We start from the raw sequence: 61,142 nt of genomic DNA, 5'->3' as shown, positions 1-61,142 counted from the left end.
TGCATATTCACTGCCATATCACAGATATTCATGCTCATCACATAATGCTCATAGCTAAAACAAGCCAAGGCCAAGAGCAAAAACAAGCAAATGTATCATTGTTTTCATGAATGAAGTTGCAGAACCAATAATAGACACTGAATAAATAGTTGAAAATGATGATCTTCCAATAATTGTGTGCCAAAATTATCATAATTTCTTTTACAAGTATTGGCAATGTATTGCTTTTAGAGAGGTGAATTAAAAATTAAATGATTAGGTTTCAATTTCCTTTATGCAAGTTCTCCCCATGCCCTGCAATGGAATATTCCATTCAGCATTCCACAGCAGGAACCACTATTGCTTTGACAAAAATAGATACAGTATTGGAACATTCAGTCAATGGAGTAATCCAATTGTCTGAACATTCTTTTCTGCTTTGTCATTTACATTTTAATAAATCCCAGAATATGTCAAGCTGTATCCAGTCGTACCAAGTGTAGCTAACCACATGCAGTTACCAGATGCAATGAGGGAATCATAACATACAACTCCTACAATGAATCAACATTTGGTTTGTGTATATTTTTAGGCTCCTACATTTTAAATAGGGATACTTTTAAAAATGAAAAATAGATATTTTGAAAAATCTGTTAGTATATTGTATATTCAGCTTTTACAAAGGAAGTTGTGGGCAAAGCGTGCTCTATTTAATTGATCTAGGAATTCTGGCATCTGCTAACCTCAAGGACAACACTATATATAGAGAACAACAATGTGGAATGTCAAATTATTATTTTATGCCTATTTCTCTGCCAGTTTACTCTCTCTTAGGAGACTCAGATAAATATATATATATATATATATATATATTTTTTTTTTTTTTTTTTAGACAGAGTCTCGCTCTGTCACCCAGGCTGGAGTGCAGTGGCATGATCTCGGCTGACTGCGACCTTCGCCTCCTGGGTTCAAGCGATTCTTCTGCCTCAGCCTCCCAAGTAGCTGGGACTACAGGTGTGAGCCACTGCACCCGGCCTCAATTTTTGTATTTTTAGTAGAGACAGGGTTTCACCATATTGACCAGGCTGGTCTCGAACTCCTGACCTCATGATCCACCCACCTCAGGTTCCCAAAGTGCCAGGATTACAGACATGAGCCACCGTGCCCAGCCGATAATCATATTTTAAAGACATTTGACATTTGACATTCCATGATGTCAAGACTTCAGGCAAACCAGTCCTAAAAGATGTGTGTGTGTGTGTGTGTGTGTGTGTGTGTGTGTGTGTGTGTGTGTATTAACCTATATACATAATTAATTTAGTCCATGCATATATCAGCCACCAGGTTTTTCAATACTTTGAGAAGTTGGTTATCCTGGCTTAAAAGAGCCTAGTGATTTTTTACAATGGGATTAGAGCTGTAATGATGATGAAATGAGCCTCAGCGTGTTGGGCTGGGGATCCCTAAGTGGCAGGTACACGCTTAGAAAGGAGGGTTGTCCAAAGATGAAATTATTAAAACTAGTCTCTCCTAGTAAAAATCACATGGGACATTACACTTGGCTCTGGTTATACCCTTCGTACGTAATTATCTAAGTCACTTAAGTTCCCACATTAGATAAGTCCCATTTTAGGTTTTTCCTCTCAACCTTCTGATTATTACCCTTTGGGTTAATGACTGCCGAAAGTCCCAGGTTATTTACTGACATCAGGTAAATCCGATTAGGGTTAAACTTGTGATATACTCAAGGACTAAAAGGAGCCACAAAAAACATTTTTTGTTTCTTTTCTTGCTGGTGCTTAGAGCAGTGTAAATGCTTGTCACAGGGATAGTGAGCAGTGCACCATGATTATTACAGTACCCAGCATTAGGTATTGTGTTGAGGAGGCTATATCATTGCTTACCAATAGTGGGAAGGAGAAAATTAAAAGTGCAGTAGCATTGTAATACACAAGTATTACAGAGTTTTTTCTTACTCTGCTCATAGTGTGATAACTGGTAGGTTCAGTGGAAAAGTAGGAACGAGCCAATGGTAGAATAATCACAATATCTAGAGAAGGACCTCTGCAACTTATTTTGAAGGCCTCTAGAAAAGGACCTCTGCAACTTCCCCACGCACTTAGAGTAACAGCAACACTTGCTCTCATAAACTACTATCGTGATTGTAGACTATGGCTTATTCAATGAACTTGAATTAATAAACTAAGCAATCAACATTAAGGAGAGTTTGGGGAGAAATGTTAGACAGTGAAGGTCAAGAGACACATGTTCAAAGTTTCATTTTCGTGAATCAAAGGTGCTATGTTATAGATCTAACTCTATTGATAATTATTTCCTTTACAATATCTATAGTAGAGTTAGCTCTTCAGTAAGAAGAGAAATTAGGTAGTTGACTTGTTCTTACTTTACAAAGATTTTGAATGTAAATATGGTATAGTGTTTTGAGAAGGTCTTTAGGTTACACACCACTGGCTTTTAAATACCCAGGTTAACAGAGAGGAGCAGGGTGCAGATGTTATAAAAAATGACTATGGTCTTCAGAATATGCCTTAGATGCTCACTTCAGTCAAATTCCCTTTTTAATTCTAGGTTCATAGACTTTCACTGATGAAGAAGCCACAAAGGCCATCTTTTGCTTGAATTTCCTGTTAGCTTACAATGGACCACATTCCTGATCAGCAATTCTGTCTTTGGACAACTCAGATCATTTGAATACTTTACTTTTTCTTTCTTTCTTTCTTTCTTTTTTTTTTTTTTTTAAATTGAGACAGAGTCTCGCTTTGTCACCAGGCTGGAGTGCAGTGGCACAAACTCGGCTCACTGTAACCTCTGACTCCCTGGTTCAAGTGATTCTTTTGCCTCAGCCTCCCGAGTAGCTGGGATTACAGGCACACACCACCATGCCCAGCTAATTTTTGTTTGTTTGTTTGTTTTTCAGTAGAGATGGGGTTTCACCATGTCACCCAGGCTGATCTCAAACTCCTGACCTCAGGTAATCCACCTGCCTCGGCCTCCCAATGTGCTGGGATTACAGGCATGAGCCACTGTGCCTGCTGAATACTTTTTCTTAATATTGAATCACAAGGGCATCGTCTTTTATTGTTTCTTATTTTAGCCTTAGGAGATATAGTGTTAAGTCTATTAAGTCTAGTCTCTCTTCTATTTGTCAGTCCTACAGATATTTAAAAGAAGAAATCATCTTCCGTCCAGAGTCATTTTTCTCTGGGCTGCACACCCTTAGCACTTTCAGTCATTCCTCCCATGGCATTATTTCACAGGCCTTCGTCGTTCTTGTGAGTCTCCACATTCCAGTCGGTTTGGTTGCCTTGTTAAATGTGCTACTCTGGATTGAATGCTTTTTTCTAGATGTGGACTGACAAATGGGAAGAAATGCATGATGATCACCTTTCCAAAATTTTTCCCTAAGTACTGGATTTCTGGGAATAAAATTCCTATTAATCTTTTTAGCGACCATCTATCAGTATTGATTCATCTTATCTTACCATCTATTAAAACACTTAAGTCTTTTCTATACATGCTGCTGTCAAACTCTATTTCCCTCATCCTAAAATTCAACTCATCATTCCATCTCCCAATATTTTTTTTATCCTAAGTAAGACATCTGCTAAATCAAGATTTTTTTTCAGAGTCATCTTATTCAAATGTTTGACTCAAACTTACCCAAAAGAGATCATAAGAAGCTTAGTCAAGTCACATAGTGAAGTTAGGATTCCAAATGTCATTCCCCAAAACTATCAGTCTAATAACTAACAAAGAAAGAAGTGAAGTTAGTCTAGCATGGTTAGTTTTGTTTGTTTTCATTGGCCTCATATTTACATGTTTTGTTTTGTTTTGTCTTAACAACTACTGATGCTAGGAAGAAGCTATCTAGATAAATGATGGATAGCCAGAGAAAGTTGATCTGGGATCAACATTTTGCTTCAGGTAATCAAAAAAGGCAACATTCTGTATGTGAATAATTGAGATTACTATAGTGCATACACTGATGTTTTAAATAACTGGATTTTTCTCTTCCTTGCTATCTTATTGGGTTGATAATTATCCTTACTTGAAAGAGGAGATTTAGGGTAAGTAGAGTAGGAAATCTTTTGTCTATACTATTTATGGATATTAACATGTCTATATATTCTCAAAACTTACCTATCCCACAAAATAAAGTAAAAGTAAATGTGATTCAAAAATATATGTTTTTGGCTTCTCACTGTAGTAACAATCCTCTATATAAGGTGGGTATGATCTGGCATCTATTCAAGGGGCTTATCTACCAAAGTGCCTAAAGAAATTATTAGTAAGTAATTTCAACTCAATTAGAATTCTTAAAATGAATTGAAATTCATGAAAAAGCAGTTTCACAATCCGGCTCCCGAAGACAGAATTCTTAGCAAGGCTCCAATGTACTATGCTGTTGCATGGTGATGTGTATTGGGTCATTGAAACACCCTTTTCATTCCTGCCCTCACTCCTGTGCTGAGAGTTGGCGATTCTTTCTCTCTATTCCATTTGCTTTTGCCCTTCCTTCTTTCCTTTTTCTCTATCTTTCCTTTTCTCATTGATATTTCATGTTTCTTTTTTCACTGATTTTCTGAAAAGTCATGGTTCTTTCCACTAATTATGATTATTTTATTTTATTTTTTTGAGATGGAGTCTCACCCTTCACCCAGGCTGGAGTGCAATGGTGCAATCTCAGCGCAATGTGACCTCTGCCTCCCGGGTTCAAGCGATTCTCCTGCCTCAGCCTCCTGAGTAGCTGCAATTACAGGCATGCACCACCATGCCCAGCTAATTTTTTGTATCTTTAGTAGAGATGGGGTTTCACCATGTTGCCTAGGCTGGTCTTGACCCCCTGACCTCATGATATGCCTGCCTCGGCCTCCCAAAGTGCTGGGATTACAGGCATAAGCCACCACGCCCAGCCAATTATGGATTATTTAAGAGCCATTACTGCTTGAATTTGGTGTACATATTTGGCTTTGCTTCTGATGCTACTATTGTTCCCTTAAAACTTCATTTGAGTAAACCAATGTTAAAATTACTTCTAAAACTTCATGTAGGAAGTCACATGGATTCTGTACTCTCCTTGAAGAAAAGGAAGAAAGAAAGAAAGAAAAGAGCCCTTTCTAGATGGTTTCTATGCTTTTTCCCTGAGTTACTTGTATACTGTCCTCTTTTGCTATCTGGTTTCTTTCACAGGGGAAAAGATTAAATACTTAAAAGCTGTCCCAACCCTTCTTTTCTGTTTCAATGAGTATCACTATTCACTTTCACTATTCTCTGCAAGACCACTACTCCTGTTCACCAAGTGGTTCTTCAACTAGGCTGTGCATCAAAATCACCCTGGAGAGCTGGTAAACCACAGGTTGTTAGATCCCCTCCAGACTTACTGATCCAGCAGGTATGGGATAGAGGCCTGGGATTTACATTTTTTGTAAGTTTCCAGGGGTTGCTGCTGTTGTAGGTCCTGGGACCACACTTTGAGAATCATTGCTCTAATTCCAAACCATGATTTCATCCTTTCTCAAACATTTCTTCCACAGGATAAATAACCCCAGTTCTTTTAACGTTTTTAAAAAATACCATCTATTTCTAGAACTCTTAACATCAGCATAGCTTTTCTTTGAACTGTTTCTGAATCTATCCTTAGCTGGATGGCTAGAACTAGATACAGGGCTGTAGGTAATTCTGATGTAATAAAAATACAAACTCCTTATATTCTAATGATTTCTCCCAAAGGGTTAGAGCAACACATTTTTATCTATTATTTAGTTTGTCTGCCTAGTATTCATATGATATTATCTCATTTTGGTAAAGGAAATATTTGGGGTAGAATATTGAGCAAGTACCATGAAGACATGCAGGACAACACTTGAGCCCAGTTTTCCTGACTCCTCATTCACAAGTCTTCTTTGTGAAGAGCTGAATTTTTGGAGGATTTTTGTAAATTTTAAAATCCAAAGTACAGTTCAGTTCATTGAATCAAGGTGAACTGCTTCAGCCTACTAATACACTGTTTAGAAGGGAGAAATTTGCTTGATTTTGAGTCCAAATTGTTATTGGCTGTGCTTGATTTAAAGAATTCTCTTCAAACAATATGAAAAACTCAAAGTCTTTTATCTAGACTTTTATTTATTTTATTTTATTTTATTTTATTTTATTTTATTTTATTTTTGAGATGGAGTCTCATTCTGTCACCCAGGCTGGAATGCAATGGCATGATCTTGGCTAACTGCAACCTCTGCCGCCCGGGTTCAAGCCATTCTCCTGTCTCAGCCTCCTGAATAGCTGGGATTACAGGCACGAGCCACCACACCTTGCTAATTTTTGTATTTTTAGTAGAGATGAGGTTTCACCATGTTGGCCAGGCTGGTCTTGAATTCCTAACCTCAACTGATCCACCTGCCTTGGCCTCCCAAAGTGCTGGGATTACAGGCGTGAGCCACTGCGCCCCACCCCTAGACCTTTATTTTTATGACCACAGGTAATGTCTTTATACTGTGTGGCTTTTAGTTTACTACGCATATTAACGTGGGTGCAGTGTGTCCCAAAATTTTACCTCTTGTAGTAAAATAGCCTTCTGTCTTTACAAGTTGATTAGGACATTTTTTCATTGTTTCCAATCTTGCTATTCACAAGATAATTAGGAATTTCTGCATTTATCATTTGCTTGATTTTATGTGCATATTTCCACTTGCAAAAATGAGAAATAGAGATTAGAGGGAAAGCAGTTTCTCCACCTACCAATTTTATTATTTACTTGATCTCAAAGTCCTTTAGCTCCTTAAGCTGCACGGTCCCCTCTCTGCTTTTTTTACATCCTGTCTTGTCTTCCCATCATGAAAAAAAAAATGAAGAGCCTGACAGCTTATAAGGCCATAAAGCTGGATTAGATAGGTTTTTAAGGGTCCTATTGTTTGCCCCTAAACCATTATTGCAGAAGTGAAAGGCTCCAACTGTTCCACTGACACACAAATTGCCAACAGCAAGGTATTAGAAGGAATCTCATTTATTACCACCAAGGAAATAAATAACACCAATGGACTGAGTGTCTTTCATCCAAATTAGACTAACGAAATCAATTCAAATCATTAGAATACATTATATCCAATTAAATATGAATCTGCCTTGTAAATAGCCACTTACCTGCTTGCCCAGAGCAATGTAATGCTTTATGCTAAACTAACAGTTTAAGAAATTATAGAATTGACTGGCAAAATATTTTAATGAGTTGTTACATATTTTTATAGTTAATTCATTCAATAAACATTAATTTAGGACCTACTATGTCCTGGGAATACAAAGATGAATAATACATAATCCGTGTCGTCAAAGAACTCACCTTATTAGGGGAAACAGACATGTAAAGAAATGCTGACCCTTAGTAACATTTAGTCTCTGGAAAATTAATGGTGTGAATTTCTGCCTGATTCAAACATGGGGGGACAGCAAGAAGATGAAGACACTAGAGAAAATATCTAGAAGAAAGTAAAAGATGAAAACTTGAGAGAGAGAGACTGCATAAAGGATTATGTTCAATGCTTTCCAGTGGACATGGAAATACAGGTTTAAGTTAAGTTGAACATAATGAAGAAGGTGGGCCTGTGTAGGAGTGGTAAACATTGTATTCCAAAGTCAAATAGAAATGACTTTCTGATTATCAAGAAGGTTGAATTACCTGTGATCCCATTCCATCTGTTCTCACAGATAATTATACCAAATACACTAAAAACATATTTGCAGGGGAATCACTAGCAACGGGGGAAACATTCACATTCTTTGACTTATGCTTCTATCCCCTAGATAGTCCATTTACTTAAGTAATAATATGCTCTTTCCTTTATATATCAAGCTTTAACTCACCCACATTTAGGTGAAAACATATGTTAAAGACACACAGGGAGCCACCCACACTTTCCTTAAATAATGGCCCTGTTCTCTTTAAACAATGGCATTTGGTAGGTGGCCAGCTGGACTTAGGCTGGACTATCTGAGATCATGGTACATAGTGAGGACAGACAAGTGTTTGTGCAGTAGAAACTAACTGATCTATACAAGGATTGAATTTACATCTTGAACGCCAAGTCCAAACCAGCTGATTATAGAATCATACTAGGTAAGAAGCTTATCTTTTTCATTTTAGGTTTTCAGTATCTTCTTTGAAAAGGCACATTCCCCACTGAATCTCTTAATTAAGATTAAGTGCTGAGTTTGAGAACCCCCCACCATGGTGGGTCACTGGGGCCTTTTTTAGACTTTTTAGAGAGAAGAGGTTCTACAGTGAAGTATCAAGTTCATTGAATGTACAACCAGGTTGACTCCAGAAATGAAATAACTTTAAAATCAATGCTGAGGAAAATGTTATAAGTAGCTTTTGAACCCTAAAAGAAAGTCATATAAAAAACAAGTTACCTTCTTCCTGAGTCATTCAGTTTTACCTTTCTAAAACACTATTTATTTCCATTTTCAGCCCTACTCACCATCCTGCATCGTCCAAGATGTTTTGCAATAATTATAGTCTTATTATTAGCTAATAACCATGAATTCACTTTTTACCCGATTCTTCAGTTTATACGTTCTGCTCTAGAGAATTTTTAAAATCTTGCTATCAGGTTCTGCATACTGGCATTTCTCGTGTGTGTGCGACCAGCTTTCAATCAGAGCATTGCTGAGTTCTCATTGGCCAATTTACTTACGGTCTGAATGCCAGTCAGTAATGCCCATTCACAAAAGCATGGGATGAGGCAATCATGCTTGCAGTGAGGAAGTCTCTCTCATGCTTTTTATTTTGTATGTAGTTGATAATCATTTTTTCTTGCATCTGGCTAAATGTCTGACCATGTGAAGTCCCATGAATACTAAAGAGCAAGTGCCCCAATATGTGCACATTTTTATTGTATAATTGATGCAAGTGACTGCTCTGTGAATAAAATGTTTGCACATACAATGACTTTGTGTTGGGCCAGGAGCTATTTACTGGGAATCAACAGAGGCTCTTTATACAACTGAGGCCCTGGTTGAGCCTCCCTTGTGAAGTTGGACAGAATTTCCTCCAGCATTCTCCCACGTGGTAGTGCTCTGCCTAATCTTTAGCTCTGTCCTGTGTCTCCTCCCTTTAGGGTCTTGAGCTCAGCTCTCTGTACCTGTTAGAGAGTACCTGATAGAGTAACGTTTCTGTAACATATTATTTAATAAGCTGGGGTAATACCCATGGGTAATACCCTCCCATGGGTATTAGGGCTTTAATAAACGAACCTAGAAGATTGACAAGACTTCACTGCTCAAGGAAGGATTCTCCAATGATTGATTTTTTTTTTCTTTGACGACACCATGGCAGACTTGCAGGAGTGAAGGGAGGAACCCAGGCTAAATCACTCTTATTATATTTTTCAACACAATTTTTCTGGGAAGACTGTTAAGCAGACAAAGCTTATCTTTTGTTCCCACAGCTCTACTTCCTACTTTGCTCCAATAACCTGGACACTCTATGCCCTTCTGTTTCTGTCACTTGCCTTCAAATCCAAACCCACTGAAGTTCAATTACAGGTGTGCCCAGAAACAGGTTCTTGCTCCTGTGTCTCCATCATTGTTGTGCCAGCAGAGCTAGAGACATTCATTCCATCCACACAGGAGGACCAGAAAACATGCTACTTTTGAGGAATGTACATGAACAAAAGGATACCAATCGGTATCCTAAAAGGTTCACGTGACAATAGAATCATTAATACAGTGTCTCAGAGTTCCAGATTCACCTTCTCCCTTTGCTTTTTAAATATTTAAGATTTTAATCACTGGAATGGAACTTAGAGGTCATCTACACAACCCCACTTGCCTTCTTCTTCTCCAGTGCAACCTTCAGCCGTCCCATTTGTTTTCCTAAGTTCAACTACACCTATGTTTACAAATAGATATTCCAGCCCCAGCAAAAGATGCAGAGATGCTAGCCCCAACCCCTGGCACTTAATTCCATCTAATGAAAGACCAACTTAGAATTTCCTTAACCAGCTTAGAATTTCCTTTTAGCCAAAATTCTTTCCTTAAATTCTAAATGCAGAAAGTTTAACTGCAAACAAAGATATACTTCTCGGTTAAAGGTTTACGGGTTTTATTTGAGCTACTCAGGACTGATAGTGGTATACTCACCATTTCCTCCGTTTTGCCTTGTGTTTAATTTCTTTACTTCTTCAGATTTGTTATTTATTCTTTGAGCTATTTCCTCCCCTCCGCCTGGCCTTATCTCTGTCCTGCTTTATCATGTTCTTCTCCGGGCCATCCTTCTTATTGTCTGCCTACTTTATTTTCCACACACACTGAAAATTATTAGCACAGATGCTAGACCACTTCCCACCTTCACAATCCCAGAAACATCTGATTACAGGGTAAAATGCCTTTAATGGCCATTCTATTCAGTCCCGTGCAGTCAAGTCACTGCTCTGCCCATGAGCAACTGCTATCATCATTTCAAATCTGAATAGAAATATCGACTCCTCAAGAAAGACTTCTTTGACCTCCCCCCAATTAGATCCTGTCCCTTTGTTTGTGTTCTCATAACTTGCTGTAATGTTTTTCTTTATACCATGCATGGTTTGTAATTATGTATTTCGACAATGATTTGGTAAATGCAAGCTCCTCCCATAGGACTTTCCTCCAGAGAAGGGAGATGTGTATGGTTTACTCACCACTGCATCCCTATCTTAGTTCAAGCGTGGCTCATAATAGGAAAAAATAATAATTCACTCATTATTATTACTAATACATCTATGATCAGCCTTGTTTTTATTATAAAACCAAACCTGGTGATAGGTCAGGGAGTTACAGATTTGCTTTTTCCTTTACTCACTAATTCATTCATATATTCATTCATATATATTCATATATATTATTATCAAACAAATAACAAAAATATATATATTTCATGATTGCTGTTTGAACCCCTTTTCAAGCAAACAAGGGTGAAACAGCTAAAAACTCTACCGATTGAAGAAACTTGTAATTGTTTAGGGGATAACAGGCAGATACAGAAACATACATGATTCTAATACAAAATAGAAACTGTTCAGTGCTCAAGAGAGCACTTTGAGCTTGGAGGACTGGAGAAAGATTTACAGAGGAAGCAGCCTTTAGCTGAGACTTGGTGGTTATGGGAAACTTGGACAGATGGAGATGGGAAGAAACAGTGTTCTAGATGGAAGCAAGAGTGAGATCAAAAGCTTGTACCTCTATCTGTAGAAAGTCATGTGCATGTATAATAAATAGTCAATATCTTAGTGATCTCAAAAGGGAGATGGTGCAGAAACTGAAGACTGAAAGCAGGTCCTGGAAGAAATTGAATGTTGGTCATAGGAGCTTAGATTTTTATTCTTAGGCCAGGGTGGAGTCATTGGAGGCCTTTGAGAATGGTGACCTCATCTGAATTTTGAGTTTGGAAAAGTAATTTAGCACCACTGTGTCTCAGGGTTAAGTTGGCTGCTGTGCTGATGTCGGAGACTCCTGTCTCTGATGTTTGATTCCCTATTCCTTAGTGTCCAAGGGCTGGGACTTTAACCTCTGCTGCTCTGGCCTGAAATCATCTACTAAGTGTCCCTGATACTCACTGCCTGCAGTTTAAAACTCTGCTTATCATTTGCATGTTCTCAACTGACACACTTGATCTTGGTCTCTTTAAATAAATAGACAACTCACAGCACATCTTTCAAGCCAGGTCTTCTTCCTTCTATTTTCAGATGAGGAAACTGAGGCTTGTAAATGGCAGAATTGATTTTCAAACCCAAGTCTTCTGATCCCAGGTGTACAGCTCTTTTCTATCATAAGTTGACAATCTCTGTTAGCTCTAAGAAAGGTTAAAAAATGAATGAATACAAATCAACCCACAATAATTAAAATTTATCAAATCCTTTCTATGTGCAGACCCTACTCTAAGTGTTTTTATGTGTATCAAATCACTTAATGACCACAAACATTTTGTGAGGTAGGTACTATTGTTATCCCCCTTTTACAGGTGAGGAAATTGTCATATGAGAATTTAAATAATGTACCAGTCATACTATTAAGTAGAAGAGCCTGGACAGAAACCCTGGCATCTGATTTTTGAATCTGTGCTTTACTGCTGCACAACTGCCTCCTAAGCTTAGGGATATACATATGTGAATGCACCTATTCATCTTCCCATATGCAGTGGGTGCTTAATAAATGTTGTCTGAATGTTAGTTTATCTTTGATTTCAACTGATGTTGTGTGCATCCCACTTGTCTTGTGCCTCAGAACAATTTTGCTATCTGTGATTTGTTCTCCAGATGCTCCAACACAGGTGGTCATCCCTAGATTAATGGCTCTACTGCTGTGCGTTTATTTCTGGTCCTTCACCCTCTGCAACCCCAGGGGTCTACATTCACTTTCCATCCTGGTCTTTCCAGTCAAATTCAAACCTTCTCTGTTCTAGTTAATTACAGATGACATTTGCTCTTCTGTGCTTGCAAAAGACATGGTGACATGTCACATACACACTTTTAGGGTCACATACACAATTTTTGGGGAATGAATCTTTTATTAACCTATTACTCCTCTACCAGCATTGTATGGGTTTCCAAAGACTATCAGGAAAGATCTTTCGGAATGGCAAGCAACTCACTAAAAATTCATCAAAGCAGTTTAAATTTTTTAAAGAAAATCTAATAGCTGTTTTATATCTACTATGTTATGCTAGGCATTAAGCATTTTCAAATATCATGTTTCTTATTTAGAAATCACAACAATTATGTGAAGAATTATCACTTTATTTTATGGAGAAGAAATCAGGCTCAAAGAAATAAAGGTGCTCATGGTCAGGACTAAGGAGTTGTGCAACAACAGTACAAATATAGGTGTGTCTGACTTCAAAGTTTGGTCATTTGATTGACAAATATTCATTAAGTGCCTACCATAAGCCAAGTACCTGTTAGGTCCTGGGGATGTGTCAAGAAGCAAGATAGGCATGGCTCCCTCTGTAAAGAGTGCACAATCCAGCAAGAACAGATAACTGCATAAATGATGATGTCAAGTGTGATAAATGCTGGGACAGAAGAAATGCAACTAATATGTCCCTTCTTTGTATTCCAAAGGTAGTAAACAATGTAAGCTTTAATTTTATTTTTTAGAAATATACATCACATTTAATAAAGTAATTATTCCCTTCTCTCCAATCTTCAATCTTCACATTCTCACTCTACTAGGGGAGTTTATTTGAACAACTGGGGATCTTAACACTATGTAACACACCATATCTACGGTAGGAAAATTTAAAAATATAGGTGTGGTGTTAGGCCATTAGAAGCTTAGACAGGACTGCCAGTGGTAATTTGCAAGATGTGCTAGAAAAGTTTAGGAAAACCTGTAAGAGGGTCTATTTTGGTAACTAAGCTCCTTTTGCATGAATGGTCAGGAAAACCTGGGTAGCATGAGATAGTGCTTTGGCAATCGCAGTGGCAGGCTGTGGGCTGTGAGAGGAGCTTGTGCCCCGGTCTTGTTTACAATTTGTCTGAGGCTCCTTGAGCTCAGTCCAGCCAGATGGACTCTTCCTCTCAAATATCAGACCTGATCTCTTCAAATAAAACAGTACAAAGCACATTAAAAGCTTTGATCCAACTGTTCACTTTGCATTTGTGTGTGTTGGGGAAATGGGGACAAAGGAAGGATTTATGAAGCCTTGCTGTGGGTGGCCAGCGCAGACACTGGGTACGTTAGAGGGAGGACGGGAGTGCTTGCTCTGTGGCGAGGCTTGCTGGACCCATGGCCCTAGCCTGCTCAGAGGCCCCCGTGTGCTCACCACGTTCCCGGAACTTGCTCTGTGGGCCTCTTTCACATTTCAGTCTCCTGGTCATAAAGGGAAAGTTCCTGCGATAGGAGCCCTGACTTAGCTGGTCAACCTTTTTCTCTGCCTCAGGGCTGGTTGGAATCGGACACCTTTCTTTAGGATTTTTCTGTAAAAGAGGTTTGTCAACATCTCTTGGTGACACCGTCTTCCATTTTCCTGAGCACATTGTACCCTTGAATCATTTCACATAGAGTGACTTATTTGATTTACATCATTCCAAAACAGGTGGTTATGTATACATTCTCTCTCTCTCTCTCTCGCGCACACAGACACACACACACACAAACAGGTGGTTATGTATACATTCTCTCTCTCTCTCTCTCGTGCACACACACACACACAGGTGGTTATGTATACATTCTCGCTCTCGCACACACACACACACAAATAGGTGGTTATGTATACATTCTCTCTCTCTCTCGCACACACACACACACACAAATAGGTGGTTATGTATACATTCTCTCTCTCTCTCGCGTGCGCACATACACACACACAGGTGGTTGTGTATACATTCTCTCCCTCTCTCTCTTGCGCGCACACACACACACACACACAAACAGGTGGTTATGTATACATTCTCTCTCTCGCGCGCGCACACACACACACACACACACACACACACAGGTGGTTATGTATACATTCTCTCTCTCTCTCGCACACACACACACACACAGGTGGTTATGTATACATTCTCTCTCTCTCTCGCACACACACACACACACAGGTGGTTGTGTATACATTCTCTCTCTCTCTCTCGCACACACACACACACACACACACACACAATACAGACATTTCTTTACACATATTAGAAAACTGGGTGTTTTGATTGCAGGAAGGAGCATCTTTAAGTGACTACTATTATATACCAGACACTTTCAACAGATGAGCTCATGAATCCTCTCATTCCCAGGAAGTAGATAAGATTTGCCCATTTTAAGGATGAAAACTACTGATGCTCAGAGAGTTTAAGAACTCTCTAGTTCATTTGTAACAGATACCTATTATCATATTACCTATTATGACAACTATGATTACCAAAAGGATGGAGCTAAAATTCAAACTCAAGTATGTTGATTCCGAGGCCTGTTTGATTTGCTCTTTGGCTTGCAGTTGCAAAGCTGCACCCCTCATGGGACTTTTGTCCTCTAACTTCTAGCTCAGTGTTCTTTGCCTCTACCAAACCTGCGGTGTAAAGGGATGGTGGCTCTCAGAAAATACTCCTTTATGTCTGTTTTCTTTTATTTGTGTTCAGTAGAGACTGAGAAGATCTCACAGGAAAGCTTCAATACAAGTTTTGAGATCAGTAAATGAAAGGAAATTATATGGACAGAATATGCAATATGTTGAATGAGGATCCAGGAACCTTCTTATGTTTAGGAATGGGGATATAGCAGAAAATTGCAGCCTTCTTTTTGCTGAACAGAAAAGCACCTCTGATTGCTTAGTAAATACTTTGAGTGAAGTCTATAGAATCCATGAGTGCTAATATAATATTGGCCTCTTATTTCTCAGCTTCAAGTCACCTTGCCTTCCTCACCCCGCGCCACCAACCCTGCATCCAGATAAAACTGTTGCGCATTAAGCATTTGGTCTCTGGATGGTTCCGGGATGGGCGCTAGAGAGAAAAGGAATTTAGAAATTCCAATACAAACACAATACATAAAGCTTCATAAATTTCAGTGATTAATGAATTTAAATGCCCCTTTAAAAATCAATTCTTCCTAGATTTCAAAAACAAATGAAGCATTTGGAAAAATAAAGATAAAACATGATTGTTTCATGTTTCTCAAATAGTATTTAAAAATAGCTAGTCAGTGTGTGTGTGTGTGAGAGAGAGAGAGAGAGGGAAAGACTAGGTACTGTAATTTTAATTGCTTGTAATCTAACTTGCCTTTTTGTTCCTTTTTTCTTCCTTTCTTTCTTTTCTTTTTTTGTATCAGTTAATCTGTTGGTTACATTTTCAGCTTTTCTTTGCTGCTGGTTTCATTTTCAGATGAAAAAATGCTAGGCACACAGTGCTGCTGTCTGGTTGCCATGGTGACCACAGCCTATTATCCTGCCTTGTCATTCATCAAGAAAGAATTACACTTGACAGAGGCAGAGGAAAATGCCTGCAGTCTGCAGCATAGGAGGAAAAAAAGCGTTTCTTGTCTTCTATGTATGTAAAAGGTCTTTAATGCCCGTTTAGTTACATGTTTTATTTAGCATTATTTATTACTTGTAAGGACAATAACTGATACCTGTAAAAATACGTCCCCTCCCTCCTAAAGTATTTAACTTGCAATTTGTCCATTTGCCTTGCTTCCCCTTTTCAGACATATACCTAGTGTCATGCTCCCACCCACCACCACAAACACCGCTTCCACTCCAGCAATAGAAACAGCCAAATGATTACATTCTCCACGGAGAATGACCACTGCAAAGGTAGCTAAGAGAGCCAGTTTTTCTTCCAAAAATGTTTTTTTCTAATCAATAGTTCTGTTGACCTGCTATTCTTAAAACTAATGAGTGCCATACGTAATCAATGAATAATTGAATACATTAATAAGTTTTGATTAAATTATTTCTCCAAGTGTGCAATGCCCATGAAGTATAGCATCAACAAACTAATGCAAAACTGCAGAGATCTTTCCGTGAGATAATTGAATATAAAATCATGATTGCTTTTTACAAATTTGGATTCATCCCAAATCCATTGTTCTTCAAAGGCAGGAAAAGGTAATTACTTGTTATTCGACTACTCCTCATCACGGCTATTTGGATTAACCCAAATTATTTCCAAAAATAAATGGTGTGATAACTTTTGTATGTTTAAATATCTAGACTTTTTTTTTTAAGTCTGATATTTTCCCACCTCATTATTCAACTCTTACAATGGCTGTATCCAGTGGGCAATTTTAAACAACTTTTCTCTGTGGATTTCTTTGCTTTGCTCCCCTTGAATTGTTTGATTTCCTTGTTAAGACGGAGAAGGTGGTCGTAAAAGAGGCAGTATTTTAAGTTGAGATCCTCTGAGAGTGTTTTTTAAAATATTTCTGTTTGATCTTTTGTCTCAGTGGTCAGAGAAAAGGTGGATGGTAACAACACTTCACCTTGAGCTGTTAGAATACCAGCATTTAGCATAACTGATATTCGTTGCAATTAAGCCATGCTACGTTGAGTGTAAATGGGCAACTACAATGAGGACCACTGGACTTCTGAAGTTCAAGTTCTATTCTGTCTGAAGACAATTTCCCTGCCAGAGGTCAAACTTTAGCACACACATGCCGACACAGAAGTCATAGTCCTGCATTGTAAGTGAAACAGAGTTGGACAATTATCTGGTCAGTTTTGGTTTTGAAATGGTTCAGATTCTAACCTTCCCACTACTTCCTTAATTATCTCAACAATTCTGGCAAGAGGAGGTTTGGGGGTGGGAAAAGATAATTCTAAAAGAATTAAATAATTATAGCTGTCAGGAAATCTGTCCTGGATTTTATATATTCCTGCATAATAATTCAAAATCTCTGGATTTTTACCATATCTGAGATAAGTTCTTTTAATGCATACCTCACAGCATCTTTTATACGCCCTTGCAGTGTAAACATGTAGAAACCATGGAATGTTTTTCTTTAATCTTGACATTTGGGAGAGCAAAGGAAACAACAAAAAGGAGAAAAGATGTGTTGAGTTTAGAATTGTGGCTATTTCTTATTGGTTCTAAACTTTTACTTTAATATTGCAGCAACACCACTGTTCATTTCCTGTTAAACTCCAAGCCTACCTTTTGATTTTCAAATGTCCCTTAGGCTAATGTTTTCACTGAGGAACGAAATGAACAGGCAGAAACAATTAAGCGAGCAGATACAGTGAAAACGAACACCACACCGCACTTTCACAGAAATGGAAGCGTATGAAGGAATTCTGCTTGGAATTTGATCCCACAGCAGCAAAGATTTTGCTTCTTGTCATTTTTCTTCTGCCTACCCCCAGTGCACACCACTTCCCCTGTATGGGGAAAAAAAGATCTAGGCACACACAAAGGAACTCCTAAATACTCACAGGCATGGGAAATATTTTCTCTGCTTGTTACTAGTACAGGATAATCTCCAAGGAAGAAAATCCAGCTAGATATTCTACACTGCAAATGTCTCCCAAAGCCTGTTAAGTGTTCACATATGTCTGTATGAAATTTGTAATATTAATTGTTTATATAGTCCTGATTAAGAGCATGAACATCATTAAAAAGGATAAAGTCAGTTTGAGGACAGAAAATTACAATGTCAGCTAAAACTGTTACCTACCAAAAAAAGTATGGACTTTTTTTTTTTAAACTTAATCATCTGTGGCTCTTTAAAGAAAAAGATACATAAACAGCCAAAAGTGAGTTGTTAAACAGCCTTCTAAATTCTATCAGGAATTAATAAAGAAGTAATTAACTCTACCCCAAACAAATCAGCCATCACATGTTTATAGCATTTTTGTCTCTCTATGAAAGCTATATCTTCTTTTTTAGTCCCACACTAAGAGATTTTACATTGCAAGAGCTTGGCATTCCTATTTTTGGATTGACTGTGTTAAAACAGGGTGCTATGATACACAAAGGAGACTGCTTACAACATAGCAAGGTAAAGGGGCTTAAGGAAGAGGCATCATTGCATCCATTCTGGGAGAATCTATATTATTATCAGACACAATGCTTGTATGATTGATTCAAGATGAGCTCTGTCTGAATTCAAACTTTATTTCTAAAGACAGTATACATTTGGAAATTGCCTTGTGAAACTGTCAGAATACAGAAAACACAAAGTTTAAACGTTTTGGATGCCTTCTGTAAGGTAAAGCAGTACCTCAGCAGTAATTCAGGAAGATGGACAGCATCCGTAAGATTATACTGAGCGGAAGGCATGGTTTTTGTTTTTTATTGAATCCATCCCATAGTATTTTCCTAATAAAACACCTCTTGTAAACCAGGGTCTTTGTATTTTTGTTGTTGTTGTTACAGGATTTTTTTTTAATACCAGTATAATAGTTTTACTCTACAATAGTGAAGATGGGAAGACAGCTGCTAGTAAACATAAAACCGGTCATATAATAACATTACAATGGATTTTTTATTTGAGATTCCAGGATGGGGTAAATTTGTTACCCCAGCAAATAGCTGGTTACATGGAAATTGACTTTATATAATAGGGAACATTTCTCTGAAAGAGAAGGCAACTTATATTGGTTAAAGCACTAAACACCAACACACTTCCTCTTTTTTGTTATTTATTCAAAAACAAAACAAATCAGAACATACCTATGTGGTGTCTAGACATCAGAACTTTCTAGTAAACCATTCTTGAAGGTGTTATAATACCAGCCCTGAAGCAATGAAAAGGCACAAATGAATTTTCAGCAGTGCATGGAAGATGTAAGTGGAATAGGATAGTTTATCTACCTTATCTGCAGTTATCTACCACTGGCATCACTGAACTAAGAAAATTGAGATCATTTGGTCATCTTGCTTGCCTTTGCAACACAAAAAGATAAATCTAAAATATTCATAGATGTATTTACATATTTGCCAACGCAGTTCATTCTTCAGATTATAGTGCTATATTTGTTAAATGTCTAAATGACCTTACAGGGAAAAAAAATAGGTAGCGGTAGCAGCAGGGAAAGTGTAATTAAACATGAAAAACTTCACTAGGATGGGTAGCACTAAACTTTGAAACTAGTCACCACTACAATTTGCAGTTCTCTTTTGCTAGAGATCCATTGTGGCCCCCCAAAAGAGGCTCCCAGAACCTGTGAATGTGACCTTGTTTGGAAAAATGTCTTTGCAGATACAGTTAAGCTAATGATCTCGAGAGGATATTGTCCTGGGTAAGAGTGGAGCCTACACCCAAAAACAAGATTACCTGAAAGAGAAAAGAAAGGGGGAAAACACACAGAGATACAGTCAGGGAGGCCACATGAAGATGGAGGCAGAGACAGGAGTGATGAGCCTGCAAGCCAAGGAATGTCAAGGGCTGCCAGCAGCCATGAGAAGCTGAGAGACACAGAGAGCGAGTCCTCTGCCAGAGCCTCCAGAAGGAACTAACCCTGTCAATATCTTGATTTCGGACTTCTGGACTCCAGAACTGTGAGAGAATGTATTTCTGTTGTTTTAAGCCATTCAGTTTGTAGTAATTGGTTACAATAGCCATGGGAAGCTAACGTAGGGTCCTTCAACAATCAAAGCAAAAAAGGGGACCTATTAGCACATGGAGTGCAAGGGAGGAAGGAATGTCTGAGCTGTTTGAAAGTGCAGCGGGATGTCATGGGCAACCAGAACCCAGGTCCAAATTCTGCCAGAACTCTCCCTCTGTGTTAGTCTATTCTCACACTGCTAATAAAGACATACCTGAGACTGGCTAATTTGTAAAGGAAAGAGGTTCAATTGACTCACAGTTCTGCAGGGCTGCGGGGCGGGGGGGGGGGGGGGTTGACTCAGGAAACTTACAATCATGACAAAAGTGGAAGCAAACACGTCCTTCTTCACATGGCAGCAAGGAGAAGTGCCGAGCCAAAGGGGGAAAAGCCCCTTATAAAACCATCAGATTTCATGAGAACTCACTCACTATCATGAGCACAGCAGCATGGGGGTAACTGCCCCCACGATTCAATTACCTTGCACCAGGTACCTACCAAGACATGTGGAGATTATGGGAATTACAATTCAAAATGAGATTTGGGTGGGGACACAGCCAAACCATATCAGTCTCTCTCCTCTCTGCTTCACTGTCTGTCATTGAAAACTGGCATTCTTCACTTGGCAGCAAACATTGCTGCTAACATCTTTTGAGTTTTTTATTGTATGGCTTCAATCATCTCAGACATACTAACTTCCTTTCATATTTCCAAATTATCTGAAAGAATCTTACTTTCCTAATTTGGGTCTTGTCTCACCCTGAACTAACCAACAGAGGCTAAGGTGCCAGGATCTTATAAAATATGACAGCTCCTAAGGAAACCACTTGAATGGGTGCAGGTGCTGGGCACCCAGGTGTCCATCACATGGGATCTTTTCTGTGTGTGATATGATTGCCATTTTTTTTAAGGACAACAGTGTGGCATTTGCAAAAACATTTGTTTTGTGGACAAGATGTGCAAGTGAATCTGAGCGCTGCCATTTACTGGAAGTGTGACATTAGCAAGTCACTTGGCCTTTCTGAGCTTTCTTATCTTGTAAAAAACGAGGATAGATTGTTTGATAAACACTCTACACCTAGAAGGATCTCAATAATGTTTGTTAATAATGGTCATAGAAGTATAGAACTTAAATGGACCTTAAAGACAGACAAGGTTAATCACCTTTTTTTTGCAGAAGAGATTTCAGAATTTAAGTTGGTGAGAAAACCAGGGCAAGAATTTAGGTTACTTAACTACCAGATTAGTGTTTCTTTGTTGTTTTATATGATCTGCCCCCATCCCTGTGGATATAAAATAAGGTCTCATCTGAAAGGTGTTATTCAACTAAAGAAAAAGCAGCTTTCTTAGAACAGACACTGACATTAGGCTTTAGATTAGATATTAACACAGGGATAAAGGTGTCAAAAAAGAAAGACCAAAGAGTTGTGTTGGGAGTTAAAACGTGAAGGACCCAGTCAAGTGCCTGCAAAATCTTGCCATTTTTGAGCCTATAAACAGTAAGTATTTTGAGACAGCATTCACACAAATAAACCATGATGGGTTCAGACCCCTCTAATTATTAAGCCATCTTGTTTACATCCCTCTATCCTGTGTTTCTTTTCCTTTGGCTATCCTTATTATATAAATAAAAACAGTTGGAAAGAGCCTAGTTGCCTCAGTTTGACAATGAGAAAATCAAGAGAAAGGTTTTTCATTCTTTGGGCCAAGCTTTGCTCCTTGTAAGAACAATTGCTAATATATCTAGTGACTATAGTTCTGCTCATTTTTATGCTTATAAAAGCCTGATGCTGAATGCCTATGTTTTAAAATTTTTAAAAGATCAACTTTGCTTTCAGATAACCCTCCTTCCTCCACCTCACAAAAACTCACAAGCTGCAACCCTTCTGATGTCCACTCCCACACAAACGAGCTTCAGGCCTGTTTCAAGGTAAAGTGCCATATTTATTGTAGCATTTATGAACTTCCTAATCGCCTAACATGTGTAAAACTGCACTAGTGTTTTTATTAGGCTCTTACCTATTTTTATGTGTCACTGATGAAGTGTTTGAATGTTTTGCCCAGTCTCATTTTTGTGCTAAACCTTATGATGTGACTTTTATTGCATGATTTTACATGGCAATGGTGATTTTTAGGAATGCATATTTCATATTATGGTAGAATTGACTGTATCTTGTTGGGATATGGGTTATATAAGCAAATTCAATAGCCAAATATAATCATACTGTAACCCCTAAAATCTGCATTTTGCAACATGTAAATGATAACTCAATAATAATTAAATCAATATTAATAATTTCTTTCCGCTTAAGGTTTACATCTTAACTGTATATTGGCCCATGATTGCTTATGCATTTCATTTTACTTCTCGGTGAGTAGCAAACTACTCACAGTTCCCTGGATGTGCCAAGTTCTCTTATGGCTCTTAGAACTCAACATTACTTTTGTTTATTAAATTCTCACTTTCCATTTTTCCAGATTAATTTCTACTAATCATTTAGACTTTGGTTAAAATATCACTTCTTTCAGGAAGTCTTCGTGGCTATTATTTCCTGCTCAGTTTGGTTAAATGCCTCTTATACGTGCTCTCACAGAATTTTGTGCTCAGATTTTTCAGTTTTTGCTACATTTGGAAGGAATTATTTGTCATTGCTTTTAGATCCCAACTTTCAAGTTGAGAGCTATGCATTTTAATCCCAAATCTCCATGCCTAGGTCAGTGCTGGTATGAAACAGACGCACAGAGTAATATTATCTGAAAATTATCTAAATAAATTAATTAAGATACTATTTCTTGAACTAGTTTATTGGTTTCCTATTTCTAATTAACAAAAATGAACACAAGTTTAGTGGATTAAAACAACAGAAACTTATCTTACAGTTCTGGAGGTCAGAATTCTGACATGGATCTCACTGGGCTAAAATCAAGCTGTTGGCATGGCTGCATTCCTTCTGGAAACGCTAGTGAGAAATTCATTTTCTTGCCCTTTTCAGCTTCTAGAGGCCACACCTTGTTCAGAATTAATAGATCATATAAGTGTAAATTTATTTTCAACTCTCAGTTCTTGTCTGGTGGAAGAAGGTGGGTTATCTGAAATGAGACAGAGTAACACCAGATGCGGTTGTGTTTGACTCATAATACACGGGTGGATGTGGGTGAACTGAGCAGCTGGTAGATGTTTGAGGTGTGTTTGTGTGGTTCATTAATCTATTTGTTCATCTTTACACCAATACCACACTTTTCCAATTTCTATACTTTTTTTTTGTTTTTATGATATTGTAAATGGTATGTTTATAGTTTCATTTTTCAAGTTTTGATTGCTAGTATGTAGTAAAAAAATTGACTTTTGTATGTAGACATTGTATTCTGTGATAATACTAAATTTCAGCTTATTAGGATTTTTTTAAAGACTCCTTAGAATTTTCTATATATTATGTCACCAGTAATTCAAAAAAGTTTTGCTCTTTTCTTTTCGGTCCTTATGCATTTTGTTTATTTATATTGTCCTATTTTACTGGCTGAGGACCTCTAGTACAAGGATGAATAAGAGTGCTAAGAACGGCCATCCTTGCTTTGTTTCCTAAGGGAGAAGCATTCAGTATTTTATAATTAAATATAATATTATTTATATTTGTAAAAAATAAGTGGACTTTATCAGATTGAGAAAATTTTCTTTTATATCTAATTTTCTGGTGGTTACTATTATTGTTACTGCTATCATTATAGTTGGCTGTTGAATTTCATCAAACGCTTTTTCTTCAACTAATGAGATAATCAAGTGATTTTTAATTATTTTATCCTGCCAATATGTTTAATAATATTCATTTTATTGTCAGTGTTAAAACAGCTTTGGATTTCTGGTATAATCCCACTAGGTCATGATGTATTAGCCTTTTTATGTATTGCTGGATTTGGGCTGATCATATTTTCTTGGGGACTTCTGTATCTGTGTTATTGAAATGTATTAATCTTTAATTTTCTTTTTTTGTAAAGTATGTGAATGGCTTGGTATCAAGTTAACACTGGCCTCATAAAATAAATTGGGAAGTGTTCCTTTCTTTTATATTTTTGAATGAGTTTAAATACAATTTGTATTATTTCTTTCTTAATTGTTTGATAGGCTTTATCAGTGAAGCCATCTAAGTTTGGAGTTTTCTTGTGGAAAGGTTTTAAAATTATGAATAAATTTGTTAATAGATGTAGGGCTATTCTGATTTTTTATTTCTTCTTGTGTTAAGTTTAATAATTTGTATTCTTCAAGAGACTTGTTCTTTTAATGTAAATTGCCAAATTTTTACTCACAAAGTTGTTAATAGTATTCACTTACTGTGTTTCTGGTTTGAATAATCTATAATAATATTTCCTTTTTCATTTGTAATATTGATAATTTATATTTTCTCTTTTTTCTTAATGAGTATAGCTAGGAGGTATCAATTTTATTAATCTTTTTAAAGAATTAACTTTTTTTAGTTTTTCTATTATCTGTCAATTTTCTATTTAAGAAATATCTGCTCTTATCCTTATTATTTCCCTCCTCATTTTTACTTTGGGTTGATTTATCCTGATTTTTCTAGTTCCTTATGGCAGACTCTTAGATCACTGTTTTTAAATCATTCTTTTTTTCTAATGTAAATATTTAAAACCTTGTTTCTTTCTGCTTTAACTTCATCTTACAAATTTTGATATGTCATATTTTTATTTCATTTAGTTCAAAATATTTTCTAATTTCCTTTTAATTTTGTATCTGACCTATGTCTTAGTAAGCATTTTAATTAATTTCCAGATATTGAAAGATTTTTCAAATACATTTTGCAATTGATTCTTAATTTAATCCTGTTGTGGTCAGAGAACATTCTCTAAATGATTTAAATTATTTTAAACATATTGAGATTTGTCTTATGGCCTAGCACAAGGTTTATCTTGGTGAATGTTTTATGAACACTTGAAAAGAATGTGGATTTTCTGATTGTTGGGAAGAGTGTTTTATAAACATACTTAGAATGGTGTTTGTTGATAGGATAATTCAAACCTTCTCTATGATTATTGATTTTATGTCTAGTTATTCTGTCAACTGAGATAAGTGTTAAAACCTCTCCAACTGTAATTTTGAATTTGTCTATTTCTCTTTTTTGTTCTATTTATTTATGCTTCATGAATTTTGATGCTCTGTTATTAGATGCATGCACTGTTCTGATTACTGCGGCTTCTTTATGATTTGACACTTTTATCATTATGAAATATCCCTCTTTATCTCTGGTAAAACTAATTTTCCTGAAGTCTGCTTTGTCTAATACAATTAGAGCTACTCCATCATTCTTAGAATTAGTGTTTTCATAGTATACCTTTCTCCAATCATTTTCATTTCTAAGCTAAATGTGTCTTTACATTATATGTGAGTTTCATGTAAATAGCACATATTTGGTGATGCTTTTTAATAAGGTCTCACAGTTTCACCTTTTAGTAAAATATTTGGTTCATTTACATTTAATATATTTAGTAAAATAGTTGGACTAAAGACTTCCATATTGCTATTTGTTTTATATTTTTCCCATATGTATTTTATTTTTTCCCTCTTTTCTGACTAATTTTAGATTATTTTTTACTATTCCATTTTACATCTCCTATTGGTTTAATATATATATATATCACTGTATTTATTTTTTAATGTTATTTTTAATGGTTGTTATAGGACTTATCATATGGATCTTTTAGTTATCATAGTCTGCCTTGCATTAATACTAGCCCACTGTTTGTAAAACACAAGGAAATTAAAAGTTTCCCCTCCTGTACTTTTTTCTATTTTTGTCACACATTTAACTTCTACATGTTTAAAGAAACCTCACAATTCATTGGTATTATTTTTTCTTTAAACAATGAATTATCTTTCAAAAAATTAAAAAACAAAAACATATTATATATTTACCTATATAGTGGCTATTCCAAGTGCTTTTTATTCCTTTATGAACTGAATTTCCATCTGAAATTATTTTCCTTCAACCTTAAAAGTTTCCTTTGACATTTCTTGTAACGCAGGCCAGCTGGTGACAAATTTTTAGTTTTTTATTAATTGTTTTGGTCAAAAAAATATTGTGTCATGAAAACTCAGGCACTAAAATATGTCAAAATTTTCTAGCTAATATTCAAAGAAAGCTGTCTAACATCCAATCATGTGTAATTTTACTGAGAAAAATAAACGAAGAAAGCAGAAAAAAAGTAGTTTTATTTTCCTTCATTTTGGAGGAGTAGTTTTCACTGGATATTGATTGTTGACAGTTTCCTTCTAGCACTTAAAAATCATCCTTCTATTATCTTTTCACCTGCATTGTTTTTAATGAGAAGTCAGTAGTTTTTCTTATGATTGTTTTTGCTGTGTGTGTGTAATGTGTCTATTTTCTCTGTCTTCTTTTAATAGTTTTCTTACTATTACTGACTTTCAGCTAATGAGTGATGATATGCTTTGGAGTTATTTTCTACAGATTCATTCTTCTTGGAATTTATTAAGCTTTTTTGGATCTCTGAGTGTATAGTTTTTATCAGATTTAGAAAATCTTCAACCACCATCATTTCAAACATTTTTCTGCTCTCCTCCTCTTGTCTCTCCCTCTAATATGCCAATTTCATGCATGCAATTAGATATTGTCACAGGTCATTGAGCCTCAGTTAATTTTTTCGTCCACTTAACTCTCTGCTTCAGTTTGACTCATTTCCATTTTTCTGTTCACATTCACTGATCTTTTCTTTTGCTGTTAAACTCATCCAGGGAAATTTTCATTTCATGTATTTTTTAGAGGGGGGGAACAAAGTTCTATGATTTATTTTTTATTCTTTTATTTTATTACTTTATTTTATTTTATTTTATTTTTAGAAATGACATCTTGCTATGTTGACCAGATTGGTCTAAAACTCCTGGCCTCAAGTGATCCTCCCAGTTTGGCCTCCCAAAGTGCTGGAATTATAGGTATGAGCCACCACACCCAGCTGAGGATTTCTTTTTTCTTTTATGTTCTTTTATAAAATTTCCATTCTCTATTCTGTTTCTCTACTTGTTTCCTCACTTTATTCACATTTCCCTTTAAATATTTAACATAGTAATAGTAGTTGTTTTAAAGCTATTTTCTATTAATTCCATTATCTCTTTCTTTTCTGAGTTTGTTTCTATTCTTCTGCTGTGGTCTTTATACATCAAGTAATTCCTGATTTTGTGCTGAATGTTATAGTTCCTATGGTGTCTGATTTTAGTCTCCTTCTTAATAAAGTGTTAAGTTTTGTTCCAGAAAGCAGTTAAATTAAAGCATCTTGATTCTTTTGAGCCTTAGTAAAATTTTGTTAGAGCAGGCCTAGAGTAGCCTTTACTCTAGGGATAAATTTGTCCTTCTAAGGCATGGCCTTTCTGGACTCTCTACTAAGCACTGTGGGTGTTTAGAGAGGTCTCTGCTCTCTAATTGGTTGGAACTTAAATGTCTCTCAGCCTGTGCAGGCTATAGTACTTGTTCTATTCACAGCTCCTCAGTAGTTTTTCTTCCTGTAGTAGCTGTCTTTGCTTAGTAGTTGTTATATGCTGGACCTCATGTTTTCTTGGCCTGCTGATGTGAAGCTGTGTTTCCAGTCAAACACTCAAGGGTCCTCAATACAGATTTCTGAAGCTCCTGCTCTGTACAGCTCCCTTTTATTTGGACCCTGACTCATACATTCTAGCAAATACTGGAGCTCCAAATTCTGTTCTCTTTCCCCTTAGCCCCAAAAAATGACCACTGTGCTCTGGGTTTCCTCTCCTTCCACTGCAGTTCAGAAAATGCCTCCAAACAGAAAGCCAGGGAGATTGTTGAGCTAACTTTTTTAAGTTTTCTTTATGCAGTAATCACTATTTTGCATTGCCTGTTGTACAACATCTTAAAATGGTTATTTCATATACTTTGTCCAATTTTATAGTTATTTATGACAGGAAAATTAGTTGTGTATCAGTTACTCTGTCATCATTGGTAAGCAGGTATTTTAATGCAAACCGTTTTAGTTGTCAAGTTCTTTGAAGAATAGGTCTGGATGCTTTTCTTCGTAATCAGAGATACCACCTTAGTAATTGCACTCCAGTAAGTTTGTTGTACATATGTAAGTTAGTTTTAATGTATGTATATAAATGTGTGTGTGTAGAACATAATGAGGTTTCAGTAATCACATGAGGTAGCAGTCATTTACTTTTATGCATGCAACTTCTTTGTCAATTTCATGTTTTATGTCAGTTTTCCTAGTTTGGATCTTACTTAGCCCTGTGAGAACTGTAGCTAGAGGAACCAAAATGAAAGCACACTTTTTCTATTTTCTTTTAATTCTAAACTACATTACTTTTTAGAGTGTTATTCACCCAAGGTAAAGAATAATTCTGTTGGTGAGAGAGCTAACTAGAGTCAATTATATCGTATTAGACTTGGCAGACTTTACATGAACTGCAATGTAAAAGTAGGTTTGTTCTCCGTATTCATATGGTTGATTCAGAAAGAACATTGTTCACAGTATATGTGAGATGTCAAATGTACTGTTCAAGTCAATGGAACAAAAATGGGTCTATGATTCACATGTAGTTTTTTTCAAATAGGAAAAATTTGTGTGCATTAACTTGTAAACAAAAATGTATTCATAAATTTAAGCCAAATTTTATCTGGTACTATTTTGAACTTGATTTCTATAGTACAGATACACATAGCAGTTTGCCTTAAGAGTTCCTCTAGTGTACGTTGTAATTAGGCTTTGTACATGTGGAGTCCCTAGTAACACCCTGGTAGACATGATCAAAACCAAGGTTGCAAATGTATAGACTTCTGTGATAATATAAATAGAAATATTTATCGGGTGTCATTTATGTTTCTACTCCCTCAACAGATGCATTTTGAGTACCAGGTACTGTGTTAGGTGCTGGAAAAAAACATGATTTTAGGTACATTGTAGAATGTGTTTTAGAGAAAGCCTGTGTCTTATCACGATGTAAATATAAATAACTATTTTCACTATTTACACACTGCAAAAAACAAGAATTTGAAAAAGCATCTTCCTAACCTCCTATTTCAGGAACACAAAGCCATCACTCATCCCCCACACATAAAAAAATCATCTAGCCAGCGAGAATTTCCTCTTTCAAAAAATTAAAGCAGCATTGGTAGTAGTCATTACTACGTTTTATACCTGCTAACCTTAAGATCAATCTCAGCTGCAAGTGAACGCCTGTGGGTTAGGTTTCTTCTTTTTTTAACTTGTGGTTCTTTTTTGTTTGTTTTGTTTGATTTTGTTTTTAGGTCATAATTTCCTTGGCCTAAGTAAAGGATGAAGGAGTTTGCTACTTGGGAATCTTTTTTCGTAATGCTACATAGAATCAGTCTCAGTTTCTACATAGCTTCTAAGAATTATTGTTAAGAGCTAAGATAATTTTCTATTGTAGTGGTAATGTATTACATCATATACAATAGAAGATCTCTGAGTGATAGTCTACAGGATTTCTCATCAGATGCATCTGTTAATTAGTTAATTTTTCTAAGGCATTTTCAAAATTGAAGAAGGAAGATAATTCATTTTTAGCAGCATTGGAGTCTCTTTCTTCATGCAGACTGGAAGTATACTTTGAATCATAGTCATAGATTTCATTGCAGCCGGCACTCAAAGCTTGTATGTGAAGCAAGTGCAGATCAATTTTTGTGATTCTCATCTAAAAATACATAAAGCCCGAGTTGTACACTGGAGATTAACTAGCTTTATCAATAGCAAATGTCTTCCTTCACCTGAGATTAGTGAGGATTCAGACTTGGTCAAGCTGCTTTTATATCTGTCCTGCATGGTACTTTCAATAGATAGCGTCTTACCAAAAAATATAGATGTGTCCTTGGTATTTAACATTTTTAATGAGAAATTGCATCCAGACATTTTAAATATAAAAACTGTAAGTGTATTAAATATAACAACTATAGATATACTATGTATTGCATATTCTTTTCTTTCTCCTGAAATAAATCTCTGATATCTGAGGATGTGTGTATGTAATTAAAAATGGCTGCAGACACACACACACACACACACACAGACACACACACACAAATATAAATCTAAGGATTTTTAAATTCTGTTAAAGTGTTTTTTACCCATGAAGCTACAAATGTCCAAGCTATGTCATATCAAAATGAAAGTAATGCAACTTATCAAAAAGTAAAAGGTTTTAGTAATCAATTTTATTCATGAAATTTTATTTGGCTGATTTTTTTACAATATGACCAATTGTTTTGACATGATTTAGACATTTGGAAGAAATGTGTTTGCTTGTAATTGCTAAATGATTAACTTTGTATGTAACATATGTTAATTTTATATTTTAAAAAATTCTGGATTCTTAAAAGTTGTTATTTATCCAGCTCCAGCATAAGAACTTTATTTGAAATCAGCTACAGCAGAATGATGCCACACAATTCTTTAGTCTTGAAAGGACAGCTAACAACAGAATTATTTCATTTTAGTGCAAGGAGGAGAGTTTCTCAGAGACGGAGTTCCATAGAGACCCTCAATGGGTAAGGTCTACTTAGGAATTTAAAAATAAAAATAACAAAAGGGATATTTTCTTCAGAATAACTGAGAAAAATAAAGCTACTTTCTATGAAATCAAAGGAAAGAGCAGGTTAAAAAACATACTAACATAGGATTATTAATCAGATTTTGTTTAAAAACTACCTGAGCTTAGCATTGTGAGAGATTCACACTAAAGTTATTCATAAACACACAAAAAAGGTACACTTTCTGTGTTTTGTTCATATTTCATTTGTTTAATATTTTAGTGTTTTTAAAATATCAATGTATTTTGATAATATGTTTTAACTTTAAAATAATATTACGTATGTTAAATTGTATACTAACTTATTTAGTATCTTCAGTCTACTTGGAAACTATGAACAAGAATACGTGGTTGTTTTAGGGCCCCTTCACTTTAATCCTCAACTTGTGATGAATGTTGTCCAAGTATACTCATAATTTTTTATTTAACCACTATCACACAAATAGTATCTTTAAGCAATAGTTTCTAAAAAATTTTTACTTTTTTTATTTTTAGGAGCTTTCCAGTAGTGTTAAAGAAGTAATGACTCTCATTGGTATTTGTGGATATTCATGTATGGTGGAGGGTAACTAGTTATCCTGATTTGCCTGAGTCTGAAAGGTTTCCTGAAATGTGAGGCTTGCAGTGCTAAAATGGGAAGAGTCCCAGGCAAATCAGGACAGGTAATCGCCCTAAATGACAGACACTGACTTAAGTGGCTAATACAAGTACAGTTAACATTTATTGAAGTCTTAAATGTCAGGCATGGGGCTAAGCACATTGGCTCTTTTTTTTTAATTTTTATTTTTTTATTATACTTTAAGTTCTAGGGTACATGTGCACAACGTGCAGGTTTGTTACATATGTATACATGTGCCATGTTGGTGTGCTGCACCCATTCACTCGTCATTTAACATTAGGTATATCTCCTAATGCTATCCCTCCCCACTCCCCCCACCCCACAACAGGCCCCAGAGTGTGATGTTCCCCTTCCTGTGTCCATGTGTTCTCATTGTTCAATTCCCACCTATGAGTGAGAACATGCGGTGTTTGGTTTTTTGTCCTTGCGATAGTTTGCTGAGAATGATGGTTTCCAGCTTCATCTATATCCCTACAAAGGACATGAACTCATCATTTTTTATGCCTGCATAGTATTCCATGGTGTATATGTGTCACATTTTCTTAATCCAGTCTATCATTGTTGGACATTTAGATTGGTTCCAAGTCTTTGCTATTGTGAATAGTGCCGCAATAAACATACATGTGCATATGTCTTTATAACAGCATGATTTATAATCCTTTGGATATATAACCAGTAATGGGATGGCTGGGTCAAATGGTATTTCCAGTTCTAGATCCCTGAGGAATCGCCACACTATCTTCCGCAGTGGTTGAACTAGTTTACAGTCCCACCAATAGTGTAAAAGTGTTCCTATTTCTCCACATCCTCTCCAGCACCTGTTGTTTCCTGACTTTTTAATGATTGCCATTCTAACTGGTGTGAGATGGTATCTCATGTGGTTTTGATTTGCATTTCTCTGATGGCCAGTGATGATGAGTATTTTTTCATGTGTCTTTTGGCTGCATAAATGTCTTCTTTTGAGAAGTGTCTGTTCACATCCTTCGCCCACTTTTTGATGGGGTTGTTTGTTTTTTTCTTGTAAATTTGTTTGAGTTCATTGTAGATTCTGGATATTAGCCCTTTGTCAAATGAGTAGATGGCAAAAAATTTTCTCCCATTCTGTAGGTTGCCTGTTCACTCTGATGGTAGTTTCTTGTGCTGTGCAGAAGCTCTTTAGTTTAAGTAGAACCCATTTGTCAATTTTAGCTTTTGTTGCCATTGCTTTTGGTGTTTTAGACATGAAGTCCTTGCCCATGCCTATGTCCTGAATGGTATTGCCTAGGTTTTCTTCTAGGGTTTTTATGGTTTTAGGTCTAAAATGTAAGTCTTTAATCCATTTTGAATTAATTTTTGTATAAGGTGTAAGGAAGGGATCCAGTTTCAGCTTTCTGCATATGGCTAGCCAGTTTTCCCAGCACCATTTATTAAATAGGGAATCCTTTCCGTATTTCTTGTTTTTGTCAAGTTTGTCAAAGATCAGATAGTTGTAGATATGTGGCATTATTTCTGAGGGCTCTGTTCTATTCCATTGGTCTATATCTCTGTTTTGGTACCAGTACCATGCTGTTTTGGTTACTGTAGCCTTGTAGTATAGTTTAACGTCAGGTAGCGTGGTGCGTCCAGCTTTGTTCTTTTGGCTTAGGATTGACTTGGCGATGCGGGCTCTTTTTTGGTTCCATATGAACTTTAAAGTAGTTTTTTCCAATTCTGTGAAGAAAGTCATTGGTAGCTTGATGGGGATGGCATTGAATCCATACATTACCTTGGGTAGTATGGCCATTTTCATGATATTGATTCTTCCTACCCATGAGCATGGAATGTTCTTTTATTTAATCATCATGACAGTTCTTTGAGGTAGGTGCTAAATTTCATCTCATTCTGTAGATGAGGAAACTGAGTCTCAGTCAATTGTAAAACATAGGTTTGATTAACACATGCACATTGAATATACCAGAATATATGTTCTTCTAAACGAGTATTTCTTCTTATGTCTTAGTATGACTTAAACAATATTGTTTTATAGTAGGCTTAATAAGTGATTAGATTTTAAAGGGAACTTTTCAGATATCTGCAATGAAAACTATCAAACACTGATTTAAGAAATCACACAAAAAAATTTAAGAAGAAAAAAATTTAAGAAATACCCCCAAAATTTAAGAAGACACACAAAAAATGGAAAGATATTGTATTTTCATAGATTGAAATAATCAATATTATTAAAATATCCATACTACACAAAGCAATCTACAAATTTAATGTAATCCCTATGAAAATATAAATAACATTCTTCACAGAAATAGAAAAAAAAATCCTAAAATTTATATGGAACCACAAAAGACCCAGAATAGTCAAAGCTATCCTAAGCAGAAAGAATAAAACTGGAGGAATCACATTACCTGACTTTAAATTATACTACAGAGCTATAGTAACTGAAACAGCATGGTACTGGCTTAAAACTAACACATAGATCAGTGGAACAAAATAGAGGATGCAAAGATAAATGCATACATCTACAGTGAACTTCTTTTTGACAAAGGTGCCAAGAACATACATTGGGGAGGGGACAGTCTCTTCAACAAATGGTGCTGGAAAAACTGGTTATCTATATGCAAAAGAATGAAACTAGAACTCTTTCTCTTGCCATATGCAAACATCAAATCAAAATGGATTAAAGACTTAAATATAAGACTTCAAACTATGAAACTACTAAAATAAAACACTGGGAAAACTCTCTAGGACAATGGACTGTGCAAAGATTTCTTGAATAGTATGCCCACAAACACAAGCAACCAAAGCAAAAATGGACAAATGAGACCACATCACATTAAAAAGCTCCTGCACAGCACAGGAAAATATCAACAAAGTGAAGAGACAATCCACAGAATGGGAGAAAATACTTGCAAACTACCCATCTGACCAAGGATTAATAACCAGAATATATAAAGAGCTCAAACAGCCCTATCAAAAAAAAAATCTGATGACATGATTAAAAAATGGACAAAAGATTTGAATAGACATGTCTCCAAAGACATAAAAATGGCAAACAGGCATATAAAAATTTGTTCAACATCATAATCATCAGAGAAATGAAAATCAAAACTACAATTAGATATCATCTCACCTCAATTAAAATTGCTTATATCCAAAAGACAGGCAATAACAAATTCTGGTGAGGATGTGGAGAAAAGGGAACCCTCACCCACTACTGGTGGGAATGTAAATTAGTACAATCACAGTTTGGAGGTTCCTCAAAAAACTAAAAATAGAGCTCCATTATAATCCAGCAATCCCACAGCTGGGTATATACCACAAAGAAAGAAAATTAATATATTGTTCTGATATCTGCACTTCTATGTTTATTGCAGCACTATTCATAATAGCCAAGATTTGGAAGCAACCTAAGTGTCCATCAACCAATGAATGGATAAAGAAAATGTGGTATATATATATGAAAGAGTACTATTCAGCCATGTGAAAGAATGAGATCCTGTTACTTGCAACAACATGGTTGGAACTGAAGATCATTAACGTTAAGCGAAATAAGCCATGCACAGAAAGGCAAACTTTGCATATTCTCACTTATTTGTGGGTGTTAAAAATTAAAACAATTGAATCCATGGAGATAGAGAGTAGAAGGAAGATTACCAGGGGCTGGGAAAGGTAGTGGGAAGAGTGTGTGTGTGTGTGTGTTTGGGGAGCGGGAGGAAGTGGGGAGGATTAATAGGTACAAAAAAAATAGTTAGAATGAGTAAAAGCTAGTATTTGCTAGCACAACAGGGTAACTATAGTCAAATATAATTTAATAGTACATTTTAAAATAACTGAAAGAATAAAATTGGATTGTTTGTAACACAAAGGATAAATGCTTGAGGTGATGGATACCCCATTTACCCTGATGTGATTATTATGCATTGCATGCCTGTTTCAAAATATCTCATGTAACCCATAAATATATTTACACCTATTATGTACCCATACAAATTAAAATTAATAAAAGAGACTTGTTTTAGCATACAGGAGGATCATCCATTGGAACAATGTACCATAACTTTGGTGAAACCGACTCTGTTCTTGTAGTATTAAGTCAAACAGAGGTGAAAAAAACCAGTTGTTTTTAGGAACTTGAGGGCAATTCACCTTAGTGTAGAAAAGTCAAATTTATTTCTAATATTTACTTTGAATGTAAGAGAGAGACAAAACCTAAAGCATACATTTTACTGGGTTCACTGTGCTTCACTTTTTTTAGGGCTATGAGAGAGGACTTAATGTAGTTGAGGCATGAAGGAAAAGGGGGGATTTGGTGTGCTCTGTGAGAGAGGAGTGAGTCTGGAGAGAAGAATGGCAAGAAGTCACTGAAACAGCTGCATGGGCTGGAGTAAGGGTAATGAAAGCAGCAAATGCTCCTTCACTGTCTTGCAAGACCCAACAGTCTGAATGTGGTGGTCTGGGGTTCCTCTTCTCTCCCACCTGTCCATAAGCCTTAGCAGAATCTGATGCTTGAGCATAATGTCTAAAAAGTATTATGGCTAGTATCATGTGGCTACATGTTAACTCAGTTAAATACTGAATTGGGTGGCAGGATTGACAAAGAAAGTTTTGAGATCCATACAAGGAACAGGGTTTTTCCAAATCAGGCCTGATAGGAAGCTTGACTCACACTTTTGTAGGTGGGGTTCTCTGCCATGGCTGTCAGATAAGTACAAAGACAAAGAAACAAACTTGGAAAAACACAGGGATGTATTGTCTGTCACCTCCATTCCTTCAAGCCAATCTGACGTCCAAATACTCAAATGCAGATTGCCAGCATTTTTCAGATGAACTACAACAAAGAAGAAATGAATGAATGGACAAATGAAATGTGGTAGATACATACAATGGAATACCATTCAGCCTTTAAAAGGAAGGAAATTCTGACACATGCTACAACATGCATAAATCTTGAAGACATTATGCTAAGTGAAATAAGCCAGTTACAAAAAAGACAAATGCTATATGAGTCCACTTATAGGAGGTACTTCACAGTGGCCAAATTCACAAAGACAGAAGGTACAAAGGTGGGTTCCAGGGACCGGGGATGGAAGGAATGAGGAGTTAGTGTTTAATGGGGATTGAGTTTCAGTTTTGCAAAATGAAAAGAGTTCTGGAGATGAATGGTGGTGATGGTTGTACAACAATGGGAATGTACTTAATGCTACTGAACCATACACTCAAAAATGGTTAAGATGATACATTTTATGCTATGCGTATTTTACCACAATTTTGTTTTCGTTTTTTTGGTTTTTTTTTTTTTGAGACGAAGTCTTGCTCTTGTCCCCCACGCTGGAGTGCAATGGAGCGATCTTGGCTCACTGCAACTTTCACCTCCTGGGTTCAAGTGATTCTCCTGCCTCAGCCTCCCGAGTAGCTGGGATTTACAGGCGTCTGCACCACGCCTGGCTAATTTTTGTATTTTTAATACAGATGGGGTTTCACCATGTTGGCCAGGCTGGTCTTGAACTCCTGACCTCATAATCCACCCGCCTTGGCCTCCCAAAGTGCTGGGATTACAGGCATGAGGCACCATGCATGGCCCCAAATTTTTTTTTAAAAAAAGAGAAGAGGCCAGGCATGGTGGGTGGCTCATGTCTGTAATCCCAGCACTTTGGGAGGCCGAGGTGGACGGACAGATTACTTGAGGTCAAGGGTATGAGACAAGCCTGGCCAACATCGTGAAACCCCATCTCTACTAAAAATACAAAAATTAGCCAGGCATGCTGGCAGGCACCTGTAATCCCAGCTACTCAGGAGGCTGAGACAGGAGAATTGCTTGAACCCCGAGGCAGAAGTTGCAGTGAATCGAGATTGTGCCACTGCACTCCAGCCTGGGTGACAGAGCGAGACCCCATCTCGAAAAAAAATAAACAAAATAAATAAATAAATAAGAGAAGAAAAGAACCCTTAGGCTTTTCTATGTGCACAATTTTCCTCACCATCTAAACAGCCCTTCTATTTTTGTTTTTGCTCTGATAACAGCTCTTACTAAATAGTTAAACAAGTCCTTGATATGACTTCTTCAGGTTTTTCTTCTGTAAAATGGGAATAATCTTTCTTATTATGCAAGTGCTTCTTTTGAGGTATAATTGGACCTTCTCTTAAACATCAGCTGAATAAGACTCATCTCTTCTCTTCTTTATCTGCTTCCACACTCAAGAAATAAAGAAGGAAAATTTAATCACAAAGTCAGAATGTGTTACAAGAAGTGCTGCTATGAGTCAGATTTTTCATGCAGTACTTAGGGACCAGAAGTCAGTGTGGCAATTTCTCAGGGATCTAGAACTAGAAATACCATTTGACCCAGCCATCCCATTACTGGGTATATACCCAAAGGACTATAAATCATGCTGCTATAAAGACACCTGCACACGTATGTTTATTGCGGCAGTATTCACAATAGCAAAGACTTGGAACCAACCCAAACGTCCAACAATGATAGACTGGATTAAGAAAATGTGGCACATATACACCATGGAATATTATGCAGCCATAAAAAATGATGAGTTCATGTCCTTTGTAGGGACATGGATGAAATTGGAAATCATCATTCTCAGCAAACTATCGCAAGGACAAAAAACCAAACACCGCATGTTCTCACTCATAGATGGGAATTGAACAATGAGAACACATGGACACAGGAAGGGGAACATCACACTCTGGGGCCTGTTGTGGGGTGGGGGGAGTGGGGAGGGATAGCATTAGGAGATACACCTAATGCTAAATGACGAGTGAATGGGTGCAGCACACCAACATGGCACATGTATACGTATGTAACTAACCTGCACATTGTGCACATGTACCCTAAAACTTAAAGTATAATAATAATAAAAAAAAGAAACAATTAAAAAAAAAAAGAGAAAATGACTGCAGGGCTGAGATGGATTTACCAGGAAACTACGCTAAGACGCATGACATACGTGTCACCAATGCTCAGGACATCATACTAAACTAGTGGCTTTCATGCCCTGTGGAAAGGCCTGGGAAAGTTGTGATTTCCCCAGAATTACTGACTTCACTTCTCAGATACCTTTTACAAAATCCCATGTATGGTAAAGTCTTTGTACCCATATCGCAAACCGTGTCCTTATTTCAGAATCAATCACTGAGGCAATGAGTAGAGGCACCAAGGCAGAGTGTTGAAGAACTCTGAAGCCAGAAAGACTTAGTTATGAATCCCTGCTCTGTCATGCACCAGCCACGGGTCCTTGTCCATATTACTAAATCTGTTACAGCTTAATGTTTAAAACTTAATGGGGCCGGGCGCGGTGGCTCACGCTTGTAATCCCAGCACTTTGGGAGGCCGAGGCGGGCAGATCACGACGTCTGGAGATCCAGACCATCCTGGCTAACACGGTGAAACCCCGTCTCTACTAAAAATACAAAAAATTAGCCGGGCGTGGTGGCGGGCACCTGTAGTCCCAGCTACTCGGGAGGCTGAGGCAGGAGAATGGCGTGAACCCGGGAGGCGGAGCTTGCAGTGAGCCGAGATTGCACCACTGCACTCCAGCCTGGGCGACAGAGCGAGACTCCGTCTCAAAAATAAAATAAATAAAATAAAATAAAATAAAACTTAATGGTACCAGATCCCAAATAAAAACCTTCCTCTTGCTGGAAATGCAAATTAGTACAGCCATTGTGGAAAACAATATGGAGATTCCTCCGAAAATTAAACCTAAAACTACCCTATGATCCAGCATTTTTGCTTTTGTATATATATCCAAAGGAAGTGAAATCAGGAAGTCAAAGAGATAGCTACACTCACATGTTTATTGCAGCATTATTCACAGTAGCCAGGCTATGGCATCAACTTAAGTATCCATTAATGGATGAATTGATAAAGAAAATGTGGTACATATACACAACGGAATACTATTCAACCTTTAAAAATAAGGAAATTTGGTCATTTGTAACAATGTGAATGAACCTGGAGAGCATAAAGCTAAGTGAAATAATCCAGCCACAGAAAGACAAATACCACATGTGCTCATTTATGTATGGAACCTAGAAGAGTTGAAATCATAGATGCAGAGAATAGAAACAGAGAATAGATGCAGAGAATAGGTAACCAGGGACTGGGGTGGGAGGTGTTAAAAAAGTCTTGCTCTGTAGCTATAATTTGGACTTTTTTTTTGTTTGTATTAATGACTCTTAAGCATATAATATTCCCCACTGTATTTTTGGTCTATCTCTCCAGTTCCCTGATACTGTTTTATTCCTTAATTCTTTCCTCATCTTTAAAAAGAACTCTTTGTGTTTACTTCTCTTCACCTCTTAGAAAACGTCACCAAAGGTTGTTATGAATCACAGCAGTCTGGCTTGAGAATTGTTCAACATAAAATTCCAAATATAATTTATCCCTGGATGATGTTGTTTGTGAATTATTCATACAATCTGATTAGGAACTTAAGAGCATTTGTAGTCAAATAACAACTTTTCTCCAAATGACACACAGCACATCTGAGACACAGCACAGTGATCTCAATTGCCAGATGAGAAACTGAGGCCCAGGAATGCAGAGGGCTGAACCAATGTTGAACGAGAACTGTGGACTAAAACGTCAAAATGTTTCTACCAGGGCTTAAGACTAAGTAGTAAATCCCCACCTACTCCCTCTCCTCCTCCTATTTCCTGTAGGATAAATTATTTTTAAGAGAAACACACAGGTGAAAGGAAAACACGCTCTTTGAGGACATGTGGCTAAACCAGATGCTAACAGCATTCAAGCTCAGATACAGCAATAACAGCAGAAACCAAATGTGAACTAAAGCCAGTACCTAATCTGCTCTTCTTAACCTGGCATCCAAGGCCTTTCATGAACAGCCCCGGCCTGGTTTGCCAACCTTGGCTTGCCCACCGAATTCCCAACTGGAAACTGAAACCCTAAGTAACATTCATACTAAACTCTCTCCAAACTCCCAGCATCTCCACTCTTCTTCTCTTTCTGCCTTACTTATCCTTCCATCTTTGACCTGAGCATCAATGCCACTAGGAGTACTTCCCAGCCTTCTTCCACCCCTCCTTGGGGTTAGAGTCCCCTCCCCTGTGTTCCCAGAGTATACTATGCATATTCCTGTCATTAGTATCTCATCGTGTATTAACATTACCTGCTCCCTTGTGGCCCTTTCCGACCACACTGGGAGCTCCTTTAGAGGAAAGACTGTAGCTTGAGTGCTTGGCACACATTAGTTCTTCAATAAATGCATGCTAAGAGAATCAGTATTGTCCAGGTCTCCAAAGAAAAATAACTCTTTGGCCAGGTGTGGTGGTTCACACCTGTAATCCCAGCACTTTGGGAGGCCGAGGTGGGTGGATTGTCTGAGGTCAGGAGTTCAAGACCAACCTGGCCAACATAGTGAAACCCTGTCTCTACTAAAAATACAAAAAATTAGTGGAGCGTGGTGGTGGCCACCTGTAATCCTGGCTACTCAGGAGGTTGAGGCAGGAGAATCGCTTGAACCCAGGAGGTAAAGGTTGCAGTGAGCCGAGATCATGTCATTGCACTCCAGCCAGGGCAACAAGAGTGAAACTCCATCTCAAAAAAAAAAAGAAAAAAAAAAGAAAAAGGAAACTCTTTGCTTGATTTCTTTTTCTTTTACTAACAGGTAATGAGCTTTCCCCTTGTATGTAGTAAGGCTATGATCTAGCAGACTTGTTCTATGGAATCAGTATGGCTTACCTAAGTAAAAAAAAAAAGAATAATAGATTGTTTGACTCGAAAGGACGTTCAGAAGTCATTTATTTTTCACCCCCATCAGCCCCAATGTGAATTTCCTAGAAATTTGAAAAGATTTTAGTAATTAAAGGCCACAAAAGGTAGCAGTCAGCATTAGAAATAAGGACATATTAACCTTAAACGGGCTCAAATGGCATGTTCAGATAAGTTTGGTTTTCAAGAATCAAGAATGAAGCTTCCAACTTGTCACCCCTTCCTGTTGAGACATGTGAGTACATAGAAAGTCATGTAATTCATAAGCCTATGATTCATTTACTCTCCATTCATCAAACTGCTGAGTGTCATGAACGTGTTTGACACCTGTTTAAGCTTCCTTTTCTTGACAAGGAAGTTTGTTTTTGGGAGATAACTCATGTACTAAAATCTAGGGACTTACAGGGAAATTTCAAAGCAGACAAGTCAGAGAGGCATGTAAGCTGGCCCCAAAACATTTTTCCAGTATTGGTTAATAATCTAGGAGCCTTGAGGTGAGTAATAGTCTATAGATGACGTGAGCCACTAGTTAATGGACTGAATTACCCAAGAGATCAATGAGCGACACCAGAAATTTGAAGGTTTCCCCAATTCTCCATACAGTCTTGGTTGGCTTCAGATTTATGGCATGAGACTAAAATGTGTAAAAATGGCCCAAGGATTTTAGAAAGAAAAACACTCAAGTAAAATAGTGGTCACTTTGAAAGGTAGTAAGAATGGATCAATTCAAATCATAAATTGCATTATTGCCTATGCAAAAATCCCATACTAAACCTTTTATTTCCTCTTCTAATTTTTGAATTGTGGTAAAATACACATAACATAAAATTTATCACCTTAACCATTTTTAAATGTACAGTTCAGTTGTACTAAATACATTCATAATGTGCAAACATCACCACCATTCATCTCTATGACTCTTTTTGATGCCAATCTTTTTTTTAAAAAAAGAGATTTTTTTCTGATTTTTTGTGTGTGTGTGTGTGATTTTTTTTTTTTTTTTGAAACTGAGTCTCACTCTGTCACCCAGGCTGAAGTGCAGGGGCGCAACCTTGGCTCACTGCAATCTCTGCCTCCCAGGTTCAAGCCATTCTCCTGCCTCAGCCTCCCGAGTAGCTGGGATTATAGGCAAGCGCCACCACACCCAGCTAATTTTTGTATTTTTAGTAGAGACGGGGTTTCAAATCTTTTAATGTTCTGAAATGACCCTGTACAAGGAAGGGTTGAGGTCTTTCTTTTTGTTTCTCTCTATGATAGAGTTCAAGATTAAGAAGGCTAAAGTCAAATCTTCAAATGAGAGCATCAGTCAGAAGTTGATGTCAGATTACTAGCTATGACTGAAAAAAACAAATCAAAACAAAACCAACCAAATATCATCATCTAGGAAAAGTCTGTTACTTTAAAATAATTGTGATGTCCAGAACTGAGGTCTGACTCAGGCTTGACTAAGTCAGGAGCGGCAGCGGTCAGACTGATGCTGAAGATACATCTTAGTTTGCTTGAGCTGCTGTCACAAAATGCCTGAGAGAAGGTAATTTGTAAATAACAGAAATTTATTTCTCACAGTTCTGCAGACTAGGAAGTCCAAGATCAGGCACCACAGGTTTGCTGTCTGGTGAGGTCCTGCTGCCTTGAATGCTGCATCCTTTGTAGAGGACAAACACCTTTTCTTCACAAGGCAGAAGAGATAGAAAGGAAAAAAGAGGCTGGCTAATTTCCTCTAGCCTTTTTATAAAGTTGTTAATCCCATTCATGAAGACAGAGCTCTCACCTCCTGAAGGTCCCACTTCTTAACAATATCACCTTAGGGCTTAAGTTCCAACATAGGAATTTTGGAGGGGACACATTCAACCATAGCAGGAGAGAAAGCGCTGTAGTTCATAATAGGCTGAACCTAAGGAAAATCAGTAGATTGAGATGAGTTCGAATTACAACTTGGGATCTCTAGAAACCTAAGAACACTTCCAATTCTTGAATTACTGTATTCCTGCTTCACGGTGCTCCAACATCTGCTTGAACACTTCTGTATATACAAAACCCTTTGCTTCTTCAGCTTACCCATTATACGGATGGCTCTGACTGTTAGAAAGTTTCTCCTTGTATTGGAGCAATATTTATCTCTGTGTTTCTTCCAGCCATGCTTCCTTTTAAAGATATGCAGAGTAAGTGAAATCCTTTTATCCCACATAACTCGGTGAGTTTGGGGACCCATCTGTGGAGATTTCCATGATTGATAATTCTCTGTAGGTGAAAGCTTCCTGGCTCTTTCTACTTCTCCTCATAAAATATAGCTTCTAATACCTCCACTTTCTTGATTGTTTTCCTCTGAAAATCCTTCTGTTTGTCACTTCATCCTTTAAATATGTTAATTAAATGAATGTACAGGCCCCTTCATGCTCAGATCTTGAAAAATTCATGGTGGAGTCACATTATTTTTTAAATGAACGTGGACAAATTTTCTTCTATTTCCCGAGCTCTCTCCCTCGTAGCCAATGAACGTGGTTTTTCTGTGCTTATCACAGCTAAGTGGCATGTTTGTCAGCATTTGTTTACTAGAAAATTCCATTCTCATTATTTTCAAATTCTTATGGGCTGTTGAGTGAAAGATCTTGCCTTAGACCACATTTAAACCATGACATCAAGTGCAGCCATACAATTCAAGGACAAATAAACCCCAGATAAAAACAAGGAAAAAGGAGACTCTGTATATCATTCGAAAGCAAAATGAATCATTTTTTTATGTGAGTGTGAGTGGAAGTTGACAGGAAATTCAGGATAGGGTTAGTGAAGGGGGAAAAGCACTTATTGATTTATATTTTCCACAGAGAAAGCCAGATTGGGTATGTCTGGACCTTGGGTATATACACACACAGAATTAATCAAGAAGAGAATGTACAACTGCATCAATATGTTTTCATTTTTATGGTTATTTATTGAGCTTTATTTGTCTATGCAATAGAGAACAGTCCATAGGCTCCATGGAAAGGTTTGTATGATATATACTGTAGCAGAAAACAGATGGTCATCTGATATTAACTGATATTAACTGTGTTTAAACAAAGTTGAATTGCTATTACTGATACCATCAATGATGACGTATTTGGAAAGCATGGTAAAGGGACTTTCACCCCCTTGGAATATTTTTCCTTTCAGTGTTTGTGATTGTCTACACAACATTGAAAACATCTGCATGTAAACCAAACCTTTCAGCCCATTATCTGCATGGCCGGCATATGCAATGCCAAACAACTGAGCACTGAGAAAGAAAAATGCAACTGGCTAAATTATTTAGACCAATACAACCAGATCTGAATAATTATTCAAAGGGTTGATTAGTATGGACACCTCACTGTATCTAGACACAAAATAGAACATCTAATTCAAGTCACTCTGATCTGTTAAGATCTTACTTGGTTCCTGGTTACTTACAAGGGTACAGTTTGGATGCTTTAATGGCCCAGCCTCATCTGCAGCTTCTCTTCACTTTATAAACTCGACAATCCAATCATATAGACTATGCACCAATTTAAGAGCCCTTGATGCTTTTTCATGTTTTCAAGGATGTCTTGGCTTCTTTGCATTCTACCTGATATTTTTCTTCCAATTTTTCTGTCTGATAAACTTCTAATCTTTGCATCCATTTTTAAAACCATGCTCAAATATAAACTCCTTTGGGGAAGTCATTGCTGACTTCTCTATACTAAATTAGTTGTTTCTTCCACTACACTCCAATAGGGCACCTCATGAAAATTACCATCACACTTTGCATGGGGATCTTTTGTCTGCAGTTGTCTCCTTCTTACTGGACTATGAGTACAGTAGGAGACATGCCTTTTTAATCTTTGACTCCTCTGTACCTGGAATACCGGCTAACTCATAATTGGCATTCCACAGATTATATTTGAACTAATTGCAATTTGAACTTCTTCATTGATGGGATTTCTATCTAAACAATTTTGGGTTCTTGTTCAACAATTCACTAGAGCTATACAAATGATAGCTAAAGGAATAAATCTCAATTCAGTATTGATTGGATTGCGTAAATTGAAATAACGTGTTCAATCAACTTTAATTCATTGACTGCATATTTTGCATTTCATGACTTTTTTCAACTGCATGGAAGACACATTTTTACGGTATTTGAATTATTATTCACAAAATGTACTTTAATATATTTGTAGTTGTGATATATGGCTTATGAGGATGCCTGAACTCTCTAGGAATTTTCCAAATCTCATACAATGCATGATGCTAAAAAAATACAGCTAATGTTAAATACCTAGTAACCTTCACAGAAGCTATGTTCATAGCACGAAAAGGTATAAAAGGATTACAGTATGTCCTATTCACCTATTCAATTCTAGGCACTGGAGAATTTTCATCATGTCTTTTTTGCTTTATATTCAAATATTTGGTAAGAAAAAGAAATTTCCTGTGTTATCATTTTATGTGTAATATTAACTTGAGAAATGTACATGCTTTTATATCTGTAATATATATATTACATATTTTTATGTATAGTTCTTTTGGGTGTGTATATAGATAGATACATGTAGATATGTATTTATACACACACATAAACATATAAATATGCATTTATAGTTAGTGAAACAGAAACAAACAAAACCTAAAGGGAAAACCACTTCATTCCTCCAATCTCACCCACATGTCAAATAATTTTCACTTTTTCACCAAAACTGTCAGTATAAAACGGACACTGTGGAACGAAGGGCAGTACAGACATACTTTCGCCAGGCTTAAGGGTATGAGATAATGAAACTAGGTCCTGGGATAAGCATATTTATTGGGTTTGTTATGTATCAAATGTAACAAAAGTAGAGGATCTGAAGAACGCCCTGTGTGGTTCTTTTCACACCCTTTGATCACACAATTCCTCTTTAATTCAGATGCAGTAGAGCTTAAGTGGCTTCATTGATGTGTTAAGTGTGGAATGATTTTTGTATAAAATAAAAAAGGCTCCATTATGTGTCCAGAAAAGCCTGTGTGTGCTTGTTTATTGAGACAGGAAGTCGGTTTCCCACAAAGAACAACAGTTCTGCGATGCTGAAGCATTGTGTCTGAAAGAAGAGTAAAGGAAACTTAATTTTCTACCTGGCAGAAATCGGCTTCTGGAGGAAGGGACAGACAATGCGATTGGACTTCAGCTGAATGAGAGGGCTTGATTGATTTTCAGAAAATGTGCCGTGTACAGGGAGGTTGCTTGGAATACTTTTGTTAGGAAAATGCACTTTTCGTAGTTGGAGCCTGTTTTTGTACCTGGCTTAAAGTGATGCCTCCCAGTGAATACTTGCCACCGCTCTGAAGTCAGGTGGGGAAAAAAGAAATGCCTCCCAGAATTGTTCCCTCCTAGATATTGTCTCCAGGTTATTGTTTTGTTATATTTTTCCATTAAGTCGGCAGCCATTTGCTTTTTTTTTTTTTTTTTTTTTTTTTTTTTTTTTTAGCTTGGTTGGAGAATACTTCTGAGACTTTCCAAGGTGAAGTTTATAAATCTATCCATAGTTTAAGTATTGAGGCATGGATATAGTTCCTATCTGTTAGAAGTGAATCTTGACCTTGTAAATCCATGGAATAAACCCTATGTTGTGGCCACAGGATGAAGAGAAATAAGATGAGAAGCCATATCTATCTCACACTCAAAAGACCAGGCTTTTTTCTCTATACCATGCTGCCTTAAATTATTAATACACAAGGTAGCAAAATTCCAGCCATTCTTCCCATCCCTTATGGAATCCCATGTCCACTCTCCTGGTTATTGTCATTGTCATCTTCCTCTTCATCCTCTTTATGAACTGTCTAAAGATTGATGCTTCCTAGCTGGGAATAGTTCATAGAGAGTATATTACATTATTGTTCTACTCAGCAATTTTATAATCTGAAACAGACAATAGTGAAGTGGATCTAAATAAGAAGAATGTATAGAGAATAGTGGCCGGGCGCGGTTGCTCACGCTTGTAATCCCAGCCCTATGGGAGGCGGAGGGAGGCAGATCACAAGGTCATGAGATCGAGACAATCCTGGCCAACATGGTGAAAATATAGTAGATATTTTTGTATCTACTAAAAATACAAAAACTTAGCAGGGCATTGTGGCATGCACCTGTAGCCCCAGCTACTTGGGAGGCTGAGGCAGGAGAATCGCTTGAACCCGGGAGGCAGAGATTGCAGTGAGCTGAGATCATGCCACTGCACTCCAGCCTGGGTGACAGAGCGAGACTCCATCTCAAAAAAAGAAAAGAAAAGAAAAGAAAAAAAGAAAAGAAAAGAAAGAATGTATAGAGAATAGAATGAGCTCAGGGAATTTTTCCACTGATAACATTTATCTTACTAATATTTCAGAGTTAAGTCAATTTTCAGGGTGAAGACCTCAGTAAAGAATATAGTGGTTTCCCATCCAAGAAAAATTTTGTTAGGCTGTGGACACTGTGTGGAGGTGACAGGATTAGAACTGCTATTGGATTGAGGCTTGGTGAGAACGGATGATCCAGGCAGATTCACATCTCCTCAGCCAATTGCTTAATTTTTCCCCATGGAGTGATTCCTTTTCTGCCCACCTTCCTTACCATTTTTCCAACTTAATATCAATACAACTTCTACTTCACCTTCCCATCATGCATAGGTGATTTTTTTCCTTAAAATTGATGTCATAATATCCTTTTGATCATTATAAACTTGTTTATAAAAGAATTTCACAGTCAAAGAATTCAAGGGAGGGGATAAGTATTGAGATGGGATGAGGAATATTCTTTGAGAAGGTCCCAGAGTATGGTTCAATCACAAAGTTTCTTCCCCTTGGCATGCAGAATGAATTCTTCATTCTTGACTCCTTTATTAGCCTATCCTATTTTATCCTAACTCAGAGTAGCTTAGCCATAGCTGTTATCCTAGGTATTTAATGCTCCTTCTTTATGCATGTCTCACATTCCTCTCATGCATTTCTCATTAAGTCGTCTTTCACCCCCTCCATCTGTTTGTGTAATGCTTAGTATGTGACTGTTGCTGTGGAATAATAGGCCCTAAGTCATGTGACTTTAATTTGTAAGGTCAGACACCATTTTTCCTGCAGAGAGTTCATTTTTGTCCTAAAGCTAACTCTTTTACCTCACTATGCTACTGTTTCTGATAACCAAAGATAAAAACTGAACTTTAAAAATCTCTCTTCACCTGTGTTTATATATATTAAAAAAAACTGGACCTTTATCACCAAAGTCAACAATCCAGTGAAAAGATGGTCACATCAGGAATCCATAAGCTGGATTCTGATCCTGGTATTGTAATTGACTTGTCACAACTCCAGTCCAGTTGCTTCAGCTCTCTGATCTTCGATTTATTTATCAGAAAATTGTCCTTCCTCTCTCTCTTTTGCCTCCTTCCCTCCTTCTTCCCATCTTTCCCTTCTTCTTTCCTCTTTCTTTCCTTCCTCTCTTCCTTCCTTTTTTCCCTTCTTTTTTTGACAGAGTGCAGGAAATTCCACCCCCCAAATATGGCATGTTGGCATGCTGAGTATTTTAAGCTGAAGGAAACAGAGAAAACCACAGAAGCAGAAAGTTCTTTCTGACCTCTCTTGAAGACCCTCATGTGACAGGTGTCCTGCCCTACATCCAGAGAGAAGGAATGTTCCACAGAGAGACTAAGAAGAATCTGAAGAATCAGGCCTTACTAAGTGCCCTCCAGGTTATCTTTAAGTCATACCCCCTTTTTGTCCAATCATGCCTCCACATTCATCATCAAACCTAAGCATAAAAATACAGTTTCTCCTGGGTCTTTGGGTCTTCCTTTTTGAAGACTTGTGTCACATAAAACATACATTAAAGATGTTTGTTATGCTTCTCTGTTGTTAATCTGTCTTTGGTTATAAAGGTATCAGCCATCAACCTTGTGATGGATAAAGCAAAATGTTATTTTTTTCTCCTCTATACTTTCTTTCTTTTTTCCTTTCTTCCCTTTTCTTTCTCTCCCTTCCTCCCTTCCTCTTCCTTCCTCCTCTTTTCCAAACTTTCTCCCTTTTCCTTTCTTCCCTTTAATTTATATTTACTAAACATCTCCATTCTCAAGGAGAGAGCAATAAACAAATACAAATTTTGTCAATTAAAAATAAGTTAATTTTTAAAAATGAAACATTAAAATAACAACAGAAGGCTATTGCAGTTAAATGAACAAATAAAAAGGAATAAACTTTGTATGCATTTGTAGAGCACTATATAAAACTATGATATTATTGTTATGGGAGAATGAAATTCCTAGAGAGACCAGATGATGTAGAGACTAAAAACGGGCTTTGAGATTACTAGAGAAACTTGAGTTTCAACTGTACTAGCTGAGTGGCCATGGGCACATTACTTAAAGTTTCCAAGTCTAAATTTCCTCAGCAGTGAAATATAGTGTGTTAATAAAAGTACGTAACTCAAAGGGCTGTTGCAAAGATTGAATGACATTTTATATGTAAAATGCTAAGCACAAATGCGTAACATATAATAAATGCTAAATAATGATAGCTATTGTTATTCTTATCATTGTTAGGTAAGGCAGAGTAACTTATACTGTTGTCATTTTTGTTATGTAAAATAACAATAGTAATCCCAGAGGTAGCAAAGGTTGGTGGGGTTGGGGGAATCAGGACTTCTCCTGAGAACTGTCAATTTCCTCTAGAGAAAGGAATTCATGGAAGGAGAGATGGGACTGTACCTGGTAGAAGCACAATAGGGTGGTGGTTAAGGCTGATATTTGTAAGCCCTCTCACTTGTTGATCGCCAGCCTCTTCCTATCACCTTCTGAAGACCTTTTTATCAGTTCCTTACTGAGTTTGTCCAGTATTACCTCTTAGTGTCCCTTGGCCAGAGGTTTCTCTTAGAAACATCAGCTGACGGCTTGAAAGTCTCACTCTTTTTCCTCTATCTGTCAAAATTCTATTTATTCTTCGTAGCCCGGTTTAAATATCAACTTTTCATGCAGCCTTTGTGGGCTGCCCTAAAATGCCATTCAGAACACCTACTCTGTGTTCCCACTGCACTCTTAGCAACCAGTAAAACGCAATTGTGTTAGAGAGAGTGGGCAAATCTCTCTGTGCAATAGTGATAATAATCTGTCTCTTGTATTAGACCGTGAGCTCTTTGAGGGGAGGAACTGCACTGCCCTCAGCTTTGGATCCTATATCTTAGTCACTTGTGCCTCCTGCATTTTAAAACTAGACAAATAAAATTGCATTGTTTGCATGGAATTGAATCCTATGAAGAAAAAAGCAGTGGGTGTGATCTTCTAACTCTTTTAAGGTCTGGTTGGAGCTGACCTAGGAGTATACAACCAAGGAAGGGGCTCAAGTGTTCTGACTCCCAGCTCAAATCCTTACATTCATTATAAGCTCCCTCTGGATCCCAGAGGCCCTCCATGACTGAGGAGGTGGCTCTGGGTTCCTCAAAACTGAAGTTCAAGATAACTCACTTGCAATATTTGGATGAGTGCCTTGATGACATAGACTCTAGAGATCATGAGGCAATGAGAATGTTTCACTTAGCTTATTTTTTGCCGTGTGCTTATCAGGACATTCACATGGCTGGAGTTAGAAAAGGGTGTGGAACCTATATTTGGCTGAATGCAATGAAGAAATTCCTTGGCTAAAAAAGAAAACAATCTTTCCTTTCTTAAAAATTTAAGTTGATGTAAAAAAAAATATTTGCAGTGCAAGATAGAGTTTCTTTTTCCTTTTCTCTCTGTCTTGGGGGCCTTATCTGATTTTAATCATTATTCAAATCATATGATTTGAAACAGCTGAAGCTGCTTTTTTTCCCTGGGGGGGAAAAAGAAAGAAATCTTCAGTTGCAACTATTGCTGCTATCTACCTACTCTACTCCCCTCCTCCAGGGTAGCATGGGCTATCAAGTGTAAATGTTGAGGATTATGAATTTTACCTTTAAAATGCTTCAATGCCCTGCAGAGTTTTCTCAGCAATTTTCAAGTCTTGTTAACCATAATACATCTAGTTCTTGATTATCCACAAAAAAGGGAAATGAATAGTGGCACAGATAATCCAAAACAGAAAAACAATCAAAATGTTTCTTATATTTTACTTTGGAATGCTTTGTATTGCTTTTGGGGGGTTCCAATTTTTCTTCCCAGTGATGTTCTGCTCAGGAAAAGGTTAAAATGAGTTTGCATTCCCTAAGCCTGCACTGGGGGATGTGGCCCAGCCACATGCTGGGTGGCAGGGAGAAGGCAGCCCGAAAAATAAGGGAAAAGAATTCCACTGATAATCTAGAAGTGGAAATGCTCCTATGAATAATTAAGGGCTGACCAGAATATAATTCCGTTTTATAAATTCATGTGGACAATTTTTTGGTCCACATTAAAAAAAATCTAGTTATCCTCTTCAGAAGAGTTAAAACTGGTATCAAAGAGAACTTTGGTGTCAAAAATAAATGACCTCAACGTTCTTTACTTCTCACAGCCCAGTGGCACTGGCACTATGTGAAGGAGTCAGGATCTGTTGCTGGGGCCAAGGGGACTCAGTTCTCAGCTAATGTACTCCAGCTCCATGCTTCAACCTTCTTCAATTGAACATGTGTAGATTTATAAAATGCCAGGCTATGTACTACTGTCCTATCTACCATGGTAGTTACAATTATCATTCCTATTTTACAGATGAGAAAACTAAGGCTCATACAGGCTCATTATTAATTTAAGGTCACAAAGCTAGTCACTGTGAGCAGCTAACTTTGAGCTCAGGACTGTCTCACTCAGTTTGGATAACTAAGTTAAGAGTCAGAAGTTAATGGGTATCAAGCTTTTCATTATTTGAATGTTTTCCTGGTTTCCCCTCATTGTTCTTAGAAAGTAAATTCAATTAAATATTTATGAGGTCTGACTACTAGGTTGCTCATATGTATGTATGTATAATATGTATGCGTGCCTGTGTATGTGTGTGTGTGTGTGTGTGTATATATATATATCATGGTATTGTGTTGCAAGAAAAAAATCTAATAATATTTAGATATAATCTCTGCCCTCCGGAGTTTTCAGTTTAAAATAGAAACCAGATGAATAGAATAGAATGAGAAACCACGTGACTATACAGTAAGGCAGAATGAGACAAGAAGATATAAGAAATGGCAGAGCAGGGTCAAATCACATCAGGATGGGAACAAAAAACAAGAGATTTCAGAAAAGGCTAATGAATGACCAAATGGAAGTCAGTGGGCAATTTCAATTTCAACATGCTGCGTATGACGTGAGTAAGGAACCAAGTGCACACTGCTATTGAGATGGGCCTTAACAACTGGATACCATTTTGTTGACAGCTCTGATGTAGATGGGATGGAATTCCAAGTGTTGGGAATACTTCTAGCAGGTAAAGTTAAGAGCGTACCAGATGTGTTCAGAGAACCTCGAGTTGATCTGAAAAGAGAATCTGCTCAAGGAGAAAAAAATGTAAGCGAAAATGAAAATAGTAACAACAAAAAAACAAAATAGCATCATAATCTTGTCATAAAAAATCAGAGTTAGGGACAGAAATGAGAGAGCGAAGGGAAGAGAGAAGGAAGCCATTTTTAAAACCCCTCATGTTTTCATGTTTTAGAAAATTGAAATACTCACCTAGTAATTTGGTATAAAACAATGGGCACATTTTTCAGTAATTTTAGTACTGGAAGGAGAGGAAAAGAATAGGTAACAAAAACAAATTTATTAGTCCAAGGCCACCCTATTGCTCAAGTGGATCCCTAAAAACTCAGGGGTCCTAACTCCTACTCCAGTGATCAGCTGCTAGCTAGGCCAGCTTTAGGGTATGACGTTAGCACCAAGGCCAAGCTTCTGGGAAGCCTTAGAGTAGCTTCTGGGAAGAAAGTAGGGATTCCAGGATGTTTACAAAATATAACTCAAGGATTATGTGTCTTCAATTTGTTCTGGAAGTTTCCACACTCATCTTAGCTAAATCACATTCCTTTTCCCTTGCAGACTTTTTTGTCTTTGATTTCTTCTTTGACATCTTCTCTTCCCTCATTATCTTTTACTCTGTCAAACTTGATTTTACCCCCTGTATAAAAATGCAAAAGCCATAGTTGTTTACTCCTACACACCCTTAGCATTTGCTGGGTGTTTGTCTCTTTAGTCTGTGGAGCCTTAGATATCTCTAGGCCCCATTCTAGCTCCTATGAGCAATTTCACATCACTATGGACATGACCTCTATGAAACTGGCTGTGGTACTCTGGGTTTTCAATGTACAATTCTATTTCCCTTCCTGTAGTGGATGCTGTGGGGCACCACCTCCTTGAGGACCAAGGCACTCCAGCTGCCAGGAATATTGGCTGCTAACCTCACACAGCTGAGCCTTCCATGAAAATTGCTCTCTGCCAAAGAGAACTTCCTAGTCCAAGGTCATGTCTACTCTCCAGAGGTAACTCTTAACTAATGTCTGTCCAGATCATTTGCCACAGTGTTAAACAACTGCGAATGGCTATCAGAGCTCCAGAACGCCCCAAGGGATCTGGGTAGCCCTCTCTTGTACATGCCCCACTGTCCAGCTTTTCCCTTTGCCCAGTCCTGCTTCCTTCACTCTCTCATGAGTATCATCCCCGAGAGCACTCCTGATAACTCCCTACATGCAAATCTCCACCTCAGAGTCAATTTCCCAGGAAACAGTCTCAATACCCTGTATTTATTGTGGCTTGTATGTTGTTGCTGTAGTAACCTGTCTTGTAATGACAGAAAAAAAATTACCATCTTTGAAAGCGTCAGAGATCAAGGTTTTGGTAGCCTCTGTACAACAGGATTCATTGAGCCAGGCCTATAGCCTAGTCCAGCCATTTTCTTACCTCTTGACCTTGAGTTAAGTAATGGATCATTCCTATGTACTGGTTTCCTTTGGTTCAAATGGATAATAACCTATATGGTAGAGTGATGGGGGAGAAAAATGAACAGATGGGTAAACATCCCCAAAAGACCATTATGTACTGTGAAAAGACTTAAATTCTGTGGTGAAGTCTCCAAAATCTTAATCTCCATAGACTGAGATTCTACAGAGTCCACTTCCTTGGAAATAGTTTTGAAAATACCCTTTGCTTCACTTTCTGTGAATTATGCAATCACAGAATTCCTCCGGGGACTCAGCCACACCCCAAATCTTAGCCTAAATCACTGAGTTTGACACAGATTCATAAGAATTTGGCAAGAAGCTCACCCACATTTTCTATCAAATTGAATCCAAATGTTGCCTAGGTTGGATGAGAGTTCGGTCAAGAGAAGGAGGCTCAGGCCAATGGACTGCTAAATGGTGATATTTGAAACCCAAATGAGTTTGGCTTGGCTTTAAGACTAGGAGGAAAGCTTTGAACCATAGCATATGATATAAGCCCTGGTCCAACTCAAAACCCTTTTTACTTTCTTTGGTTGTTATTTCAGAAATGCACTGACCCTGCACTCTACAGGACACTATGCTCATTCCAAATGCTAAGGTCAGTCCTAGGAAACTGCAGGCGCCTGTAGAGTCAAAGTAGAGTGGGGAAGCTGGTTCTTAACACCTGTTCCTTTACTTCCCTCTAGAACAGAGCAAACCTTGACAAGATGGGGTGGGGTAGTAGTGTTTGAAAGGACTGGAAGAACTACTAATTCAGGCTCCTGTGAAGAACCCAATCAGCAGTGGGCTTTGTGTTGAGGCTCTGATTGAATTCTCCCTCTTTACAAAGAAGGTGTTAGCCTCCTGCTTCCTGGAATAGTGGCTATGACTAACTCATGTAGCACTGGATACAATTATAAAACAGAGAAAGTTAGATTTTGCTGCTCACATCAAATTTTCTATCACAACTTCTCCTTAATTATCCTTTTTGTTTAACTTTTGTGTTAGGTTTGGGGTACATATGCATGTTTGTTATATAGGTAAACTCGTGTCATGGGAGTCTTTTGTGCAGACTTTCATAATCTGCATTGTACCCAATAGTTATTTTGTTCTACTCCTCTCCCTGCACCCACCCTCCCCACTCAAGCAGGCCCCAATATCTGTTGTTCCCTTCTTTGCGTTCATGAGTTCTCATCATGAATTTAGCTCCCAGTTATAAGTGAGAACATGCAGTATTTGGTTTTCTGTTGCTGTGTTAGTTTGCTAAGGAATAATAGCCTCCAGCTCCATCCATGTTCCTGCAAAAGATATGATCTCATTCTTAATTATCCTTTTCCTTCTCCTTTTTCCCCTTCTCCTTTTCCCCCTTCTCCTTTTCCTTTACCTCCTAGTCCTCCTAATCTTCTTTTCCTTTCCTCCCTCCTCCTCCTCCTCCCCCCACCCTCTTTCTTCCTCTTTTTTTCTCCCTAAGAAACTTCACACTCTCCACTGTCTTCAGGCCTCATCGATCACTCCTCCAAAATCCCTCATTACACCAGCACCCCACCCCTGGGAAGACTTTCCCAAGCAGCATCACCCTCTCTCTACCCCCACTCCACATAATCATCTTCACCCCAACCCTCTCCACACTCCTGCACCTCCCATCACCACTAGGACTTGTCTCTCAGAGGTCTTGTCTCCTAAGGCCCTAGCTGCCTAGATAAACCAATATGTTAATACACATGGGAAAACCCACGATAAAGCAAATATTAAAATATAGTATGTCTGAGTCTTGGCTTTGTCACTCCCAGGCCATATAACATTGGGTAAGACATTTAGACTTTTTAAACTTCCATTTCTTCACCTCTAAAATACAGCTAAGAAAGACTCAACATACAGAGTCTCAGTTTACATTTAGCTTCCACTGAAAAACATCTCTTAATCTTCCAAAATAAGATTAAATGCCCCTTGTCTATGTTCCTATGTCATTCTCTCAATTCACTTGTCATAAATCTTGTCACTTGCATCCTAACTGCCAGTATACTTCCTGATTCTTACTACAGACTCCTGAGGGCAAGACATATGGTTGATCCCCCTTGAAGCCCAGTGGCTAACACAATGTCTAGCACGTAGCTGTACTAAAATAAGGGCATTAAATGAATAGGCCACCTCTGGAAGCATTTATAAATAGTGGAAATTGTTTCTCCCAGATGGCATATTTATATTGGAACAGTGTCCTTTTTAGATCATGCCTTTGCTGGAGAAGAGACCATAATGGAAATATCAGGTGCAGGAAGATGTTTTGGTGTCACTCAAATAGCTCCATGTAGGTGGCCTCTTGCTCTCTCTAAACATCCTGCTGGCTCTGGGCCCGTGCACCTGAAGGGAGATATCTGAGACTCAGAACACTTCCTGCTTCATTTCAGTGACACCAACTTGGCTCCGTTTTCACCTCCAAGCTGGGATCAAATGTTCCCCAAGTGCAGAGAGTTAAGGAGAGATGTCTCATTCTCTCCCTTGACCTCCTCCCTTCTTCCTCTCTTATTATGTTTTTCATAAAACTTTAAACGAGATTCCCAGAGAAAAGCCCTGTCCTTTGGTCAGGCCAGCAGCCTCCCCAACTGTGGGCTCTGGCACTTCTCTAAAAAGGTCAAAATGGGAATAGAAAGTTCTTGATGAGGTGCTTGAGCACTTATGTTAATGGGAGAAGAGATAAAGAGGGAAACACGGGGGGTGTGGGATGTGTGAGACTGCATGTTCACAGGGAAAAGTAATGTTGTGCAGAAAGCCTGCCACTGCTAATGAACCTGGTAAGAGGACAGGAAGGAAAGGGATTATTTCTGTTATGCCTTTTGGGAGACAATTTTCCATGTGTCTTACATTTTTACATCTGGCAGGTGCTGACAGTCCTCGTGCTGGGCTCTCTTTTTAAGGATGTTTCCATAGTGGAAACATATATGGAAAAATGGAGCTGGGCTGGAGCATAGGGCAGGTGCACTTACGGTCCATTATGCAAGATTTGGGTTTTCTATACTCAGGGCTTCTCTCTCATAAGTCACCCCACAGTGTGTGCAGGTATTGCCTGGCTCTCTTCACATTGTTCTGTGGCAATTGGGGCTTGGAGGGTCAAAGCAAATATGCTAATACTCATATTGCTTGCTGTGCTGTGTGTAAAGTCCATTGTCTCTGACCCAGGAATCTTGTGTCTTCTGCCAGCATCCATGAATCTGTCAGGTTATCTTGTGAGCTTACAAGTAGTATAAAGTTTCAGCCCTTCACAGTTCTTGACCAAGCTCTGTTCTCTCTGCCTAAAGGCAGCCTGTGAAAGAATTCTGCCTTTATAGGTCTATGTGAGCCCTATCTCCTATGAGAAAAGGAGAAGAGGGAAGAGAGAAAAAGAGCACATACTTATTGAACGCCCCCTGTTTGCCAAGCCATGCTGAGCTGAGCTGAGCTTCTCCTACATTATCTCATTTAATCCTCATAACACCCTAGGAGTAGATATCATCCTGCCTCTTTCATAGATGAAGCATCCCAGGCCCGATAAAGTGAAGTGACTTGCCAAGATCACCCGCAGAGTGTGAGGTTTAAACCTAAGCCTGTCTGTTAAGAGAGCTACTGATCTTTCTGTTATATCATTCTAGGAAGTCCTTTATTTTCTGTGTATTGAACAGATGACCAATCCAAGATAACAAGAGAGATGCTAACAAGTCTAAAATCATTTCCCTAACCACTCTGTTATCTGTTCTATGATTTTTCCCAGTTCTATCCCTGGACATATTCCTCAGCTTAATGAGCACTTCTTCATTTTTGTAGTCTCTTGCCTTTCCTTTTCTAGGACCCCAGCCTCCAGCCAATGTTACTCCTTTTGCTTAACCTTGGACTTCTTGACTCTTGCTATTGCTCTAGGATTTTTTTTGGAGGGGGGGTCTACTCAGAAGGAAAGATGGGAAGCCCTTTCTCTGATATCACCGTAGAATGAATAACACTGTCCAGACATCACAGTTCTAAAGAATTCTTGTTTGGTTTTCAGATGTGACTGGAGTGATTTGCACCCGGATGCCTAGACCCGCCATCTGCTCAAAGACTGCTCAGAAAGCCCTCCCATGCATTCCCCCCGCTGCATATCAGCCCACTCTGCCTGCAGCTGCTGTCTGCAGGACTTCATATCTATGCCACACTGTTTAAAAGCTGTGCTTCAAGAAATCACAAAAACATTTTCCTGCACCTACTACACAGCCTGAGTGCAGCATAAGTTGACCTTGCTTGCTAAGAAATGGGGCAAGAAATGCTTTTTTGTGTGTGTCACGTCTGTTTGTTTTTCAAGTAAGAGAGGAAAGCATTAGGCAGATGGAATGTACATGTGAGGATGAGGAGACAGAAAACAAGTAGCCCTTTCCATCAAGATAGAGGGTTTTCTGGGATCGCTGGCTCTTGAATGTCACTCCTGATTTCTCTTTCCAAGGCACTGTACCACCAGCCTACTGAGATTGTGTGGGAGCTTTCATGGAGGTTGTATTTCACTAATGAAAATAAATTTGTGCATAATCTGAGTGTTTATGTTTCTTTATAGAATAGACTTAGTTTAGCAATAACCTAATAATACTGACGTAACTCTAATTCTCTGGGGAAAAAATTTGCTCCCCCACCTTCCATTCCCGCAACATCATCAAAGTACTCACAACAAGAATGAACCAATTAGCAACACTTACTAGCACTGCCTAGACTCAGTGTAAGCAAATTTTGAAATAAAAAGGAAAGCATGATGGGACATTCTTATGGTTTAAATATTTGTCTCCTCCAAAATTCATGTTGAAATTTAGACTCCAATGTAGTACCATTGAGGGGTGGGGCCTTTAAGAGGTAATTGGGTCATAAGCATCCTACCCTTATGAATGAATTAATCCATTCATGAATTAATGGGTTAGTGGATTAGTGGATGAATAAGTTATCATGAGAGTGCGACTGGTGGCTTTATAAAAGAAGAAGAGAGACCTTAGCTAGCACTCAGCCCCCTTGCCATGTAATGTCCAGCACCACCTCAGGACTCTGCAGGGTCCCCCCCAGCAAGAAGGTCCTCACTAGATGTGGTCCCCTGATCTTGGACTTAGCCTCCATAGCTGTAAGAAATAAATTTCTTTTCTTTATAAATTGCCCAGTTTTAAGTATTCTGTTATAAGCAATAGACTAGGACACACATAGACCTTGCTTTACGGAGTTCATAACCAATTTGTAGAGAAAGACAATGATTCATTAAAAAGAAATAACCTACACCAGATGGTAGGTGAAAAGACACAGGTGAGCAGCACAAAGTGCTACCGAAGTTGTGAAAAAGGTATCATTAGTCTCCTAGTTACCAAGACTCTAAATTGTGGAGTTATCTTCACACCCCAAACCTAATTCACTCCCACACAGGTTCCTTCAAAATGCCTCTTGCAGCCTCCTCTTTCTCCGTTCCATGCCTAATAGCATCACCTTACTTTAAGTCTTTATTAATTTATATTTAAATTGTTAAAACTTTTCACTTGTCTCCTTGCCACTGGCCACTTCCCACTGGAACTCATGTGGAGCAAAAATTAAACTTCCAAAAGCACCAATTTGATCCTTTTCCTTCCCTGTTCAAACACTTCCCTGGATGCCAATTTCCAACTGAAATAAAGTCAAAACTTGAGGATTGGCATGAAAGAAGGATCCAGGTTTGTGCTGACCTGGGCTTGGTCCTAGGATGGTGGGAAAAAGAAAGAAAAAAATGAGCAAGTCAAGCAACACTTGATGGTTGGAATACAGGATCTGAGAGAAGGTAGCATTACCAAGAATTATGGGCTTGAACCTGGAAGCCTGGAAGATGAGCAAAAGGCAAACATAGAGAAGTGCACATTTAGAAGACGTGTTAAGGTGAAAAGACTCAGGGCTTTTGCAATATCACCTACCACTGAGTATGCACTTCGAGGGACATAGGAGGGGCACCATAGAAGCTTGCTGAGCAAGTAAATAAAGGAATGAATGAATAAGCCTCCTATTTGCATTATGTCCATTGTTTCACTTTATAACAAACTTAGTTGGGGGTTCTTATTATTATCACAATTTTACTGATATCTAAACCAAGCCTCAGACAGGTTACACAACTCTCCCAATATCCTCCAGTAAATGAGAGGCAGTGCTGAGATGTGAAGCCAGGTCAGCTCGATGTCGCAGTCCATCTAGCACGTTTTGCCCTCTGTAATTATGTAGCACCTGGACACGTGGAGCTGTGGGACACATTTGCAAAAGGTGATTGTTTATCATCAAAGCTGCAGGAGACACTAGAGGAATGTTGCAGAGGACAAAAAAGTAGACATTCTGGACCTCAGCAATGGGAGGTTTTGGAGATAGAGGAAGCGGAACCCTTGAAGGGAATAGAAGACCTAACAAGAGAAGAATCATGGAACAAAAAGATAAAGGAGATTTGTGAGCAAATATGTGATTAACAACATGACAAGCTACAGAAACAGTCTTAACAGGAGCAGTGAGGCAGCCTGGTTTAATGGAAGGAAAGAGCCTGGACCACAGCAGATAGGCTGTGTTAGAACCACCCTTCTGTTTGAAGCTTGAGCACAGAGGGGAGAAAAAATAACAACTTTTTTTCACTTACTGCAAGGGACGTGGTGGACGCTCCTATAATAAAAGACAGATTAACAAGAGAAAAGCATAACAAATTTATTTTAAAAGTTTTTTGTGACTCAGGAGGCTTCAGAAATTAAAAGAACCCCAAAGATCCAGGGAAAACTTCGTATTTTTACGGTAAATCTGATGAAAGAAGTGTGAAGAAATGTGATTGGACAAAAGAAAGGGGCAGGGCCTAATGGTAATAAACTGTGGAGGGTGGGAGCGTGTTGCTCAGAGAGGCCTATTTGTTCAGACGCCTCTCGGCCTCTCTGTGCTGCATTTCTTTCCTCCAGATATAGAGCAGTTCATCTCTCACATGAGGGTCTTACGATCTACTTGCAGGAAAGGTAAGACAGAGAATTCCTTTATGTTTGGCTCTTGCACAGAAATGTGAGGGAAGGTCAGAGAGACCTTGCTTCCTAGGCCCTCTCAATCTCCTTCAGCTCAAAGGGCTTTGGGGTAGTGTTTTCTGACCCCCAACAAGCAAGCTGCCTAAATGACTTGAAATTTATTATTTGTATTTATCACATGGTGATAATATCCATTTGGCAGGATTAAATGTGATAATGCTATCATAGAGCAAATAACATCTAACGTTTACAAGGCACCAGGCAACAGTCTAAGCCCTCAACACATACTATTTCATTTAATCCATTCAACTCTGTTGGGCAGATTTTGTTGGAGTCAGCTTGTTTGCAGATGAGGAGACACAGGTTCAGAGAGTTTAAGTAATTTACTTAAGGTCACACA

The 61,142-nt window shown here is 37.8% G+C and overlaps 1 non-coding gene across 1 annotated transcript; it reads left to right on the top strand.

Moving 5' to 3' along the window:
* The first annotated feature begins 18,173 nt into the window (after positions 1–18,173).
* Positions 18,174–58,300, top strand: LOC100937904 (uncharacterized). The gene is made up of 5 exons (XR_010141752.1): positions 18,174–19,955; positions 21,841–21,932; positions 26,868–26,960; positions 53,181–53,330; positions 57,781–58,300. It is a non-coding gene; the product is annotated as an uncharacterized LOC100937904 (transcript).
* Positions 58,301–61,142: the final 2,842 nt, after the last annotated feature.

Source organism: Pongo abelii, chromosome 9, assembly GCF_028885655.2.
Source record: "Pongo abelii isolate AG06213 chromosome 9, NHGRI_mPonAbe1-v2.0_pri, whole genome shotgun sequence".
In the NCBI taxonomy this organism is placed as follows: Eukaryota; Metazoa; Chordata; class Mammalia; order Primates; family Hominidae; genus Pongo; species Pongo abelii.
Note: the sequence above shows the minus strand (reverse complement) of the source record. Positions and strands in the feature narration are given on the sequence as shown.